This window comes from Scardinius erythrophthalmus (genome assembly GCF_964197995.2).
Source record: "Scardinius erythrophthalmus genome assembly, chromosome: 9".
NCBI classification, from domain to species: Eukaryota; Metazoa; Chordata; class Actinopteri; order Cypriniformes; family Leuciscidae; genus Scardinius; species Scardinius erythrophthalmus.
The window spans coordinates 35,791,644-35,863,732 of NC_138229.1; the positions used below are offsets into that span (position 1 = coordinate 35,791,644).

The 72,089-nt window shown below is 37.1% G+C and overlaps 3 protein-coding genes and 1 long non-coding RNA gene across 5 annotated transcripts; 1 reads left to right on the forward strand and 3 right to left on the reverse strand.

The window, feature by feature from the left end:
- The first annotated feature begins 271 nt into the window (after positions 1–271).
- On the forward strand, positions 272–11,500 carry usp14 (ubiquitin specific peptidase 14 (tRNA-guanine transglycosylase)). Its single transcript, XM_081375197.1, has 16 exons — positions 272–727; positions 3,145–3,290; positions 3,381–3,413; positions 4,222–4,326; positions 4,430–4,533; positions 4,628–4,686; positions 4,869–4,999; positions 5,100–5,180; positions 6,833–6,915; positions 8,290–8,404; positions 8,487–8,552; positions 8,678–8,770; positions 8,864–8,995; positions 9,074–9,134; positions 9,227–9,334; positions 10,748–11,500. The coding sequence occupies exons 1-16, from the start codon at positions 712–714 to the stop codon at positions 10,882–10,884; spliced, it is 1,470 nt and encodes a 489-aa protein (XP_081231323.1). The 5' UTR covers positions 272–711; the 3' UTR covers positions 10,885–11,500.
- A 1-nt stretch (position 11,501) lies between these two features.
- Positions 11,502–22,780, reverse strand: thoc1 (THO complex 1). Of its 2 annotated transcripts, none has more exons than XM_081375195.1 (21): positions 22,625–22,780; positions 22,131–22,204; positions 21,931–21,991; positions 21,758–21,827; positions 21,561–21,679; positions 19,341–19,389; positions 18,596–18,691; positions 18,433–18,515; positions 16,920–16,993; positions 16,344–16,452; positions 15,746–15,880; positions 15,551–15,651; positions 15,374–15,440; positions 14,719–14,769; positions 14,506–14,576; positions 14,179–14,274; positions 14,025–14,090; positions 13,866–13,949; positions 13,637–13,784; positions 12,939–13,023; positions 11,502–11,864 (listed from the first exon to the last, which is right to left on the reverse strand). In XM_081375195.1, the coding sequence occupies exons 1-21, from the start codon at positions 22,673–22,675 to the stop codon at positions 11,587–11,589; spliced, it is 1,968 nt and encodes a 655-aa protein (XP_081231321.1). In that variant the 5' UTR covers positions 22,676–22,780; the 3' UTR covers positions 11,502–11,586. The 2 variants fall into 2 exon arrangements, 1 of the variants encoding a protein (XP_081231321.1); XR_014030819.1 differs by lacking the exon at positions 11,502–11,864 and adding an exon at positions 11,980–12,129 and having other exon boundaries at positions 12,271–13,023; positions 22,625–22,770.
- A 1,295-nt stretch (positions 22,781–24,075) lies between these two features.
- LOC308696452 lies at positions 24,076–42,421 on the reverse strand. Its single transcript, XR_014030820.1, has 5 exons — positions 42,352–42,421; positions 28,411–28,455; positions 28,087–28,314; positions 26,860–27,006; positions 24,076–26,509 (listed from the first exon to the last, which is right to left on the reverse strand). It is a non-coding gene; the product is annotated as an uncharacterized lncRNA (long non-coding RNA).
- A 6,026-nt stretch (positions 42,422–48,447) lies between these two features.
- On the reverse strand, positions 48,448–54,194 carry aqp1a.2 (aquaporin 1a (Colton blood group), tandem duplicate 2). The gene is made up of 5 exons (XM_081375199.1): positions 53,796–54,194; positions 52,828–52,992; positions 52,604–52,684; positions 52,140–52,317; positions 48,448–48,966 (listed from the first exon to the last, which is right to left on the reverse strand). The coding sequence occupies exons 1-5, from the start codon at positions 54,159–54,161 to the stop codon at positions 48,947–48,949; spliced, it is 810 nt and encodes a 269-aa protein (XP_081231325.1). The 5' UTR covers positions 54,162–54,194; the 3' UTR covers positions 48,448–48,946.
- Positions 54,195–72,089: the final 17,895 nt, after the last annotated feature.

A 72,089-nucleotide genomic window follows, 5' to 3' on the forward strand; every position in this document is an offset into this window, starting at 1 on the left:
CAAAACGTCACACGTCTCTTGCAAAGGCAAACACTTCATTCGAAACTATTTTAACTTAAAAAAAAAACGCTATTTGTATTTAGTAACTCCACACAAACATACACGCCAATTTACACACAGATGTAAAAACACTAAGTTACTCTTTTCAGTGTGCAGAGTGTACAGGATTTTGTTAAAGGTGTAAAAATTATTTCTTTCATTTTTTTAAAAACACACAGTTTTGATTTATGAACAAGTGATCAATTTATGTAGGCCTAATAAGTGCTTTCACATGATCATTGGGTGTAGGTCATCAGTATCAGCTCAAGTATCACTTTTTAGTGTCTACGGATTTTTTTTTTTTTATTGTTAATGGGACTGCTTGATTTTTTAACATTAATTATTCAAGCCTTCATCATTATGTAATTAATATTCATAAATAAGGGCTGAAAGGTCTGGAAGACCATCGTTGTTTCGCCAATAAAATCTCAAAAAAAGAAAAAGAAGAAGAAGGAAGACCTTATTAATATTCAAACCCCAATCCTTCGTCATAGTAATCTGGCACGAGGTTAGTTAGTCGCTAGCCGAGCTCGTCGATCTGGTCATCATGCAGTTGCAGCGTCATTGTGGGCTGTCGTTTGAATGAAGTTACAAGACACACAGATCTTCCGCATCCCAACTTAAAACCCGGCCTTTGGAGTAGAGCTGTTTAAAGGACAAGCAAACAGAAAGATGCCCGTATTTACAGGTCTGTTCACAGTATGATTTGACATAAATCATAGTTAGTCTTTAAACGATAATAGGTAATTGAGAAGAGGCAGCGCCGTTAGCATGAGACATTAGCTTCAGGCCTCAGTTGATGGTTTCAGTTTAAAAACAGAGGGAAAGCTAAACAAGAAGCACAAATCTCATAGCAAGCGTTCTGGTGTGACTTGTATTTAGTCGTTGCGTCTATTTTATATGGAAATGTATGATGTGAAATGTAAACGTTCAGACTTGAGTAACGTTATTAGTGATGAAGCATGTTATCATGCCGGCTAGGCGGCTCACACTTTATTTAAACACCTTTACCTAAACTAACCTATTAGCACTTTCAATCAACAGACAGTATTACTGAACACTGGATACAGACTTTACACTAAAAACATTTTGTTGTTGCAAAATTGGCTACAGAACAGCTTGTAGACGTCAAAACTGATGCATCATGGCTTGTGTCCATAGTTGTGTCCGCCGTGCTGCAAATCTGGTGTGTTGTAGATTTACTTGTTCACTGCAATGGATTTCCCGTGATAAATGTGTTAAAGCGATATTATTTATATATGTCTTACTGCTGTAACATCTTTCGTGTGTTATTTTTGTTGCATCTCATGTGGTTCGCATGTTTTGTGTGTCTCATATGTCAGCTGTGCTAATGGGGGTTCAAACTAATCTAGGCAGAAATAAAATTGTATTGTTTCTAAAGACATGAAGGTGAGTAAAAGATGATTATATATTTACTTTTGGGTCACTTGTAAAGCATGTGCTTTAAAGCTGCTCCCAGGTCCCCACACATTTGGGAGGTTTCCCTTATGGACCCTTTTCACATTTCTGGGATTCTCAGAAGCAGCAAGTGTCATCATGAGCCATGTTTCCATCCACATATTGTTATGCGCATTTTGGGAATGATTTAGGAAAAATGCTGGATGGAATTGTCAAGATGCGCATGCTGTTGTGATCACAATTATTGGCACCCCTGATAAATATGATCAAAGATGGCTGTAAAAAATCTGCATTGTTAATCTTTTTGATCCTTAATTCAAACAATTCACAAAAAACCACCATTCATTGAAGTAAAAGAATTGAAAGTGGGGGCAAAATCACATTATGAAATGGTTTTCTCCGAAACACGTTGGGCATAATTATTGGCACACTTTTATTAAATACTTTTTGCAATCTCCTTTTGCCAAGATAACAGCTCTGAGTCTTCTCCTATAATGCCTGATGAGTTTGGAGATCAGAGACCATTCCTCCATACAGTGTCTCTCCAGATCCTTCAGATTCCCAGATCCATCCTGGACCTGGCGCTGCTTCTCTTCAGTTCAGCCCACTCATCTTCTATAGGGTTCAGGTCAGGGAACTAAGATAGTCATGGCAGAAGCTTGGTTTTGTGTTCAGAGACTCATTTTTGTGTTGATTTTGAGTTTGTTTTGGATCATCGTCCTGTTGGAAGATCTAACCACGGCCCATTATAAGATTTCTAGCAGAAGACGGCAGGTTTCTATTTTTTTATCTGTTGGTATTTGCTAGAATCCATGATACCATGTATCTGAACAAGATGTCCAGGACCTCTGGCAGAAAAATATGCCCACAACATTAAAGATCCAGCGGTATATTTAACCGTGGGCATGGGGGACTTTTTATCCCTGTTTGCACAGAACCCATCTGGTGTGTTTGCTGCCAAAAAGCCCTTTATTAGTTTGATCTGACCACAGAACCCTGTGCCGTTTGAAGTTCCAGTCGTGTCTGACATCTGAATATGCTGGAGTTTGTTTTTGGATGAGGGAGGAGGATTTTCCCTGAAACCCTCCCAAACAACATGTGGGGATGTTTGATTTCTCACCAATTTCCCAGGAAGTGACGATTATGTTCTTGAACACTTTTTTTTAACACCAAGTTAATAAGTGTAGTTATTAATGTACAATACATTTTTAAAAATTAAGAAATAATCAAATATTTATATTTTATGTCAATAATTGTGAAAATCACTGTCTGTGAAAAAGTCCATTGGAAACACCAAGCTCAGGTTTCCAGCACTCTGCAGATCAGCTGATGAGTTATTAAAATGTGCAGTACTGGGTGTGGAGAACCATGGGGTAGTTTGAAAACCCCTGCTTTAATTAAAACCTACATCTTTTCTTAAAACACAAGACGCAAAGTATGAAGTCTGTATCTCGGTGCTCTTTGGATGTGGGATATGAGGCCAAGGCATTTGAGAATGTAGAAAAAACATACAAAGCCTTCTGATGAAGTGTTATTAGCTGCAACACACACACACACACACACACACACACATTCTCTTTCTGTAGACTATCAGCAGTGTGCAGATGCGTGGTACTGAATAATTTTGATGTGTCACTATTTGTTGTGTCTTGATTTTTCTTTCGTTTTTTTCTTTGAATATCTTAGTGAATGTGAAATGGGGAAAGGAGAAGTTTGATGCGGTGGAGCTGAACACAGAGGAGCCGCCCATGGTGTTCAAAGCCCAGCTTTTCGCTCTAACAGGAGTTCAGCCGGAGAGACAGAAAGTCATGGTGAAAGGAGGAACACTGAAGGTACTGGCTGGGATCTGGAATGGAGAGCTTTCATATTTGCTGTCCTCTGTTTTTACAGGTGTGTGACTTCTTTTACTTTTTGTTCACCAGGATGATGAGTGGGGCAATATCAAGTTGAAAAATGTAAGTATGTGGCTTTATCTTGACTTCTGGTAGATTCAGAAAATGCCCTTTAAGAGTCGACCTGTAATAAGAGTTCAGCAGCTAATAGTTAAATATTGAAAGTAACATAAGATCCACAATAATTAATCCAACAGTACACCTTAATTTAATACGTTTGTTTGATGGCCAATCATGTGCTTGTCTATAACAGCGAGCAGTCGACTAGCGTAGCAGCTAATCGCGTGACTGCTGGAGCACTTCAGGTTTTGGTGGACTACCGAAAACAATGTTACAGCCGTTCATAAATCATATAAATACATTCCCATTACCACAACTCCAGTTCAAAATACAAAATGATTGGCCAGATTTATTGATAACTTCCGAGTGAGCAACTTTATTGTCATTTCAGCTCAATGCACGAACCCGCGTTCCTCCAGGACCAGGGTGCTTCATAATGCACGACTACAAAAAAACCAATCTGTATTTTAGTTATTTTTTAGCTAAAACCTTTTTAGCCTATTTCATATCATTTAATTATGTATTGTACAGTGTTAATTTTGACAGCCAGTTTTGATTTAGTTTTAGTCATATTTAGCTGAATTTTGAACCTGCTCCGTTGAGAGGGGCGCTTGGGAAAGAATCAAAAGACATTTGGCTTATTAGAAGTCAGTGTACCATTAGAATCATTTTGAAACTGATATTAATCTAGGAAAAAAATAAAAACTTGCATACAGTTGCTTTCACTGCATACTCAGGTCTGGCTCCATGGTTTCATGTTGACTTTAAATGTGCGTTTTCTTCAGCTAAATAGATGTTTTGATCCATGTAGGGGATGACTCTTCTGATGATGGGCTCCGCTGACGCCCTGCCTGAGGAGCCCGTAGTGCGGCCCATGTTTGTAGAGGACATGACGGAGGAGCAGCTCGCGTCTGCCGTACGTTTGCAGCCGACAGATCTGCTGTTACAGTGTTTTAGCAGGAATCAGAGAAACAAGCCCACAGCTGTGAAATCATCTCTGCTATCTGTGTCATGTTCAGATGGAGCTGCCGTGTGGATTGACGAATCTGGGCAACACATGCTACATGAATGCAACAGTGCAGTGTCTACGCTCCGTGCCTGAGCTCAAAGGCGCTCTCAGGAGGTACAGTTTAGGCATGGCCTTCATGTCAAGTCCACAGATGTTATGTGGTGTAATGCATCAATGTGTTTTTGTGGTAATTCGCCTCCATCTGTAGGTATTCTGGTGCCTTGCGGTCTTCTGGAGCTAACGCACCTTCCCAGTACATCACAGCAGGTGATCAACTTCCACTATCAGTTGTGAGGTTACCAAATTCTTGACTCTTTGATTACTTATTTGCCCAACTATTTGGGATCAGTATGTCCAAGCTAAAGCATATAAGAGTCAAGCTGTGTAGCCATACTGAATCGCACAGGGTTTGTGGGCCGCATGTAGCTCATGTTTGATTCTTCTCTTAGCTCTGCGTGATTTGTACGAGTCCATGGATAAGACCTCGTCAAGCATTCCACCCATCATTCTGCTGCAGTTCCTGCACATGGCCTTCCCACAGTTTGCCGAAAAAGGAGACCAGGGCCAGTACCTTCAGCAGGTCAGGTCACATATCTTTGGCTTAATACGTTTAAGCAGAATATATTCTGTCAAAGTGGAACGTTTTTTTTTTATATATATGTATTTTTCCATTTACTCAGGATGCCAATGAGTGCTGGGTCCAGATGATGCGGGTCCTTCAGCAGAAATTAGAACCTGAAGAATTAGAAACCCCACCAGAGGCAAGGCTGCTGTATTTTATATATATATATATACACACACATATATTATATACATATATTCATTCAGAAGTACAGATATTTTGTTTACAAGTTGGTATTGAACACTGAGGAGCATCAAAGGTTTCTATTTACAACGTGTTTTTGAAGCGTTGATCATTGTAGCCAATCACAGACTTATGTTGCGCATGACTGCCAATCAGATAAGTCATAATCCACTCAACATGCTCGTGAATCCTTTATTACCAAAAAAGTGTAAAGGCGATGTAAATAAGAGATTAATTTGTGCAGTGTGGACAGCTTTTTTTGACAATATCGGGAGTTTTCACAGTAGTGTGTATCTAATCGAGTACACTAGGGATGCTAATGATTAGTCGATGATCGATTATTTGTCGATAATAATTGATTAACTATTATCGATAACTCGTCGATTAAGCTGGTTCATGCGCATACGTGCTGCTCAACCACGAAACACGTAAAGCAGACGTGAGTAAAAAAAAGCGAGTGCACTGAAGTTATGTTTGGGACCATTTAGGCTAGCATTACAACTTCATGACTATACGTTTGCATGTGCATTCACAGCCTTTTGTTTTGTACAAATGTAAGTTGTAATACTGTTTGTTTTGTGTAGGCCTATATATCTGATTGATCTCATATAGGATGCTTTGGCTGAGAATGAATGAGGTAGCAAAATACGCCGTATTTGACATATTACAGCGTAATATTACGGACTGACATATTACATAACATGATAGAGAGAACTATATTGTAATATATCGTTGTGAATCCACAACAGGAGACAAGCATGCGTAATCTGAAGTGACGGTGTAGTCGTTATATTTGATTAGTAAATAAGTAATTTAATGAAATGATCAATCACATCAACTCATTTTACAATCCCACCTGCCCTTTATTTAGATTACAAACAAATATCATTCATTTAGTGAGGAACATGGCGTTTTGAGCAGATTTGCACACCCGTCATGCTGTTGGCGATATGCCACTGCAGTGGACATGTATTGCAATATTAATGCTAATGATTAATTGATCGTTAATTTAAACAACGATTGATCATGGGAATTTGTGTAAATTGACATCCCTAGTGTACACTGCAAAGCTTCTTTACATCTGTTTTGAATTGCGCGATTGAATCCAAAACTGCAATGATTGACAGGGATATAACCATAGCAACAGATGGGACGAAGCAGTCTGATACTGTACGTCGAAATAGATGGACATTAAGTCTTAGAGTGTAAATGAACACTAATTGACCTGCCACTTGTTCTATCTTTTTATAAGAAATGTTTACTTAATACATTTAAAAAGGTTTTTTATTTCCTTATAATTAGTATCATCATAATTAAACTCATCGAATTGAATTAATATTTGTATTTTCACATAGTTCAATAAAATAGTAAATTAGTTCTTGCTATGGTATTGAAATTGCTACTGACAACCGTGAAATTTCACTGGTATTTGTAACGACTACTGGAATTTTAGTACCGTGAGAACCCTAATATATTCAAACTCTTTCATTACAGAAATGCAGAGAATTTAATGTAATAAAATGGGTCTTTCTCATATTTGTCTGGAAGCTAAAAAACTATTTTACAAATGTATACATTTTTCTCTGTTTGTTTTTGGTGGAATAACAGACTGACAGTGATAGTGGAGCTGCTGTCGCCGCAAAAAAGAAGAATTTCATCGATCAGTATTTTGGTGTTGAAATTGAAACTACGTATCCTTTGATAAGTGCCTGTTGTACAAGTCTATATCAGCATGTGCTCTCTCTCAGTCAGTGATTATGAGGGCTGCCTCTGTTTTTACTTCAATGTTTACTAGGGTTGGGAATCGAAAATCGAATACTTAAGGTCAAGAATCAGATACATGTTCGATTCCTCTTATCGCTTCCTTTGTGTGCATCTTAATATGGCTTTAAACCATTTAAGCGCTAGAAGACTCGCCCACTGTTTTCTGTGCTGCACACACTTCCAAAGCACGCGCACAGAAAGCCGTCTCTTATACTGTGTACTGCGTGATACTTTGTTCCTTCCGCGTCTTTTTGCACTTGAACGGACAAATGAACACAAAAACGTCAAAAGATCCTCAAACAAAAAACTGAATAACCTTAACTATATTTGTAATGTATGTTTTATTTATAAAGTGCAGTGCTTTTACATTTGATTTCTGTACCTTAATACCTGTTTATTTCAGTGGTATCTTTGTTTAGTTGCGTTTTTTTATGCGATAGTAATTTAAAAAGAACAAATAAAATGAAGTGTTTACTTGTCTTTAATAAATACTTGAAATTAATATTAGTTAGGCTAGTTGTTTTTGCTATGGTATTTTTAAACCATATAGGCAAACATTTCTTGTCTACGTATTCTTTAGCCTGCTGATTTTTTTTGGTTATGGTATTCAGCTACAATGAAATGCTTTGCAAAAAGACTAAGACAAATTTTGGATAATTAACTTTATTTCTTTATTGGAATTGAAAATAGTAATCGATTAGAATCAGAATCGATAAGCAGAATTGGAATTGGTCAAATTCAATCGATACCCAACCCTAATGTTTACCTGCTTAAGTGAATCATTCCCCCGAACCTCCAGAACCTGATTTGGATTTAGTAAAACGATTAAAATTATTCACACCTTGATCCTAAGTAATTGCTTGTTGGCAGCCTGGCCTAAAGATAAATAAATAAATAGATAGTCATATGATTGATATGTGCTGGTGTTTGGGAGGTGGACATGGACAGATTACGCATCAGATGTTGTAGTCTGAGTTCACTTATGGCCCGGGTATATTTAATTTTCCGAAGAATACTTTGGGCTTTACGCTACTCTGATAACACTGAGAAATGAACTCCTGAAGAAAATTGTTACGAGAAGGATGATGGACTTTTCACGTTTGGGGGGATGATCTATAATCCTGCTGACTATTTGATTATGTAACTCTTTTGAATTCACTGCACGATTATGCTTAGCAGCCACAACGATATATTATGGGGATGGCCAGACTGAGCGTAATGTGTTTTGTAGTCTAATTTTCACCAGGCTCATGGATATGAATGTGTGACATTTTTACGGTACTTAACCTTAATGTGTCCAGTATGAAATGTACCGAGTCAGAGGACGAGGATCCAACTAAAGGCTCAGAGAGCCAGCTGCAGCTCAGCTGCTTCATCAACCAGGAAGTGAAGTATCTCGCCACTGGACTCCGACTGGTGAGTGGAACGTCCCGTACGCAGATGAGCCACCAGTGCTCACAATCCCTGTTAATATTGACCCGTCTCTCATTACATCCAGAGGTTACAGGAGGACATCACGAAGTTCTCCCCATCCTTACAAAGAAACGCCCTCTATATCAAATCGGTATGTTTTACCTTTTGGCATTTCTTACTTTAGTGGCGTCAGTGGAGAAATCCTGCTTTGTTCAATGTTTCATCTTTCGTACACGAATAAAATGAACAGTCACTTTTTATGTTTCTGCATTCAAGTCCAAAATCAGCCGTCTCCCGGCATACCTCACGGTTCAAATGGTGCGGTTCTTTTACAAAGAAAAAGAGTCTGTGAATGCCAAAGTCCTCAAGGTGGGTCTTTTACCGAGGAGGGGTTTGGGATATCAGGTGTTGTCACCAAAATATCTATACATTGATTGTAAACTTTAATTTTGCTGCATTTAGGATGTCAAATTTCCTCTTATGCTGGACGTCTTTGAGCTGTGTACTCCTGAACTTCAGGAGAAGATGCTTCCTATGAGGACAAAGTTTAAGGAGGATGAAGACAAGAAACTGGAGATGCAACAGCAGCCGAAAGCAAGTGTCCTGTGACGTCATGCTGAACACTTGGTGCTTTTTGAAAAGCCATCTAACATTGTGTTTCTCATTCAATAGGTGATTCAGAAGGTTGGGGCTCCAAAGGATAAAAAATATGAACCCTTCTGTTTTTCTGAAGGTGAGCACTCACTGCAAAGATACTAATTTCAACATGGTTCTGCAAGTTGAGTCTGCAGATTGATTTATAAGCTGTTAACTACTTCTCTACAGACTTGGGCTCCAACAACAGCGGTTACTACGACCTGCAAGCGGTTCTGACGCACCAGGGCCGATCCAGTTCATCTGGCCACTATGTCGGCTGGGTTAAAAGGAAAGAAGGTCAAGTATTGTCGTTGTCAAATCAAGTTTTTGCTTTCATTATTTGTTAAACGTACTTGCATAGTCTTTATTTTTGCCTTTGTAACTGTAAACATGACTTGTTAGCATGGTTTTCTAGGGTTGGGTAATGTTACAAGTAATCCATTACAATATTTCATTATTCCCTAAAAAGTAACTCATTATTTTAGTTGCTTTTTATAGAAAGTTATGTACCCACTGTTCCCTCTAAGCTACGCACGTCCGTGCACGAAAAAATAAATAAAACGCTGCGGAAAAGGTAGAAGTAAAATGTGTGGGGAAAGCCATTACATTGCATTCTAGTGAATAAGAAATAATTGCAGTGTTTGGATCAGCCGCTGTAGAGTTAGATAGACAGGTTTCATAGAGCATGATGTGAGCCAGATCACTCCCTGGCGGTACACTTTAATGCACGGGGTACAAAACGGCTCAATAGATTCAGCACAAATGCAAATACATGAGAGAAAAAGTCATGTTTTAAATAAGTGGTTTGATCAAGTGCTGGAAATAACTGTGATTAGCGCAGCACGGTTTAAAATGACACGCTCTCTACGGCTGTTGCGTGCAATCTCAAAATAACTCGAGTCTCAAATAGATGTTTTTGTGTGCAGTGAGTTCATCATAGCTCTTGAACCACAGTATGTACATGCTCAAAGCACTCCTCGGACACCTGCCACATTACTCCCATCCCGAGGACACCAGTCACTCAGGAAATGGAAAGAGTGACAGGGTTACTCGTTTATAATAACAACTACGTCCTGTACATTTAAACTAGTTACTTATAAAAGTAATCTGATTACTATAATGTGTGTTACCAAACACTGCCTGGTAATTCCAGAAATATATTTCAATATATCTAGGCAAGTTTGGAAGATAAATCTCCGGCTCAGGCTTCTTTTTTTTTTTTGGACAATGTTTATTTCTCCTGATGTAATTTCTGTAGAGCAGGGGTTGTCCAGTCCTGCGTTGAGGAGCAGCTAAACCGCTTCTAGTATTCCTTAAAGGGATAGTTCACCCACAAATGAAAACTGTCATTAATTACTCACTCTCATGTCATTATTCATATAAAAACATTCATTAACTCACACATCAGTTATGATAAACGGAAGCTCAAGCATGTTCTCTTGATGTATGGGGTTCATTATCATGTTACGCAGCACGTTGAACAAATCTCAGATTTAATCAGAAAGATCTTCATTTGTGTTTTGAAGATGAAAGTCTCATTGGGTTGGAATGACACGAGGGTGAGAAATTGATGACAGAATTTTCATTTTTGGGTGAACTATCCCTTTAAGACCTTGATTAGTAGTTTTAGCCAGGATTGGATCCCCCTGCTAATGCTATAGAGTGCTTTGCTGTTGTATCTTGTACTGATACTTCTCTCTCTCTGAACAGATGAATGGATGAAGTTTGATGATGACAAGGTCAGCGTGGTGACCCCTGAGGACATCCTGAAGCTGTCTGGTGGAGGCGATTGGCATATAGCATACGTCCTTCTGTACGGCCCGCGGCGTCTGGAAATACTCGAGTAACGGTGTTTCACAGGAGAAACTTAAACCATAATTGCCATTTTCAAAGCACTGTCTGTATAGATGTGCAAATAAATTTGTGTCTTTAAAAACACGACCTTAATTTCTGAACTCTTCATGCATCAACTCAAGTGGCGTGTCTGTTAAGGGTGTTTTCCCCCTTTCATGGATAGATTGATGGACCTGATCCTTTTTATTGGACTTTTTTTTTTTTTATGTTTTCTATATGCATTGAATATTTTTTAAGCCTGTGAAAAGGTGTTCATGCTCAATAGACAGAAGTAGTGACTTGGTATCTAAAGATGCTCTTGGCCACAAGTTTTGGACATGTAAAACAAGGAGTTGTATGATACTGGGATCTGTTGTGTCTGATCTATCAAAGGTGGATTTCATATCAGAGCACTTTGAGAGGATGTTTTTCTGCTCAATTACTGCTTCTGTCCTCTAGCTGCCATGCAACAAATGCCACTGTAAACTTATCTGTCCTGAAATACTCAGAAACAATCAAACAAAGAGAATTTACCTCTGTAATAAGTTATTGTTTACTGGCTTTTCATAAACCGTGAAGACAAATAAACATGCCATTAACACTCTTGTGTGTATTTTACAAACAAAACGGATTCATTTCAAATGACCATTTATTTAAACAACTCATGGAAGTACAGCAAAAACATATCAAATAGTTAAAACGGAAGAAGAAAAAGGTTATGTTTCGTTGAGGCCATCTGTGATGTTCCTGAATCCAGCAGCGTTGAGGGCCGTGACCAGGCTCTCCATCGTGGCTTGAGGGCCTTCTCGGTCCTGCCAGGCCACCAGCAGCATCTTGGCCTGCAGCTCTACATCCTCGCTGTCCGACTCGATCACGCGGATCTCCTTCTCGCTCATCTCCAGCTGATCCGCCAGCGTCTTCCACCGGGACCCGAGCTTGGCTGCGATCTCGTCCATCTGACTGTTGGTCACCGCCTTGCTCCGAATGCTGGGACCTGGAGAAAGACAATTTCACTTTGAGTCAAACTAAACGCTCTTAAATCTACACCATTCATAGAGCAGAAGCCGTTTATCTCCTGTGACCACTTGTTCTTGGATTTCATAATCTACCTTACTTCCACTGACTCGCTGAAAGGAGATCTCGCCCCAAATGGAGATGAGGCAAACCACGGGCATCCATATTGTATTTTTGTTTTTAAGGGTGAAGCCACAAAGGGGCAAAGACCTCTCGTGTAATTGTTAGGTTTGCAGCCCATAGAACTATATGGTAAAAAAAAAAATAGGACTGAGCAGTTGAGGGATTTGAGATACTCTATAATTAAATAATTATTAGCATTAACAAAGCCTATAACCAATTTCTGAGTTGAATGCATAACAGTTTAAGATATTTCCATAACCTACTCGTCTTATACGGTTCAGTCCATCATGAAAATTGGCTCAGATCATTGTGAGGCCAAGCTGGCAAAAAAAGTTGTTTATGCCAAAGTAGAGGTGAGGCTTCATCTCTGAAACACTGGTGTGTTGAGATGAAACTGGACAACCTTCCATCACACATGACCTGAGGTGCAGTTTTGGAAAGGAAATAAGAAAAATGGCTCATTTAAATTGGATTTTTTTTTTAATATATAATACTACAAGACTGGACTTTTTAGTGTAGCATATAGAGATAAACCAAGCCCAATTTTCATACCGGCCATTTTGAGTGTCTTTTGGGAATTCTGACCAAAAAGAAAAAAGCTTTATTTTACAAATGCAGTGATGTGTCGTCATAAATCTTGATATGTTATCGCCACTGAGCCCTGAAGCAGTGTTCCCAACCCTGTCCCTACCTTAGGTTTGGAGGACGGCTGCTGAGTCAGTTGATTGTGTAATTTATTGTATGTTTTACTAATAGCACCACCATTCATTTCACGAAGTTCTCCAGTGAAGTTGTTACCTAGCAACAGCTGCCACTTTCGATAATGCCGTTCTGATCCAAACAGTCTAGTGTGAACAGAGTCCAGTGGAGGCAATCGCAATAAAAACAGCTTTTGAGGTTAAATAATAAAAAAAGAGCAACAGACACTCACTGTCATTGCTTTCTTTCAACAGGTTATCTCCATTCTCATCATCATCCTCCTCTCCGGTTTTTATCTCCTCAGAAGGAAGGTCTTTCTGTTAAAAGAAAAACAAACATTCTGTCACATTTATGCATTCATAAAATACTGAATATTTGAGTAAAATAGTAAGCAAAATATTTGAGTGAGTTTGTCTCATTTAAATAGATTTAAATTATATTATACATCGTCCTCCACTAATACGGGCATCCTTCATAAATACGAGCAAAACTAAAATATATGTGGAATAAATGTTTTTCTCCAAAATATGTGCCAAAATTATTGGCACAGCTGCAAATTCCAATGCGATTAATTGATATATTGTTTTTGTTATTCCACCTACATCATTAGATGATCAACCTTTATTTTATTAAAGGTTAGATTTTGTGGATATTTTAAATGAAAAACCAAAGGATAAACACCAAAGACATTTTCCATGGCCATATTTACCAAGGGCGGCAAAATGTGTTGACAGCACTGCCAGGAGGAACACGTAGAAGTCGGGGTCCACCCTGGAGGCTAGTTCCTATAACTGAGTTGCTAATAGCTACCCGGTGCGAGCCCATCAATATTAGCCACTGAAAAGGCTCTATTGGTCAAGCACAAGTTTGAATGTTATCTACTTTTCTCGAAAACTCCACTAGTGTTTGATAAGGTGGATGTCCACTCACAGGAAGCTCTTTGGCCAGTTTGATGACCATGTTCTCCAGATAGTCGGCCAGGCTCTTGAACTGCTGATTGGTGGGCTGGAAGAAGTGAGGACTCCTCCTGGACAGCAATCGCAAGGCTCGCCAGCCGTAGTTTGAGTTGCGCACAACTCTGAGGGAAGGCGAAGAATTCATTAATTCTGAGGTATAGTTTGTAATCATGTTGATTTAAGAGAGTAAATGATTAATGTACTTGTACTCATCCTCCACCATGTTTGATGGATCTGCCTGTTCAATAGCTTCTACAAAAAACTCCTCCAGCGATGGCATGAATTCCCTTTAAACAAAACATGCATTAATGCAAAATGTCTCGTATTAAACACCTCTAAGCAAGTGTTTGCCAAACACACACCTGCTTTCTGACTTGCAGGCCTCCATGTTGTCAGGGTTCAGATTCCAGAGTCTTGTGAGTTCGTCACTGTTGACGGTCAAGAACAGCAGAAACGCAAATTAAGATCTGAATCGAAGTCTCGATGAAGTTACACAGTAATCAAATATTATCTTACTTTCCCATGATGATTTTGCGATCAGGACCTTTCCCCAAAAAGTCTTCAGGTGCTTGTCTCTTTCGGCTGGGGCGGATGGGTTTGGTCTCCGCGGGTCTGAGAGAAACAAAAGATTTGATTCACAGATTCATTCCGAACTTCAAAAATAGCAGTGACCAAAACCGCAAACTACCGTAATGAGAGATGAACAGAAGATTTTTTTTTTCAAAATAAAGGTACAATATGATAAAGTCTAGAAAAGGAGTCATCATTAACCTCGCATGAATGCAGAGTGTATCTAATGTGTAATGGGATAAAGCTGTTTGTGTGCTGTTTTTTATTCAATACCTTTCTTTCACAAAGCTTGGGCAGCCCTCGTTTTTCCAAGAGTTCCAGTTATCTTCTGTGTTTAGGATGTGCTGTTGGAGACATAATTCATAAATGAAGATGACATGAAAAAGCTTTTGGAGCACAAAGCTGCATTTTCTAAATTTCATCACAAGATGAGAGCGAAACCTAAAACCCATTCGCCAATATGCATACTGTACAGACACTGCTTACCTCAACCATAGATGCAAACTTGTCACCATCAGGAGGGGTTTCTCTCAGTAACTGCAGTGGTAAGGAAATAGTAATAACACAGCGGTGTGATTAATATAGAGGTCACTCCTGTTTGCTGTACCCAGGGTCCACTGTTCCCGAGATTCAGAGGGTTCTTAAGAAAACATAGGGTCCTATTGTGTTAACATCATATAAGTTAATGAAATACAGTAAATTTAAGTTCACTCGCATAAAACTTAAAATGCTGCTGCTACCATGTTTTTATGTCAAAGTGCTGGCAACCACACATGCTGTTTTTTAATGTACATTTTATGGGTTTATTTTTTACAGTGGGGGAACCTGAAAAAGCTCTGCATTTATATTTGCTTAATATGACATGGGATATTGTGGAACTTGTCAAAGGGTTTTAAACAAATGGTTGGAATATCACAAAAGGTCATTGCTTCCTTAGGCTAGGGTTAGAAGTTTATAAATTGAGAGGGAAAATGTAGTCCTGAACTTTTAAAAAGTTTATTTACAGTGTGTTAACAGACCACTGAAATGGGGAACATAGGACCCTGGGAACATGGGACACTTTTTCATCTGGGAACATAGGTATACTCTCTTAATATGTGGCACACACCTCCAAACAGTGACATGTAAGGTTAAGACTGACCTGATAGACTAGTTTAGCTGTGTCCTCAATCCACAAAGACTGATCATCATTCAAAACACAGCCGGAACTGCAAAGGTTAAAGACAAATTGCAGAAAAAACAAAACATTTATTGACACTGACAGCAGGGTAAACTTCTCTTCACAGCTGGAAAAGATAAGCGTGCGGGTTCCCCTGACCTCTTGAACTTGACCTGGCCCTTGAGATACTGGAAGAGGATGAGGTATTGAAGCAGAATGTGTCGTCTGAAGTTGCTGTCACTTAACTGAAGGTCCATCAACTGCAGAGAGATGGGAAATTGCCTTGTGTTATCAGGTCAATGACTGGAGGTTTCTTTTTATTGAGTAGTTGATTGAAAGACTTGAAGAACTGACTTTCTCACTGGTGAGGAACTTGGCAAAGTAGACATGGTCTCCAGCGGAGGTCCTCATCTCCTTCATCTTCCTCTTCGACGCTTGCATGTCATCCAGCTTATAGCTCTTGAACACAGCTAGAGTCTCATCTGAATACTGCACACAGAATACAAGTGAGGGAACATTAAAACATGATGCATGTGGACCAATCCTGTCAGTTTTCCGTTTTCAGATGTTTCTAGTCAGTTCCCCTCAAGCTAACAAAGGGTCCTATCAGAGTAACCGCAGATATAGTTCATGACATCCACTACGGACAATCACAGTGTTGATATACTTTAGTCTTAAATGGTTACATTTCTAAATGTAGACAAATGACTTAAAATTACATTTAATAACCAAATTTTAAGAGAGGCTTAGTGGTGCAAACTCTTCAAGAGTTGATTCATGAACTATTACCACTTTGCCCTTAAGTAAGTACTTAACCTGTAGTAAGTACAGTTAATTAATATTACTCAGTACGTTTGTGTAATTACACTTTAACAATGTCACTTTAAAATAAAGTGTAACCGATTTTTGTATATTGTTTTGGATTTAAAAAAATAAATAAAAAATCAAATACCTTAAGGAAAGTCATCCATGAGAACTTGTCGTAGCATTGTACAGGGTTTCTGAAATAGTCCTGCAGCGTCCAGAATTTTCTGTACAAGTTGTAGTCAATAGGAATGGAGCTACAAAACAAAAGCCCTCTGAATTAGACTAACAAACTAGAGTCTGATAACAGGCTAAATAAAGCAAACGCAAGACTTGGGCTGCGTCCGAAATCACATACTCTATTTACTATATGGATCGTTCTTCTTTAGCGCTCGCAAAGTATGAATGTAATCTGGACGTACTGCATCCTCTATGATGTCATTATCATGTGACCTACCGGCGCCAGTTACATCACTTCACTGTCATTCACAAATCCTCTCCTGTGGCCTCATGGGATAGTAAAGTGTTCATCATATGCACACTTCAGAATCTCACCTGAAGAAGTGGGTGATCCGGGTACTTTTTGTCTACTCTTTGATGAGTACTGTGAATTCAGACATACTACTCTTGTCACATACTGTTTTTCGCCTACTATATAGTAGGGAAGTATGCGATTTCGGATGCAGCCACTGACTTTGTAACTTAAATCTCGAATATCTTTTACCACGGAGCAGGTGCATCTTCATCACCCATCTCTCCCTCCTCCACCTCCATCCCATCCTCCTTAACTTCTGCATGCTGGGAAAAAAACACACACACAAAAACATGTCTGACATCTGATGAACAACTCTCTATAGATGTCTACCTGGCTGTGTTTCCATTCAAGATGTGCATTTAACTTATGTGCAAAATTGGAATATCAGTAAAACAAGCAGCGTTTCCACCCCATGTGTTCAAGAGGACAAAATCATCACTTCCAGGGAAATTGGCACAAAATATCTATATAAAAATGGAAGTTGCTGCAATCGGGCAAGAAACTGTCTCTTCTCTTCTCCATCATAAATGCCTCCGAGCAGCAGACGAAACACAATAAACGCTGTCATGTTCTCCTGCGTTCGGACGCCTGGTGTTCGGGACTCTTCTGGCAGGGAAATGAACCAAATCATCCCGATGGCAGACTTTGGCTCAGGCATTTCAGAAGGATCAAACCAAGATTTGAGATGCTGTGCGAATGCGTTTGATTCGGTAAATGCGTTTCCATCATAGTTTATGCCATGTCTTCTAAGAGGACATTGAGAACACCTTTTTTTATTGGGATAAAACATTTATCTGCCTCAATTGAATTTATGCACATCGTCATTTCCATCCAGCATTTTTTTATGCAATATTGAACATAAAGAACATGGATTTTCTGATGTCCCCCTGCAGCCAATAATTTTATCCCATAAACTCATATTTGATCACCAAAATGAAGCGTTTTTTTTCCTGTGAAAATTTCTTCTTCGCGCTTTCAATTAGCTTGAATGTATCTCTACACCCTTGCTTCATTTTGTATATGTAGATCTACATGAATATGCATATTAGTCTCCGCCTCCACTCAAACACAGCAGATCAGCTGATCCACTCGCTCAGATTCACTGTAGTAAACGCTGCACAATGGCAAGTGGATGTATAGGTTTACTTCAGCCAAATATGTTTGAGCCAGAAACTGATTCAGAAGAAGCAGAGGAAGAGTGAATTATACAGGCTCGCATACAAGTCCATGTCTGGTAATGCGTTTTATGTATCGCTTTTTACAATTTCGGACACATAACGGTAATTAATGTGATTAGCCTTTTGGTTGACTACGTTATCAAACAGCTAATAATGTGATGCTTATGTTACACAAACCATGTTCGCGTTCACCATCTCAGAGTTCTAACAATCAGCATCAGAAACGCTTTGAACAACTTCAGTGGAGAAAAGCCCCGCCGCATGTTGACCGGATTGGTTACATGTTTGTGACGTCAGGAACACCAGCGATTTCAAACTGTGTTTTTGAGACTGCCTTTGGTTCACTGAAAATACTCAGCAATGGTATTGACTTATGAATTTACACATGGATTGTCTTAAAGCATATTAAAAACAGGAAACCGACACAAGCAACATTAACACCTTGACTTTCACCACAGAACTGACATTTAACAATATCTTCTCACATGCAGGTAAATCAAGCCCAACATGCGTCATAACTTTACCTGCAGTCCAAGAGTGCTATCCTGCTCATTCTTGTTGAACACGGTGATGTTATCAAGGTTGAACTGACTCTGTAAGTTCAGTCCTGTAACACAGAGGACAAACCTGTCAAAAACAACCAATGAGCAAAGAACTAAGAAAAACAACTAATGTAAAAAAGTATACCTGATTTTTCAGACAGAGGGAAGAGACGTGCTAAAAACAGCTGGATTCGTCCACAGAACACAGTATTCTGAGACTTAGAGAGTCTTCTGAGGAGGTCTGTGGACAAACACGTGGTCATGTCAGGCTCCTCCAGCACAGTCGTAAAGAATACTGATGTACTTGACTCGAGTGTGTGCACATGGCCAGTTCATAAGTCTCTGAACAGCAAATCCGTCTGTGGGAGCTAGATTAGTTTTCCATTAAAAAAATCTGCCAGTTTAAATCTAGACTACAGACCCTTCTTTTTAACATCAATCAACTGGACTCCCACTGACAGACAAACTACAACCCCTGTGTGTGATTTGTATCCAAGAGAAAAGAGCTGTTTGAAGCTTTAGTGTTTACATTTTAAGAGAAATACAATCAATTAAATAAAGTTGCTGCCTTAAATTTTGAAGTACAATCAACTTCGACGTTTAAGTAATTTCAACTTAAATTACATTAAACTGACTCAAATGAGTTGAATCTTGTATAACTTATAAAAAAAAGTTGAAAATTGCTTAACTTATTTTGATGATTGACAGTATACTGTAAAACCAGGAAGAAAACGTATTCCCTGACACTATTAGTCTCAGTAGGACTGCTTAGATGTTAAAATTAAGAAAGATTTGCACAGATTTCTACAGTAAAACGGCTTTGAAGCAGTTTGGACTGGATCAAGTGTTAAATATATAAATATATAGATATAAATAAACTTGAAACTCACCATTGCACATTCTTAACAAGTAATTTTTTCCAGCGGAGTAAAACGTATTCTGTGAACATGAAAGACAGAGCAAACACATAAATATAGCCTTAGCTGCAAAACAAATACACTGAATAATGGTGTAAATATCTCATTTCGTTATGATAGCCATATCCATTAACAAAAAAGTGGCATTACCCCTACTTTTGTCAGCATCCCTTTGGCACATGAACTCTACGTTTTAACATATTCCACAAGATACACAAGAACACAATCAGCAAGGTTACATCAGTGGTTTCTTTTCTGATTGGGCAAATGAGTTGAAATAATGCATTTTACTATAAAATTCTAAATTGTTGATACCCAAAATGGCCAACATGGTAAAATAATGTACAGCTCCACTGATTTAAGCATTGCTCGGTCTGCCACACTGAATCCAAGTAGACTAGTCTCCTGGTTTTTGGACAAACTGTTCAGTTTAAGCAACTGTGCTGAACCTGTTGACTACCCTAATGGGTTTTGTCATCAACTGTGAGAAACGCTGGTGTAAAAACATAACTTTCTATACGTTTTTGCCAGCATTTTCTAATGATGACGACATTAGAAACTTAGAAAGACTGCCTGAACCTTCTTGCACAGATTTGAAAACAAAGGTTTTTCTGAAAAACTTCAGGTGGATATAGAAACATTCAACTCAGCTCAAAAGTTTTAGCAATATACGTGTGAAAATGTGAGCTGTTGGTGGCACTGGATGGTTTGAAATAGAGATTACTAATTTTCTATGGGACAACTGTCCTATGTGTAACATTTCACAACTTTCGGTTCTATGGGCTGCTATAGACTTCAGTGGTGGAAGAATAATAAGAAAACTAATGCCTGGCTCACACTACAGGAGTTTTAGGCCGATTTATGCCCGATTTACCCCTCCCGAGAATCTGAGAAAAAATCTTGTCGAGGACCTCGATCGGTTCCGATGTTCGGCGCAGATTATCTGGTAATGTGAGGCGTTCACAGATCGAATCTTGCCCCTCCCGATCTGCTCTCACACAAATCGGGCTCGCCCCGATCATATCAAACATGTTTGATATTTATCGGGATGAGCAAGATTGTGATTACGTCAGTGCTGTCAAAAAGACAGCAGGGCTGTCGTGCTGAAGGAATTTCCCTTGAGATAATTTTAAATGACTCAACTCGATATGCGTTTTTATCTCCATTTATTTATTGCTAAATAAATAAGTATTACGCTGTGGTCAGCAGGCACAAACGTTACATGTTCAGTAATGAAACCGAAACTAAAAAGCGCGTTAAAAAGCGCGTGGATTTCAAAATCAATGCACGCATCACCGGATTTAAAAATGCACATCTAGCTTGTTGCACGCACACATAATATGCCGAAATAACGATAGTATATTATGTTAACATTATTAGCCTAATAATAATAAATCTTTAATTAATATTTGATTGAATGCTGAATGTTGTGCTTGGTCAATTTAATAAAACGAATAGGCTACTTTAATTGTGACAATTAAAATGATTGAATATTAAATATTAAGTGGACAATTTTTGCAATAGTATTTATATGCTATCTAGCACCCCCTCGTTAAAAAAATATCTCGCACCGCCCCTGGCCCACGTATTAAAAAAAATGGTCGGGTTTAAATCGGGCTCGGGCTCATAATTACAGTTATGTTAATGTGTTGTGTTGTGTTGTGTTGTGTTGTGTCGGGCCGGGCTCGGACACAACGTGCATGGGCTCGGGTAGGGGTCGGGCTTGATTTTTTTGGGCCCGATCTAAGCTCTTAACTCAAAGTACCGGTAGGTTCAAAGTCTCTGTGCGTGTGTATGTGCGTGCATGCGTGTGTGTCTCATGGCAATGCATATCCCATATGTTTCCATGTTTTTACACTTCAGATCTGCTGCGTGAGATCACGTGAGACGCTTCCTCTGGCACGATAATCTTAATAACATTTTGTAGTGTGTGGTGCACCGCGATTTTCAAACCTTGTAGTGTGAGCATGTTTAAGATTTGGGGGAAGAAAATCTGCAAAGATTCTCCTTAAGTGTGTGCTTCAACCAGATTTCAAAATCGGTTAGGATTTTAAAACTCCTGTAGTGTGAGCCAGGCATAACCAATACAACAGGTTTCGACACTCCTTTGGCACCTGGCCTCTAAATATCTGTCTAATTTATATCTATAACTAACACAAACGAAGCCCTACCAACTAAAAGCTCCAAACTTACAGACTTCCATGTAGAGACATTTTCTTCAACAAAGGAGAAGATCTTGTCACACTGATCCAGAGGAAGACAGTCCAGAACGTCTCCCAGCAGAAGGAAAGGAGTGGTAGCAGAGCAGATGCCTGTGTAGACACGAGAGATTGATGATCTGCAGATCAGTTTTCATACGCACTGCTGTATGTGCAGACTAACAGGTGTACCTTCAGTCACGCCATCTATACTGATGTAGATCAGAGAAAGGAAATCTTCAACATTCACTTTCTGCTTCACCTGCAACATAAAATGCAATCATCGGACTCGTACGCAAAATAATTGCATGCATGCCAATGTTCCAAGATGAACATGATAAGAAATAATGCACACATGGACTCACTATTTGCTCTTCAAGAACCCCACGCAGAGCTTGATCGAGAGTGGCCTTCTTCTCAGTTTCACTGTGAACAATCACACATCTCAACAGCAATACGAAACTAATACACATTCAAACACATCACTGGAGTTCAAGCGCAATAAACCAACTCCCTGCAGCACAATTTAAAGCATGATAATATATTAATAAAAAGCAATTATTACTTTCCAGGCAGATGACTGAACGCGCTGGTCAGGGGTTTACAGTTCCTGATGTCCACAGCACTTTTAGTGGCAGCCTGCAAACAACACACAGAAAACAGCATGACTTCGGCTGAGCAACTGACTGATGTGATTGCATTATGACACAAGCAATAAAAGCATGATGATGATTACATGGATAATAATAATAACACCAAAGTAATAAAGTTTTATTAAGCTGAAAATTTTATTTTGGCCATGTTGCATATTAATACCATGTTTTTCAATTAATAAGAAGGCATTATCATGGCCTTCACAAACATCATCATCGTTTTTAAAGCAATCACCAACAAATCACTGTACATATGACATATATGTGTCCAATAGGCCTAATTAATTATAAACATATAAAACGATAAGGTCTAATATTACATTAGACAAGAGACAGAAAGAAAAACAAAACAAAAGAACAATTTTTATTTGAACATAGTTGTGATGACACTCCACTAATAATTTACCGTAAATGTATCTCTGGCTTCGGTGAAGTCGAAGAGAGACGGAGGAGACATCTTCACTCTTTACTGGCGCTTTGTCTGTCTCGCTCTACTTCCGGTTCTCCTTCTTCTTCGTTTACTGGCGATACACATTTTATGCGCATATCTCCACCTACTGGACTGAACCGTGAGTTATTTCTTTCGATTTTTCTTTTCTTTCCCTGCAATCTGATGCAATATGTCTCACATTATAATATATTATTCAATATACCAGCTTTGCAGATCAATAACAGTACGGTTCTTTGATCTCTTTATTGTTTTCCAGATTTGTTTAAGTAACTAGTAAAGTAATGCATTACTGTTAAATTTACATCAAAACATCTGAGTTACTTTTCAAAATAGAAACTCAAGTTAGTGTTTTCCCATGTATTGTCGACAGCTCTCCTGAAATCAGGAGTGTTGTGTGCGCTGTGTGAACATGATGCTTACTGTAGTTCTAGACTAAATGTGAGAAGACATTTACTCGTCGTCATACACTTTAATACACAACAACGTTATTGGCTATTATATCATACACTATTGGATGAGAGCTGAACTGAGCTGGACATCACTGTTTTCTCCAGAGCTGCTTTTATAGATGAACTGAACTCATCTCATAATTAATGCATTTTACAGTTAATACCGAATTAATTTCAACTGAATGATGACTGTTGTTTACAACTGTCTTTTTTTGAGCTGCTTTAGCCTACAGCAGAATTGAATTCTGTTTCCATCACTGAATCGTTATTTTCATGTTTATCTCTGTAAAGCTGCTTTGAAACCTTTGTACTGTATAAAGCGCTATATAAATAAAAGTGACTTTACTTGCACAAAAACAGTATTCCTCAAAATGAATAAAACTAGAGAACTGCAAACTTGGAATATTACACAAACCTTCAATATATTATTATGTTAAATAATACAAATATAGTTCGTCTCAATCAGGGTATCTCCTCCCTCAGTTGTATCCCCCTTTTATCCCTTAAAACTCATCTTTGATCACCAAAATGACATATAAAAAAATCCTTGACATTTTTTTGTCATGCCTTAAAATATCTTGAATGTATCTCTACACCCTTGACTCATTTAGTATACGGGGTTCTATGAATATGCAAATTAGCCCCCGCCTCCACTCACTCACACCAGCTCAGAGATCCACTCGCTGATGATCACACGTTGATCTGATTGGTTACAAGGTAGTTTGTGACGTCAGAAACACCAGCGATTTCAAACGTGTTTTTGAGACTGTCTTTGGTTCACTGCAGTTTTAAGGAGAAAATACTCAGCAATGATGTTGATTTATGAATTTACACATGGTTTGTCTTAAAGCACATAAAAAAACAAACAAAAAAAAAAAAACACATAGACATAAATAATATTATTTTTTTGGCAGCCAACAGGCCAAGTCTTGGAAAGCTGAGGAAAGAAATATAGTTGGGGGCATAACCAGTTTATTAGAAAATTTATCAGAAGAAAATTAGCTGATCTACAAATGAAATGTGATGAAATATAAACAGGAAAAGCCAAAGGCCATATGCAGCACTGGCTTGATTATTGATTATAAATTTAGTTTAGTTTAGTTAGTTAATTCATACATATTTGATTGATTTTATTCTCTTATTGGCTAAATTACATTTACATTTTCAAATTCTCAAAAAAATGAACAATGTTTTGTAATGTTTAAAAAAGAAGTAATGCATTATGTTGAGTTAATCTTGCCCTTAAAAAAACAGAAATATATTCAGACTGTACATGCATTTCTTTTCATGTTTCTGTATAATAGTCTTTGTGTAATATTTGTACTTGTTTATGTGCATGTTATTAAATAACTGAAAATAGAAACTCAACAATGACTATGAGAGCGGCCGTGCGCTAGCTGTGACATCATCACAGTGAGGCGAAAACGTACATTATCAAAAGCGTGCCAGATATTGTTCAAAACTACAAAGATATAAAAAACAACTATGAAAGGATTGTTATTGTAAAAACTGCACTCTGAACTGCTTGTCCTTATTCCAGCTTCTCTTTCTGCTGGTTGTATAAGTTTGTGGAGGGCGTGAGATTTTGTTTAAATTTGTTATGTTTAGTATAGATGTTAAGCACACGACAACGATGTACTAATTTTTCCTTTGCGTTTTTCGCATACAGATTGCAAAGTTGTCAAAATTATCCCCATTCACACGGATCCACGAAAATGACTAAAAACGCTGTATTCTGCTGCCAGGCCAGTAGTTGGCGATGTAACTTTGTAAAGAAACACTTATAGATTGAACACGTAACATGCATGCGCATAAAGTCGTCATTTTCACAAATTCGCAGTTTTGTAGTTTACATGGAGACAATAAAGTTATCGCTTCAAAAACATGCACTTTGAAACCCGTTTTGAAAAGTTTGCGGTTTCAAGCCCCCAAAACGCTGTTCTGTAAATGAACGGCCGAAAGCATGAAGAGTTTTCTGTTTTTAGCTGAAAACAGTGTTGTGTAAATGCTCCCTTAGTGATTAATTGTTCAGACTTAATGAAGCTACAGATGAACACATGGTGCAAATCAACTGACCAGAACAAATCTGAAATGAACTTCGGATTGTTATGCAACACTGGATATCAAAAATAAAATGATGTAGACAGAGAGAGCTTTAACAATCTCAGCCGTGTGGGGTGAAATATATTTTATGAGAGCTTTTATTGCATGTTATTGGGTCATGTTTGGTAAGGACGCAGCATTGGGATTGGATATGAACATAAATTGCTTACTGTAATTTCGGACATGCGCTTTTTGTATGACCAAGCAGAGAACCCAAATAAGTGAATCTCTTTCCACATGAATGACACTGATACGGCTTCACTCCAGTGTGGATCCTCTCATGTATTTTCAGATATTCTAGCCGTTTGAATCTCTTGCCACATTGCGGACACTCATGAGGCTTTTCTACAGTGTGAACTGACTGGTGCAGTTTCAGTTCAGAGTCTCTAATGAAGGACTTTCCACACTTCGAGCAAATATGATCCTTCACGCCGCTGTGTCTTTTCAGATGTATTTTTAAATTACCCATCTGTCTAAAACCCTTCCCACACAAAGAACACACGTGAGGCTTCTCGTTTGTATGGAGCTTCACGTGGTCCTTCAGGGCATCGGCCCTAAAAAACCTTTTACCACAATGATCACAGTTATGAGGTCTTTCTCTAGTATGAGTGCGCAGATGTACTTTAAAAACACCGGCCTTTCTGAAACTCTTCCCGCACTGATCACACGTGTGCGGCCTTTCCCCAGTGTGGACTCATGTGTACGTTCAGGTTTCCTTTATGTGTGAAACTCTTCCCGCATCCAATGCACGTGTACGGTCTCTCTCCAGTGTGGACTTTCATGTGTTCGTTCAGGTTTCCCTTCTGAGAGAAACTCTTCCCACACTGATCACATGTGTGTGGCTTCTCCATAGTGTGGACTTTCATGTGTTCGGTAAAGCTCCCGTTATGTAGAAAACTCTTCCCGCATTGATCACGTGTGAATGGCTTCTCTACAGTGTGGCTTTTCAGATGATCGTTAAGGTCTCCTTTTTGAGGGAAACTCTTCCCACTCTGATCACGCATGTGTGGCTTTTCTGCGGTGTGGATTTTCATGTGTTCAGTAAGGTTTCCTCTAATTGTGAAACTCTTCCCGCACTGATCACATGTGTGCGGCAATCTATGCAATCTTGCGTGAAAATTAAGATTTTGTTCGCATGAGAAACTCTTTTCACACTGAGGGCAGGAGAAACATTGTTGGGTTTTTCCTTCCAATGAGTCACTTGAAGACATTTCTTCAGTTTTGACATGATGATGTTTCTCCTTCGCTTGAGTCGGTTCTTCAATCTCCTTATTCGCTTCCATCAGGTCTAAAATAAAAGTAAAAGTATAATAAGTTCCTACAGTTTAATTTTCAGTAAATCATAAAAAAAGCTCAAATGAGAAGCAATTTTAAAGCAATTGTGTTCAATGAGTCAAAACTAAAATGATGGACCTGTTCATATTAGCCTTTATTTTTTATGTCTTTTCTTTTTAGAGGTACAAGTCATGTCATTGGTGACATCTGCTCTGATAAACTGAATGCCTTTAACAGGTACCAATAAACCTCAAACCATTGTATTCATCATTTCATAGCTCTTATGATTTTCTAACTGCTACCACTAAATCTGATAAACTGCCTGAAGTTGTATAACCTGAAGAGTCAAGAACAAACACCAACCTATTTGTTCTTCAATATCTTCCTGTTTTATTCTGCAGGATTCAGGATCATTTATGTCCTCCATGTTCTTTCATAAACTCTTCTTCACTTGTAGGCTGACTGGAATATTCCAGCATTTATTGGTGACTTTCTGTGGGAAGAGCAGATCTGCAAAAATAAATCTGTTATTAAATTGATGCTTTGAGTAATCCACACTGTCACATTTTAAGCATGTTTTGTGTTCATCGATCTAACTATCAAAATGTAAATTTATTTGCTTTAAAACATATTCACATATTGTAATTTAGCTGAGTTTTTGTTCATTGTTTTTATTGTTTTATTGTTGAAAACATTAAATGTGGTTTATCACAGACTTTATAGTTTGACATCAATCAAATGAACTGTAAGTGTCAATTTACATGTGATCTGTTGACATCAGCATGACAAATGAAGTAAAAATGGGGACTACTGACATGAAATAAATTGTTTTTTCAGTGGCTCTGTTAATAGATACTCCCGAAACAGTCCTTTAGTGAGATGAGGGACCGTTTCATTAACCACAGTTAAATTAAAGCATCATATAGAACAATTAAACCCAAACAGACACCTGCACGATATATCGGCCACCATATCGGTATAGGCCAATATATGTTCATTTGTAATGTTATCGTTATTGGCCCGATAAGAAAATTTGGCTGATATATTAAAGCCGATAAATAGTGGATTATTTCCTTTTAACTGAGACACTTCAGATGCGCACTGTTCAACATGATGGTTTTGGTTTCATTAAAATATTCAAAATTAAAATAAGAAAACATCATTATAATTGTGTGCTTGGGACATGGATTTTAATGGTAAGACTTTTGTTTTTGTAATCAGGCTCTCAAAAATGTCAGATTTATCGGCCAATATATCAGTTATCTAAATTCAAATGCAAAGATTTATCGGTTATCGTTATCGGTCTAAATTTTCATATCGGTGCATTGCTCTGAAGTTCATCACGTCGTTGCCTGCTAAATGTTTATTTCAGCAAACAGATGCCAGAGGGCCATGTACGTTTACCCGTTTGAAAGCTTATCTGAAAAGGAATACAGAGAAATGGAAAGATGGATTGTGTTTTCGTTTAGTTTAACAAACGGAAAATGAGATTTCGGCTCGTTTTTTTTTTTTTTTGTTGTTGGTGGTGGTTTTCAAATCGGTTTATAGCTTCGATATTTCATTCTTGCATGTGTCGCCGCTGAAACGCACCTTTCATCTGATTGGTCAAACCGCTCCGTCTTCAGTCCAGTCTGTATATAAGAGTCACACTGCCAAGTCCCAGTTTAAGGGCCGTGACACACCAAGCTGATGGTCGGCCATCGGTGAGCGTCTTCCACACGTCGGCTCTAGTCGGGCTCACGGCGGGGCCGGTTCGCCCAATCCAGCATGTCGAATCTGCAGTGGAGCCGTCGACGAGAGAGAGATCACTCTGATTGGCTGTACAGTTTAGCAAACAGGTCAGTTCACGAGAATAAAAGCAAATAAGTCAAGACGACACAGACAGAAGGCTGATCTAATTGTACATCATCTTACCTGAGCCTTCCATTACATGAATATTTTCATAACAACATGAGCCATCTGGAACGAAGAAAGTGATCAACATGACTGATATTCATAAGCAAGCGCTGCTTTGTTTACGGTTTGTATGCAAGTCAAAATCTGCTACGGGGTAATAATGGAGCAACAGTTTTAAAAGGGGATTTTTCACTATTATTTACCACCAGATCTGCAGTTTCCCTCGGGTTTAAATAAAAAAATATTTGGTTGTAAGTGACAATAAAACCCCCCACATCAAAACCACTCCTTTCCTGGTAAAAAAAAGAACTTTATTTTTAAAAGTCAATGAATTTGTGAAAGCTGAATGTAAAAATTTTGACAAGCCAAACATGTTACTCTCTAAGTAACGTAATTTAAGCCACAAAATAAACGTATTTAGTAAGTTTGGGAGATAACGAACTACACACAAAACATTTTGAACGTCTCGCGCATGTTTTATAATTACCCAAAAATCAATTGGTTGCAAAATTAGAACTAAAAACAACTAAAAACAAGGACACACTCATGGGTTTCAATCACATCACTGCATACTTGCCAGCTAATAAGTAAATAATTATTACCTTACAATTCATCTGTTTTCAAATCCACATCCACAGCCCTGTTTAGAGGTCACATGATCAAGAGTAAACGCATCTGCTCTGGGCTGAGTCTGAAAACTCAGGCGGTGACTTGTTTCCTCGCTGCCCTATCAGGCAATGACTGTGCACGAAGGTTCCTCACAAAGCAGTAAACGGTAAAATAGAGCGAGCTTTAGTAAAAACGAAGCGAATATTTATCTAACGCAATAGTAATTTCTTGCAAGAAATGACATCATAAGTGGAATTAATGTCCATTTAAATGTCCATTTACACACAAACTGACGACCAGCCTCAACTTTCAGACGCCATCTTTATTTTTTAGCTCTACTGTCACCGAATGGAAAGCACAGGATTGTGGGATATCAAAGGCAGCGAAGGATACATCTAAGAATCGATCAGGAGACCGGAAGTGAAGCTAACATTGCATTCGGACGTGTCTTGATTAGAGCCCGACCGATATATCGGCAGGCCGATATTATCGGCCGATATTAGGCATTTTCAAAACTATCGGTATCGGCATTTATAACGGCCGATAAATGAATATTTCAAAAATAAAATAAAAACGGACGAAACACCCTTCAACCATGTTATGAGTGTTGCCGTTGTATAGTTTGTCCACCAGAGGGCACTCTACACCGTCCCTGTTGGCAACACTCGTGTATAACGCGCCACACATTCAGCAACCTGCTGATCCAGCCAGAGTCGGGCAGAGAGAACCGCGAGTGAGATCAGCGGTGAAGTGTGTTCATGGTGAGTTGGTCACGACTCACGAGACATACATTGCTTGAATAACAATTAAAAGAACATCCGTATCAGTTCTCTTAACTCAAATAAGGATGACAAAATTCGTGACTCATGTCCAGTTTTGCTGCGGTTAAATAAGCAGAGAGTGAAGCGGAACAACGCGACGTAGGCTATATTCACATAAAATGTTAACACTGCAGTTCACAAAAGTTCATAATGTGCATGTGCTTTAATGCTTTGTCGGTTAAACATTTAATTTTAAATGCTGATGCGCTGTTCTAACGTGTGCGTTTCTCAGCGCGTACATGTGAAGCTCACATGCACTAAAAGCCTTTCTACCAGCGCCTGGATACTGGACTAAGTTATCTTTCGAGTATTATTGTGCTAATACTGTTAAATACACACAAGATTTACATAAACAATGTCGGTTGTCTAAAGTGAAGGCAAAATTGAGAGAAAATCTGCTTGTCAAATGCGTGTACATTAGACGTGTCATGCTCAGCTCTTAAACAGACAGTAGCAATTGTAAACACATTGCCGCTTGTCCTTAAAGGGATAGTTCACCCAATAATAAAAATGATCTCATTATTTACAGGCACTCTAATGTTGTTCCAACTGTATTAATTTCCTTCTAATATTTTTCTAATATTAATAGTTTGAAGAATGTGGGTAACCAAACAGTAGCTGGTCCCCATTGACTTCCAAAGGAGAAAAATATACTATGGAAGTCACTGGGGTACATCAACTGTTTGGTTACCCACATTCATCCAAATAACTTATTTGCAACAGAAGAAAAAAACAACTTGAGAGAGTAAATTATGACAATTTGAATTTGTTGTCAATTTGAATGTGAAATTGTTGTTTTTGTTCAAAGGACTAAACATTTAGTCTTAAAAAAAATCTTAAGTTTGTATTTTTATACATTTTAATTATCAGAACTTTAATATATTTTGATGTTCCTCTGTTCTGTTGTGACAATAAAAGAAACAAGTTTCTTTTTAAAATGCATTATCATATTATTTTAGTTAAAACTCATAAATAACTACAAATAACTAATGTTATGGAAATTTGTTAATGTTTTGTTTCTGAAAAAAAAAAAATATATATCGTCCGATATATCGGAATATCGGATTTTAAAACCAACAAATATTTGTACCGGTATCAGCCTTCAAAATCCTTTATCAGTCGGGCTCTAGTACCCATCAAAAGTTTGTACACAACAATTGTAAAGTGTGTCCAAACTTACTGTACTATAATACACATAAATAATATTGCTACTGTATTATAATATACACATAAATAATATCGGCCGATATATCGGTATCTGGCTTTTTTTATCGGTATCGGCATCGGCGCCCAAAAATCCATATCGGTCGGGCTCTAGTCTTGATGCCTTCTTACCTCTTACGAAGGCAGCATTTATCAGTTTTCGGACGCAGCCCCTGTAAGCTGCAGATAAATGGTCTGTGTGGCCAACGAGCTAGGGACCATCAAAATAAAGTGAAACCAAATAAACAAATGAATAGGTTTCACTTTATTTTGATGGTCCCTTTAACACATTCTGTTAACTATAAGTAACCTGCACCTACATGTCTACTAACTCTCATTTGAGTTCACCCTCCGCCTATGTGACTTTTCTCACTTGAGCATGTGTAGGCTATATATTATTGTTTTTCTCAACATGAACACGTGAAACAATATAAACACGGTAAAATTATATGCTGACTCGAGTGCATATGTACAGTCTACAATAATTGGCCAGTCTGCTTTATTAGTGTTTTTACCCGTTTGTGCTGCTTGAGCTTAAATGCTTTTGTTCTTTATATATTTTTTTACACATATTGTTTAATGTTTAAAAAGATATAACGTAAGCTTGTTCTGTGTATTGCCTAATTGCAAGCTTGTTCAGAAATTGTGACACAAATGGATAAAAAAATCTTTCTTGTTAAACGTCATTTAAATAAACAAAAATTCGTTGTTTATGAGCCCAAATATTCGAATACAATATTTTTGAAAAATGCCCATTCCTAATTCAATTAATGTAAATTATAATGTTCACTGAATAGGAAAGCCTATTTTCATACGTATCTACTGTAATCTACCTCATCAGAAAATTATTTAACAGGAATTTTACTAAGGCACAGCCAGATTTTACTGTAAAAAAGGGTCTAGCGACACCTCTGCTAACAGGTAAAACTCTTCAGGTGATGATACACAGGGCAACTTTTTGGGCAATATTGCTTTGCAATGCTGCCATCAACGGCAAACCAGATGAGACACAGGGCCCACGACCGATCTAAATTATCCAGATAGAAATTTATTGCCCATTTTCAATGGGAAAGTGCCCAAGAAACAATCGACCGGCAAGATTGCCCAGCAACATGGTCTGCTTTCACAGCCTCTTGTGTTTACAACTGTGCTCTTGCAAACTATTATAACTTTCAACTTTCTTTTTTTAAAGACTGAAAAGTGATGGTGATGTTGAAGTGTGACTGTGGTGTAGTTTATAGCCTAGTTTGACTTCTGCCGATTGTAATTACGCTTCAAAATTCATAAACGTTGTATTAATTTGTGAAGATTATTCACAATAAACAAAACATGTAAGAATCAAAAGCTTTTGTTAAGTCATATATACCTTATATTCTGCAATAATCAAAAAGCCAACGTTGAGGGAACCAGGGTGATGACTTCCAGGTTGGCCCACAAAAAGAAGTCATTACCACAGCACTCCTATCACCCCATGGCCTTGAAGGGGGTGGATTGGAATCCACTGCTGCTTCAGTGTATAAGTAATGAGTGATTATAATCAAGGGATTAATCAATACTTTTTCCTTCTAAATATCAAATGATTTTACTTTGTTATGGAAGTGAATTATGTGTGTAACAGTGTGATTACTGAAATTATCTTTTCATGTATTCTCTTTAATGTCAGTATTTGATATTTGAATGTAGTAACATTGCTTGCCTATTTACTATTTACATTACTTGTCCATTGCTTCCAGAAATTAAATAGGGACTGGTTTTGTGTTTGAGAAAGGTCTTCAACATGTTAAAACACATAGGGGTCATTGAAGTCTATAGTTTAAGAGACCATTTGTCAGTTAAATCCTATAGTTTCCATTTAGACTAAAGTGTCCTATCCTGAGAGAAAGAACTTGTTATCTTGATGTTTTGAGACGAGACTCCTGTTTATAGTTAGAGCCTGGCCAAATCCAACCTTGGAAAAGATGTGTGTCGGGTGTGTGTGTTAGTCTTCTTGCTTACAGGTTAAGGAACCACTGGCATTATTGGAGATTGACTGAGTTGGTGTTCGAGACATGCTGGCGCCCAGCAACCCAAATCTGCGACCTAGAAGGTCACGACGTGTCAGCAGCAAAATCTATGGAGATATGCTTCTGTCTATCTGTATATGTGTGGAAAATTACTATGTTTATCAATTTCTTGGCCAATGAGAATCATTCAGCCTGTAAAGTAATGACGTAGCTTAGACCTTGTAAATGGTATAACTGCTGTGATCTTTGTAACTGTAAGTGGGGCGGCCTACGAACTCCTGTGTGAGTCTTGAAGCTGACTTCTGCTGATGAAACTGCAAACTATTTTCAGTAAAACTTTTCTTCAATTTTTTTATAATTCTGACTCCGGGTCTTCTTTTAAACATCTGGTCCATGGGTCCTAAACTGTGAACCCCTAACAGCCTTCCTTGACAATGCGCTAATTATGAAAATAACTTTCAATAAACTGTAAACAATCAGTGAAACATTCACTCTATGAACACAATAATAATAATAATAATTTACAAAAACTGGGCACAATGAGATTTACAATACATTTGTTACATTATTTATTAATATTTGTTAATATAGTTAATAAAAATACAGTTGTTTGTTAATAGTTTACAGTGCATAAACTAATATTAACAAATACAACTTTTGATTTCAATGCATTAGTAGGCTAAATGTTGAAATTAACATTAACTAATAATAATGCTGCACAAGTTTTGTCCATTCTTTATTCATGTTAACTAAATTTGTTAACTAATAAAACCTTATTGTAAAGTGTTACCGAAAAAATAGCAGCGACTGAGAAGAGTACCCCGAATTTAGTGGATGAGGCAGTTAGGGATACTAACAAAAATAAGGTTGTTTGCCAGGGATGCATCAGGAATGATCCCAAGAGAAAAATAAAAGTTGTGACCCAAATTGGCGTGGACCAGTATATGTAACTGTGATGTTGGAGTATACTTTGCAGTTTCATCATGCAGAAGCCAAGCTGTGTTGTTTAAAGATCGCCGCCTCCATCTCTGCAACAACTTCAGGTGAGTTTGAACTGTGATTAAGAAATGGCAGACAAATTGAGTAACTTGATCAATAACCTGAACAGTCCTGTAACAAATAGTGAGACAGAAGAGAGCAAACGCTGTAAGCAGCTGTGCTCTGAAGCTCTGACTTCAAACAAATGTAATAAGAAAATGGGGAGTCAGGTTTTGATTCTGTTTGGAAATTTAAACAACAATTTGACTGGCTAGACAAAGATTTGTAATTTTTAGCTTCGTATTGCTTACGATGATTACAAAAAGCAAGTAAATGTAATTATGGGTCTGGGATCATTCCCGTGGACAAATGTGATTCAAGTTGAACAGAAACATTGTGAAAACCCTTTAGAATATGTTGAGTGATTTTCTGTGCAGCTTATGAAAATTAATGTGCTGCCAATAATAATGATGAAGATTATGATTTGGCTATTGCAATTGAATCTGCCACTGGTGGACTGTAAAATAATACAGAGAACTGCTTATCAATGGCTCTGTTTGCATTCCTGATCGGGACACACTGCTTCAAGGGTGTGCAGTAAGTTGGAGCCGTTAGGAAGCTCAACTATAGGCAAGGTGACAGAGAGGGTTTTGATTATGGTCAGCAGGGCCATTTAGCCCGTAACTGTAAATGCCTACTCAGAAGGTGTAAAAGAAAGTGATAATGTGATAGTGACGTGTATTGTGGGTTTTGAAAGTGGAACAGTTTGGATGGCGATATTGAAGTTTTCGTCTGAGAAAGAACTAAGAATGTGAATGCAGTGCTAAAGAAATTGAAAAGAACGTGCAAGTAAATAAGGGAGAAAAGAAAGTTAAAGGAAAGTTGATAGGTGGAAGTCGTAAGAAGATTGAAGGTTAAGAGAAGGTTGAAAGATTTAAGTCTTAAGGGAATCCTTTTGGAGGAAAGAGCTAGTAAATTGATGAATACAGGTTGATGTAAAATTACAGATAATGACTAAAATTGACAATGATAACTGCAAAAGATGCATCAAGCAAAGAGTGAAAGCCTCTTCAAAGTTAATGTGAGTATTAACCTGACAACTAAAATTGAGATGAAATTTGAAACGTTATTAAGAACTAGAATAATGATTATTCTTAAAATAAGCAGAAGCAGTGTTACTGGATTAACAGTTGCTAAATGTAAAATGTGTAGAAAGGCATCTGATTAAATAAACAGATTGTTAGTGTTTTGAATGTGGAGAAATGGTGTTGACCATGAAAGAACTAGGAGCTGATGTTTTGTTTTCAGAAGATGGGCTTATGATTGGCTGAAACAGTTTGCTTATGTCATGTGAATCCGGTGTGTGCGTTGGCTGAAACAGCCAGAGACAAAATCTGAGTGGAAATTTGTAATGTAATGTCTAAATTCCCTGATGTGGGCAAAAGACAAATATAAAATATGGTTGTTTGAAAAATACATGTAAATTCCGGCAAAGATGCCTTACGCTGGGCTAGAGTTAAAAGATGGTAGATAAAGTTTGATCTTAGAAGTTTATGAGAGTGCAGTGTACCAGTCCTACATGTCTCAGAGTCTCTCTCTCATTCAATGTCAGCTAGAAGCTGTTATCTGAGCCTGTGTCTTAAGTGATAATAAGCTATTTATAGTAAAGCACAGTGTTTCAGTTGAAAACCATAGACATGGAGATGTTAAAGGAAATCATGCCACAGGCAGTTCAGATTTCAGGCATTTAAAGGGAAATTTGTAAATGTTTTAAAAGTAAAGCTGGATGACTTTAAGGAAGTCCTAAACGATTGAAGTGATGTCTTTGACTAGTTTAATTCAGGGCCAGTAACTTCTCGGTCTGATTTTAGCCTCCACCATGGAACAGGGCTAATGGCTCGGGCTAAAGATGTAACAGTACACTGAATGGGCGTTGTGATAACTAAATTCACTGAGTATAAGCTCGGTATTGCGATTTTACTGATTTGAAGATGTTTAATGGATTTTAGTGAAAAAAAATAAAAAAATACTGCTGTTAGTAACCTGTCTCCCTGTGCTAACACTATTAGGCACTCCGAATGGCTCTGGTGTCTCTTGAATGTGACTTCCTTAAGCTCCAGAACTGATTTTGTTGAAGAAAACTGATTTCGTGATGATAAAGAGCGGTCACCAGTGTGCATGAGGCATCGTCCCAAAGACGGGTAAGATTTTCCAATGGCCACATGGAGCACAACCTAAGGCAGGGCTTTGCCGCCACTGGGCACCTGCCCAATAGAAGGGAGGTGTTTAATTGTGAGAAAGGTATTAGAGTTGAACGATGACTGTGTATGGCCAGCAGCATCAACAAAACATTGGGAGGGGAGATGAGCTGTGAAAAAGTCACGGCAGTCTGCCCCAGAAATGTAAGTTCCTCTGTACCACTTACCAGAAAACCGCATTTAATTTATGGCTTGTCTTCCATTGTGACAAGTATCTGCCAGGGGACAACACCCTGAAGAGAAGAGAATTATAGCTTAAGAGCTGACCAAAGTGGGCTTTCAAGAGCCAGCTGAGACCATGAGGTGATTGTAATTTTTGTTTGTTTTGGAGACAGTAACAAACTTAATTTATATCAGGAACAGGATGGTGGTTGCCTTATGGGCAAGGAAATTTTATAGAAGTGTTGATATTGAAATAATATGTCAATAAGATAGTTTTAACTCCTGAATGTCGTTAGACATGGTGGTGGCTAAAGATGAAGACAGCTTGTGATGAGTTAAGAGAAATTTCTGGATAACAAAGGTTAGGTGAATTGAATATTTAAACTAAAGATAACCTTAGAAATGCTCATAGCATAATGTATTTTAGATTGTTGTAATGGTACTAATTTGAGTAAAACATTTGTATTTTAACATTTGTGAACTATTAAGGGTTCTAGACTATGATTAATTTAGCTACAGTCTTAAAAAGGCTGTTGGAAAGATTATTTGTGTATAGTGAGAGAGACTGCTGAGTGGAGGAAGGGTACTGAGTACTGTGTCTGTCTTTCTGTTATGGGCTTGCTAAAGCAAGCTGAATCAAAATAATGATAATGAACCAAAACAACCCAGCTGACTTTTCTAAAACCAAATGAATAATGAACAGATGCTTTGAAACTGGTTAAGAGACTATTTAAAATCAGGTAAAACCGAAAGAAAAATGTGAAGTAAATATATATATATATGTTTTTTTTTGTTTAATAGCAACAAGAGAACAATGAAGATGAGCAGTTAACGTGTGTGTCTAGTATGAGTGAGTGTGATGGTGACTGCACTTTATGTCTTGTATGTGTTAGTTTGTGGCACTATTATTTCCTGATTTTGTGAATAGTGTCATTAACCTCTGGAATGAGCGTTTTATCATTACAGATGGGTTAAGTGAAACACAAACTTTAAAGAAGCTGATAATTCTGAGTCAATCTGATGAAAAGATGATTCAGAACATGGGACGAGCTTTAATTGGATTGGTTTTCCAGCTCTGCCTGCTATTGGTAATTATGACTACTTTTGTCAGTTATGATGTTGATCTGAATTACTCTCTGGATTAGTATTTATGTTAATTGGAATTGTGAAGTTTAAGGTTGTCATCCATTATTGGGAAAACTCTAAATTCAACTGAGGGTCTAAATTTTAATAGACAACTCATAATGGTAAACATAAAAATAATAGACTGATGGCAAAGAGACAAAGTGACACATTGGCTAAGTCACTATCCAAATTATCCAGAGAGGACTACCTGATTTTTATGAAAGGCCGGTGGGCGAACAAAGGAGGAGTGGGTATAACTTATAATAAAGTTTGATTTCTAAATCAATTAAATGGATGTATGACATTAGATGTCTAAGTGAACTACAATGTATGTAATAAAAGGTTGAAGGAGAAAGCATCTATATGGCTGTCTTAAGGGTTGAGATTCAAGTAACATAATATTTTGGTTTGTGAAAAACAGTAAAGATATGTGAGACTGAGACAATACTGATAATATTTTTGGGGATTTTCAGACTAGCCATTTAATAAAGGAATACTGTGAGAAGTAGTTGTATTGAAAAAAAATAAGTTAAAATGAATGTTATGGAAACAAGGGTATTGAAGAATTAATAAAATACCATGATTTCCCTAAAGAGGGAATTTAAAGTGTCACTAGGCTGACATCGGTGAGAGACTCGGTGGAAGAGGGAAGTGAAAAACAAAAAGGTTGTTGTGTACTGGTTAGATGAGGCATGTAGGGAAATAGAAAAGTAGTAGAAAAATCTATGTTATGAAAATACAGTTTCTGATAAAATGTATGGAACTATTTATTAAACGACTGTTAAGTCAAATTAAGTTGAAATAATGTGAAAAGTGAGTTTCAGATAAAAAGTAGGCATTGAGTATGATTAACAGGAATTAACATGATAGAAAGATAAAGGATAAACAAAAGTTTTATTAAGTAACATTGGGAACAATTCTATATTTCAGTGGTAAAATAATGATTGAAATGATGACATGAATTTATTTTATTTTATTTCTAATTCTAATTCTAAAGGTTCAAGATGTTATACAATTTAAATGATACATGCTATGTGACTGTAAACTGAAGGATTAATTCAGTAGAGACTTAAAGTATGTTGATTATGGGTTATGGATTAATATTATGGATATTATTTTGGGTCTTAATTATTATTATATTTATTTATTTTTTGTTGTTTATTTATTTTGGTTTGACAACCATTGTGTTTTGAACCTAAAGGGTCTATAATGGGGGTAGTGAAAATAATGGATTAACTAACTTTCTTAATTTAAAATGAATTGGAAATCACAGTTTTATGAAAACTAGTGCATTTGTCCTGGTATTCGTGATTATAGACCATGTCTGTATTTAGGATCTGAGTAGTGACTGCGGGTCTAGCCCATGCTAGGAATACAGCAACAGTGCTTGCTTATTTAGCCCGGCTACGAGAGAATAAATATGTACTTGTTTTGTATCAGTTAGTGGATGATGATACCAAATTAGCCAAGATGAATAACAGCTGTGTAAAACATGTAAAGACAGCTATGTCTAAAGGTTCTGGAGATCAATTATATATGTGCTATGTGGGATATTATGTAAATGTTAAGTCCTTGAGGGGAAATGTATTGTCTGTTAAAAAAAAAAAAAAAAAAAAAAAAAAAAAAAAATTTACCTGACAGACGAGCATGGGTTCTTGAATTTTGAAGCAGCCTTTATGGAAAGACCAGATGTGGTGTTTAGGACCCCACATTGGTCTAAAACGGGGGACTGAAGGGGGTGGATTGGAATCCACTGCTGCTTCAGTGTATAAGTAATGAGTGATTATAATCAAGGGATTAATCAATACTTTTTCCTTCTAAATATCAAATGATTTTACTTTGTTATGGAAGTGAATTATGTGTGTAACAGTGTGATTACTGAAATTATCTTTTCATGTATTCTCTTTAATGTCAGTATTTGATATTTGAATGTAGTAACATTGCTTGCCTATTTACTATTTACATTACTTGTCCATTGCTTCCAGAAATTAAATAGGGACTGGTTTTGTGTTTGAGAAAGGTCTTCAACATGTTAAAACACATAGGGGTCATTGAAGTCTATAGTTTAAGAGACCATTTGTCAGTTAAATCCTATAGTTTCCATTTAGACTAAAGTGTCCTATCCTGAGAGAAAGAACTTGTTATCTTGATGTTTTGAGACGAGACTCCTGTTTATAGTTAGAGCCTGGCCAAATCCAACCTTGGAAAAGATGTGTGTCGGGTGTGTGTGTTAGTCTTCTTGCTTACAGGTTAAGGAACCACTGGCATTATTGGAGATTGACTGAGTTGGTGTTCGAGACATGCTGGCGCCCAGCAACCCAAATCTGCGACCTAGAAGGTCACGACGTGTCAGCAGCAAAATCTATGGAGATATGCTTCTGTCTATCTGTATATGTGTGGAAAATTACTATGTTTATCAATTTCTTGGCCAATGAGAATCATTCAGCCTGTAAAGTAATGACGTAGCTTAGACCTTGTAAATGGTATAACTGCTGTGATCTTTGTAACTGTAAGTGGGGCGGCCTACGAACTCCTGTGTGAGTCTTGAAGCTGACTTCTGCTGATGAAACTGCAAACTATTTTCAGTAAAACTTTTCTTCAATTTTTTTATAATTCTGACTCCGGGTCTTCTTTTAAACATCTGGTCCATGGGTCCTAAACTGTGAACCCCTAACAGCCTTCCTTGACAATGCGCTAATTATGAAAATAACTTTCAATAAACTGTAAACAATCAGTGAAACATTCACTCTATGAACACAATAATAATAATAATAATTTACAAAAACTGGGCACAATGAGATTTACAATACATTTGTTACATTATTTATTAATATTTGTTAATATAGTTAATAAAAATACAGTTGTTTGTTAATAGTTTACAGTGCATAAACTAATATTAACAAATACAACTTTTGATTTCAATGCATTAGTAGGCTAAATGTTGAAATTAACATTAACTAATAATAATGCTGCACAAGTTTTGTCCATTCTTTATTCATGTTAACTAAATTTGTTAACTAATAAAACCTTATTGTAAAGTGTTACCGAAAAAATAGCAGCGACTGAGAAGAGCTCTTGCCATATATTATATCCTGTCACATTAAAATACCAAAAGTTACGTTATTATCTTGACGTCTGAAAAAAAGTATATAAAATTAAATTTTACAGTTCATTCAGTCAAACTGACGGATAAGAATATGTGTAGCGAAAAAGGTGCATAATGATGCTGTTTATCCATTTTGGATTTATTGTATAAAGTGCAGGCTTGTGCACAATTCAGAATTGAATTGAGAATGACTCCTTAATTCCAATTCAATTCTTGAATTTGAATTGAATTTGAATTGATGTCAAAAACAGGATCTAGAATTACAATTCGAATTTGAATTAAAGGAAGCAGAATTGCAATTCAATAAAAATTCAAAGAAATTCATATACATATTTGTATATTTAGATATGATTGCATTATAATATGTGGGGTGGCAGTGGCTCAGTGGTTCATGTAGGTTGTCTACAAACCGAAAGGTTGGTGGTTCAATCCCCGGTTCCACTTGACCAAGTGTCAAGGTTTTCCATGAGCAAGACACCTAACCCCAGACGAGGTGGATGAATGTGAGGCTATGGCGCTTTGGCGGCCATAGGTCTGTGAAAGCGCTATATAAATGCAGTCCATTTACCATTTAGTCACAGAACAAATAATTAAGTTTGATGTATTGTAATAAAAATTTTTTGGAACATGACTCCATTTCCCAGAATGCTTTACTTTAACCAAGTATTTAAAATGGTTGCTAAACAATTTGAGGTGGACATTTGTTTGAAAGCACAATTTGATGGGCAACACTGGACTTTTTAAGTTTCAGAAGTCCCTTACAACTTCACTCTGCACCTGTTGAGAGAATCTTTAGTGTTGCAGGAAAGATATTCAGACCAGAACGGTGCAGACTCAATGAAAAGGAGTTGAGGAGCTATTGAGAATTAGATGCAACAGTGTTGCTCAGTAATTTTTTGCATTGGAATAAATGATAACTTCATTTACAACAACTTTGTGTTTGTGTGATTACTTTGAAATGAAAATTACATTGGAACAAAACTAATTAAACAACACTGAGGGGGTAATTTATTTCAAGAATTTGATCAATATATATTTTAGAACAAAATGTATGCAGGGCTGAGGAGTAAATAGTTACGTGAAATGAAATTTCTGTTATTAAATTACAAAATTAAAGTAATTGTATTTAGTTGTATTACTGAGGTAAAATGTTTAATTCAACTAGTTACTAATCAACTTAAAACGAAATTGCTTTGCTTTGATAAAGTTATCCAAATAAAGTAATCCAAACCACATTTATAATGGGTAACTAATAACAGTAAGCAATAACATTTACAAAGTAACCTTCCTAACACTGAATGCATGCGAGACTCAACACACTCTTTCTGTTGTGTGACTGTGTGGAATTTCTTTGAATTGCCATGAATTTAATTCCACTTCCTGTCATTCCAATTCAAATTCAATTCAATGTCCTGTGGGGCGGATTAAATTCAATTCAAATTCCAATTCATGAATTGAATGGAGGCCAATTCTGAAATTCTGAATTTTGCACAAGCCTGATAAAGTGATATGAAAACAAAAAATACAATTATGAAACAACGGATATGTGATGACAAATACGGTCGAAATTAGCCGAAGGCACCGGAAGAAAATACGCACAAATAGCGATTTACCAGTGGAAAACAATTCAGAAATGACCCTGAACAAACTGTGTTTCTATAATTGTGTAAATATGAGAAGCACTGTGAACTAACCTCAGCTCAGGGTCTGTCTCTGACGTAACATAAGGGGCGGGCGCTAGTGGTGACGTCTTCTTCTTCCTCTGATTTGATTGGCGGTTGGCAACCAGCTTTAGAGGCGCGTTACCGCCACCTACCAGACTGGAGTGTGGAGCAGGAGAAAGAAAGAAAGAAAGAAAGAAAGAAAGAAAGAAAGAAAGAAAGAAAGAAAGAAAGAAAGAAAGAAAGAAAGAAAGAAAGAAAGAAAGAAAGAAAGAAAGAAAGAAAGAAAGAAAGAAAGAAAGAAAGTTTTCTCTATTACCCCAGTAGTCTTAAAATGACCTTCTAAGAGGCTTTTAACAGTAATATTTTGATGATCTTTTTCATTTCTCCGATCTTTCTTTCCTCCTCACAGCCCTACAGCACATGTTGCTCCGATTCCATTTCATCACAATTTGCACATATTGGGTGTTTACCTGAGTCCGATGTGCCCATAAATCCTTATCGAGTAAAGACGGCCTCTTCCTTTCGGTTCCTGCCCCATCACTTTACCAACCAACCTGTTTCTGGACATTATGTTTACCTGTATCCTTTATTTCCCAGTATTCTGGCCATTTTCACCATTTGTCTCTTTATAAGAGCTTCCCCCCAACTTTACTTAAAGGTGCATTGTGTATAATTTTGGAGAATCTATTGACAGAAATGCAATATCATATACATAACTGTGTTTTCAGTGGTGTATAAAGACCTTACATAATGAGCCGCTGTGTTTTTATCACCTCAGAATGAGCCATTTCTGTCTACACACACCGCGGGTCCCCTTACGTCGACGTGTTTCTACAGGAGCCCTAAACGGACAATATACAATATGTTGTTCTTCGTGCAAAGAAACTAGCTAAAGTCAACGAATAAAACACTGACACAATGATGAACAAGTTACAATAATATTCGCAATAACATATCGTTTTACTGAATAATTAAGTAAACATAATTTCTTAATTTATCTTTGTAAAGAAACCTCATTGCTGAACTGGCTACTCTCTGCTGTCTCAGACGACGACATCTTTTCCTGTCGACCACCGTAACTTCTGATGATTGCAATTCGCAACCTCAACGCTAGATGCCGCTAAAAATTACACAGTGCACCTTTAATGGGATATTCATTTTTTACTGTTTGCAATTTTGGTGATAACTTTGCCAGTTTATCAACAACCTCATTTCCATCTATTCATGGGCAGGAATCCAAACATATAGCCAACTATCAAATCTTCTTTATGTAGTTGTGTAAGCAGGACGGGGCCGAGAGCCGCGGGTACGGAGCGAGAGGGACAACGGAGGCCTCGAGTTTCTCACAGAGGAGCTAATCTGAGGATTACAGGTGGAGTGACGACAGTGAAGGACGAGAAAGGACCAGGTCTGGACTTTACATTGTATTTCATTTATGTGTGTGTGGCAGTTGTCCGTGAGGGACTGCCTCTTACCTTTGTTTAGTTATTTGCGTAAAAAAAAAAAAAAAAGCGTTTGCTGGTTCCCGCACTATAAAAAAATCCGTAAAAATAGGGCACTGTATTAATTTGACGGAATTTTCCGTATTTATTTTTTACAGGTGTTTTACCTGTATTTTGAATGTTGAACTTCATTGCGTTGTGTTTTAGCGTTAACAAAAATGACCTTTTCTTTATTTGTAATAGCTGACTTTCTGTCTTCCATTACATGTATCCTTTTGAAGCTGTCACAAGTCAACAAAAACTCAAAACACTTCAGATAAATGGGAAACCACACAATGGTAGCAGAACAACACCAACATAATGCCGAGAACTGACACCATGATGGTGGGATAGACTGAGAAGCTGCTAAATGAAAGCCATTCACCACTTTACTATATAACTGTTATCAACACTACCCTCTACTGACAGATGATTGAATTGTTCTTCACATAGCATTCAAAATTTCTCCCAATCTGCCTTATTAGATGCCCATCTTACACCATAATAATTACTTTTTTTTATTTCACAGGTCACTGGAAAATGATCACTGCTTATTTTATATTTAGATACTGACAATATACATTTACAAGCTAATGATGCTGAAACTATTGTGATATCCAAACATGACATTCCACCTCTTTCTTTGACTATTCTAGTTGGTTTCCCATTATTTAGACGCACTGAAGAGTTCTCTTCCATGAATTCTTCTATCCCCCATTTTTATCTGTAACCCTGCTAACCCCAATCACCATTGTGAGCATTAAAATCACCACATATAATCATTTTGTTTGACATTTATCCCATTGTCCTTTTCAAAATATCTATTGTTAATTCTGACCACGGATAACTTTAATACTCTGATTGTCCTCTGTGTATATATATATACATACATACATACATATATTTAAAATCCTGTCCATTAGCGATCAAGCTTCTGGCATTCCAATGAAGCAACAGGAAATACATGATATTGATGATAATGTTACAGAGCTCTACAAAAAGTATTGGCACATTTGGCAGTGACATACATTTTGTGTTTTGCAAAGTTTGTAGATTCTTTTTTTCACATGTTTCCATGGTATGCTCGAAAACAATGATAAGATGATAAGATCTGGGGAGTTGCACTCACAAACACCTGTTGCCAATATTGAGCAATACATCTATGGTATATCGTCATTTATAAATGACGCAGAGATTAAAATAGCGTTTAAAATACAATAATAATATTCAATCAAAAAAAAAAAAAAAAAATCACATTTTTGGATTATCATATATGACATTCCCCTCAGCCAATAAAATTAAATTCTATGTGCCATGTGCTTGACATTTGTTGCAACAAGGAAGTAAAGGAGACATTAGCACATGTTAGGTCACATGCTGTCAAGGCTCCTTTGTGAGTTTATTCAGGAAATACATATAAATAAAATAAAAAATAAAATAAAAAATGAGTTTTAAGTTTTTGGTAAATTTTAACGCCCATTTTAAAAAAATCAATAACTCAAGGACCAAAAACTCTGCGTTATGCATGAATGACAAAGTCCTTTTATGGGATACATATTTTCTTGAGTATTGCCTGTGTTTTAGGTTGATGTTAATAAGTTTTATAGAAGACAGAGAGGAAATGCTGTACCTTTTCCAGAAGTATTGATGATAGTGACGGCAGTGCATCAGAAAATAAGGTCGTAGTACACTGTAAAAAAAATTATGTGCTACTTACTTAAAAAAAAAAAAAAGGTAAAAAATTACACATGATATTTTTGAGTAGTTAAGGCTTGATTTCTTTCATGGAATCTACCTGAATAAATCATGTAAAATCCCCTAAATGATTTACTCTATTACACAATGAATTTCATATTTTTAGGGAAATATGCTTGTGTATTTTAAGTTGACTCTCAAAATCGTGTGAATATGAGTGAATGGAAATGACCTATCAATATGTGACATTGAGTTATGATGTATAATTAAAAACACATGCTGCTACTACCACAGAACAGACTTGTTATTAGCAAAGTTATTGCTTAATGATCAATACAATTATTCACAACCTAACCATAAGCCCTACTCTTCTGCACAATGGTAACCATCAACGAACATAATAGAAACTCTTTCAAATGTCAAACATAACTGAACATTAAACATGACCAGATGTTTCCCTTTACTCAAAAACACATAAAATAACACTTCATTTCAATATTTGCAGAAACATAGATGAGATTAAGAAAACAAGTCTGTGTTGGCTCTGTACTTTTAGCAGCTTTAAAGATCATTTTCAAAGCACTCTTTTTTACGTGTCCTTTTAAAAGCAATGTTTAAAAATAGACCTATTTGATTTTTTTATAGTCAAGTCAAGTCAAGTCAACTTTATTTATATAGCGCTTTTCACAATACAGATTGTATCAAAGCAGCTTCACAGTATTAAATAAAATAGTACATCAGTGTTTGTTTCTGGTGTAAAACATCCACGTTTGGTAATGCTGATCAATAGCTATTTTATAATAAATCCCAAATCAAAATGTGAAAAGAACTACATTAGGAACTACAAATTAGTGTCCTCTGCTGCCATCGACTGGTTATAATGGTAATGTCATTATGTAATTTTTATTTTAAAAGTCTTTGTTTTATTGTCTGGGGTCCAAACATTCAAGTGTGCACAATAGAGGAACGGCCCCGATTGCGCAGACCTCCTAAAAGAGTTCAGTTTAGTATGAAAAGTCAGCTTAATATGCTGGAATTTTTCAGATATCTGAAAAGAAGGAGGCATAGTTATACATCTCTAAACTGTTTTACTCATTTGGAATACAGTGTCAGATAAGGGTCTAAACAGACCACCTAACTAATGCTAAACTGTGGCTTTGTAATCTGGTTTAAAATGATATAAAGTTGACCTACACTCTTAACCCTTGCTGTAAAAAAGGCCAAGTTTTGACAGCATCATACCATTTTCCATTAAAACAGTAATATCCCGTAGTTATATTTGTCATTTTCGAAAAAATAGCCTATGGAATATACTGTGAATTAACACCGCTCAAAGTCGACGCTCAGAGGCTGATTTCCAAATCAAACCTTATACCCTCATTCACTATTCCCTACATTAGTTCTCTAATATAGTCCGCTTGAATGAAAAGAAGTGAGTGAATTGATACTGATAAAAACACCTTAAATTAACACTGCTCAGTGTTTATATATCCACACTCAGAGTGTTATAAGTAACACTGAAGCAGTGTTAAAAAGTTAATGAGATAATTAAGTGATTAATTGAGTGATGATTGAGCATTATTGAAGACACCTGACGTTAACAAGCAAAATCACTGAAGAAGAAAATCACAAATGTTAAGTCACCAGTATTCTGATCAGTGTTTGTTTTAGTTGGGCTACTACTGCCAGTAGTTTACTGTAAAATGTAGTTTTTTTTGGTCACCATTGTGCTGAAGAGTAGGGTCTGTGCTTCAGTCCAGGAGAAGATCTAGAATCATTGATGATTTGCTACATGGTGCTTTATTTAACAGGCGGTGACTGTATAGTTGCTGGTCCACTGGAAATCTATTTATTTACAATAGTTTTTTAGTGGTCTCAAATTAAATAAGTTCACAGTAATACTTTGCTCACATTATATATCTGCAAACAGTTTATCAGTATACATAAAGTTTGTATATGTTTTTTTTTTACTGTTTTCTTTTTTTTTAATATTACATATAATAAGTGACACATTTAAAACATTTAGACATATGTCTATGAAACTTCTGGATTTATATATTTTTCTCACAAAAAATTATGCAAATGAACTAAATAATTTTGGCAACATATACATGAAAAATTATGTTTTTTTGTGTTGTTTTAATTCTGATAATCCATTTCATATTAAAACTGACAGAACCCCCACCGCCACCTTTCAGACCAGCGCTACACCCCCGAACATTAGTCTGAGACAAAGGAACTTCTGGTTAAAAACGGAGATGAACTCATAATAATCAATTGTCAGATCCCGTTAAAGGAATAGCCTTGGTTTCTTGGAGCACAGCAGTACGTTTGGGATAGCTAATTTAGGCTTTTTAAAGTCTCAACTGATTGATATTTACTTTGCCATTTCCAAATTCAACTCCACAAATGTGCATTTTTCACAATTATAACATTGTGGATGGGATGAACAGAAACTGACGAATTAAAGCCTGTTTAAATTTTTTTTTGACATTATGATTTGCACCTAGGGAGAGGGAAAACCAGGAAATCGCCTACAATTGACCATGAAAACTTGCATTTAATCATTCTTTTCATTTCTAAAAAAAAAAAAAGAAAGAAGTATACATTCAGTATAATTATTATTTGTAGATTAAATTATTTCATACATCTTTGGAAAAAGGATAGCTTTTGACTGGGTGGGCCACTGGTCTGTTGTTTGCTTCAGTAAAGATCACAAATTATGGAAACAATCATGCCTCTCTTTTTTTTAAATTTGAACTTATTTTAACTTGAGCGCCATGTTTTTAGAAGCCAGCGTCATGCGCACGAGCAAGCGCAATGGTCAAACACATTTGTATGTGTTTACATGCTAGACAAACAATGAAAACGCAGAGCAGTGGAGATCTGTTCTGTGTGGTTGGCTCCTAAGCTGTTTCACCCAAAAATATCACAATACAGAAGTAAAGTTGGTCGCAAATTTCATTTAATACAGACTTAGTGCAAACAGCACAATCAAAAATGGAAACACTCACTAGTTTTCACTAAAGATGCATTAGGCCTAATACCCAGCAAGCAATTTTGCATTTAAAAGATGTCTAATAGCCGTCCAAACACAACACTGACGTCTAGGCTAAAACAAGGCAAAATTTGGGCTGTCAGTGAAAAATTTTATAGATGTCTAACCATAGCCCAAGAATAGACACACAGGCTACGCATAGCACATGTCAAAGAAATGAAACCAAAGACATTGTAATCACTGTTGACTTTGCTTACATGATAGAATATCATACATCTCACAAGTTATTTTGGCAAGAACGACATGTAACCAAATTCAAGGTTATTTTGGCTAGAAGTGGTTTACTCATAGCCGGACTATATGGGGTCTAGTTAGGCTATTGCTTGCTGGGTATCCAGTTAACTTAAATCTGTCAAGAGAGGAGTTTGCCTGGTTGTTCTGTAGTCCATGTTTACTCAGCTCCCAGACCTCCTGCAACAAAAACAAAAAAGACAAACACAAGTCAGATAACAACTCAATAAATTGTTTTTATGCATTTTTATTGTATTGGCTTTGGTGGGTTGGGGGGGTTGGGGTATATTTTTTATTTTGAAACCACAGATTCCCACTATATTTATGTCTGAAATTTGCATAGCATTTGGATGGTATTATGTGGATAAAAGATGTAAATCCTCTACATTGTGAAGTTGGACTGGTCCCCCCTTGGTATTCACTCCATGAACTCACAGCCCCCGTGAGACTCCTTGAATTTGCTTTGCATTTCGCTTTTGTCAAGCTATGCAAGTGTGCTCGAGGAGATCTGCAGTGTGTGCTTGTTTATGCCTCATCAGCACAATGTGAGGAAACTGATAACTGAACTTTTGGGTGTTGCAGTTCTGTCACTTGATAAATGTTGTTCAAAAGTCTCACTCCACCCTCAGCAAAGCCACCAGTATAAACTCTTCTCTATGTGTTTAGGTTGCAGGGGAAGTTAAAAGCTCTTAAGCCAGCACATTTTCATAACACATTTGGTTTACAATTTTTCTTCAGTTGCAGAATGACTATTATTATTATTCTTTTTTTTATTAATTATCTTTGAGTGTGCAAGTTTAAAAAATGTTGCAACTCCCATTATCACTTCATGGTTTTTGAGATGACTGGATATGCTCCAGCATCCCTGCAGAGGACAAATGGTTTGGAAAATGGATGGATAGATGGATAGTCATTGTCTGGCAAACAAAAAACAGAACATGTAAAGTATCCAATATATTACCACAAGAATCATTTCACTTAAATTTATATTTTTTTGTGACAATTTATGAATTGTTTCACAAATAATTATTTGCATTCTATGACAGATTCTGCACGAATATACTTAAGGATTGCTTTACAATAACTTGTAACAATTGCCAAAGAGACTACATGTGCAAATATGCAACATGTTGAGGCCCAAAAAAGTATTTTGAGTAAAGGGAACAGGTAATCGAATGCCTTGGTCATCACCTGTCCATTAGATTGTGCTGTTTCCAATCGTTGGAAACTATTTTTCACTATACTTGATATACAAATATTGTCGAAAATCATTTGAAAAAAGACTAAAACTGACTTTTTAAACCACCATCTGCATCTCTAATAAATCAGATCTCCTTCACTGTGTTAATTTTTATCTACCTCATAAGACAATAAAACAGAAATGATAGTTTTTCAATGAAACCGAGCCAAAAGTTATGGTTACCATTTGAATGCCGGCCAAGAATTTTAGGAATGCACCTTAAATTCTTGGCAATGCTCCAATGCAGATCCACTCTGATGCATTTTGGGATGGCCTTTTTTTTTTTTTTTAATTGTTTTAAAAACAGATGCTCTCCCTAAAAGAAATTTATTGTAGATACCTGACAGGGTTTGCTGTAGTGCTCATTAAAATTATAAATGCCTAAGTGAGTGGCATCCATGCATGCAATACATCTGACTGTGCCAAAAAGGAAACACAATCATTCCTTTCAAAATGTGCTAGTTGATATATTAATTTCAATTAGTTAACAGTTAGTACAGAGCAAACAGCATGAGACATTCAGTTCGTGACATTGTCCAACAAAGAGTTTTGTTAAATTCTTTGTAACTCGTGGCAGTCAACAAAATGCTGACTTGTGTGACAGCTTTAGCATCGGTTAGTCTGGAGGTGATACAGAAGTTGACATCAGGTCGGTTTGGTTATACTTGTTAACTGCTTTGCAGAAGCGTTCTCATAAACCTCTCAGTACAAAGCTGAGCATGTATTGCTAAAGATTCGCAAATGCTTAATTCTTTCAATGTTAAAACACTTTCCTCTTTCCCAGTGTAATATCAAGAGACAGCATTCAAAAGGCGAGACTTTTGAAATGTGTTGAAACTGTGGCTTTTTAACTTCTTCAAAGCTTTGCTGTGTTTGTTTGATTATCCCAGTTAGGCTGACATAACAACATTGTCTAACCAAATAGCCTGACTGGACCCTCTATTCAGTCAATGGCAGATGGGGAAACTTGTTTTGCAAATTTGATATGCTAGTGCCACATAAACTTCTGTACTTTTAATTTGACTTAATGTGGTTCTTGTCTAATTGTCTAATTTATACATTTTCAAACACAGAATAAATATTCTGAATATTACAGTTTACATGGAGGTCTTCAACAACCACAGTCTAATAATGCTGCAATGTCTGAGAGAGGAGAGAGACTTCACGAACCCATCTAAGAGAGAGAAGAACAGAAGATCTAAACGACATCACCTTATTATACAGTTGTGGTCATAATAATGTTAATAATTTTAACTAAATAAGAGGGGTAACAACAGGATGATCAGAGTAAGTTGTACTTATTTTGTCTAATGTTGGAAAATATTGTTGTTCAAATATGCAGAAGATGCTGGAAAACCAAAGAAGATGAACAAGTCTTAGAGGATTTTTCTGAAGAACAGTGTTTAACTGCTCAGGACAATTAAGGGAATCATGTCAACTACGAAAAAGAAAAAAAGCAGTCGTGGATCATCCAGGTAAAGAGACACATGCAGTGTTAAGAATCAAGTGTATGTAAACTTATGAACATTTTGTAAATTCATTTACTATTTTGTCTTGTGGACAATATGTAAACATCTATTATGTGAAATAGCTTATTCATGGAACTTATTATAATTATTTTGAGCAGATTCTGCAAGGGTTATTTAAACTTATAACCACAACTGTATGTTTACAGTATAGGGCCGCCAGCAAGTTACCATTTGAGACTGATTACATAAGAATTGATAGGAAAATAAATATAGATAGAAAAATTATGGCAAACTCAAAAGTCAAGATAAGTCACGGTAATGCTGAAAACAAGATTAATTTATTCAATCAACTGCCAGCCCGTAAAGCAAAAATAATCGGCCTCCCCAAGAATAAATCTGTAAGTGCGCTGAATGCTGTTACAGGAAATTCCTGAGATGTTAGAAGACGGCAGAAAAGTGTTGGAAGTAGCCGTGCAAGTAGTCAATTTAGCCAGAACGATGCTGCTACACAGAGTAAGACACTAGAAGAAGCCGACTAAACAATCATTTTGACAACAACAAAAGAAATGATGTTGTATATTTTGGTAATGTATGTAGACATTTAATGAAGCTTAAAGACACATTTCAGGGCCGAGGCCACTGACCAGACCCAGATCTGGGGGTTCGGGGTTCGATTAGGGGTTCTGTCGCCGAGGCGTCCGGATCAGCCGTGCCCTTCAGAACCTTCATACGCTTGCCAAACGCTTCCTTTTTTGGGTAGAGCAAGAAGTCATACACAAGAGCAGCAGCCACCCCACCGATCATGGGTGCAATCCAGTATATCTATACAAGGAAATAATTGTTACCTTTGATAAAATTGTTATTTTGCACATAGTACGCAAAAGAACAGAACCAAACGTTTTCTTTTCTGGCCTATGAATGCTTTTGAAGAAGTAATACTATGTCACAATGTTTATAATGCAAAAATCAAATATAACCAAATCATAAAATGACTAATCTCTACCCTCAGCAAAGCATTTAAGTTGCCATTAATTTCTGTTTTCACTCAAACAGCAATTGCAATTTGTTCTGACAAAAACCTTGTTGATAAAATGAGGTGCGAACTTACCCAGTGGTTTTTAAAGGATTCAAGAATGACGGCTGGTCCAAAAGATCGAGCAGGGTTGATGCCGCAGCCGGTGTAACTGATCTGGGGATGAGAATGATGAGCTTGTAAGGTTATGCATGCAGCAGAAAAGAGTCTTGACTAAGCTTGGTTGGAAATCTACTGATCTAAGAACATTGCGTATCATTTCCGTTTGGTTGATGAAAAGTCAATTATCAAGTGCTTACTGCTACCAGGTGCCCTAAACCCACTGATAGTCCGATGGCTAGGGGTGCAGAGCCTGTGACATCGGTCCGGTGTTTGTCTGTTGTGGCCAAGACACAGAGGACCAGCTGAAAGGTTGCAAAGAGCTCAATGGCAAATCCCTGTCCCTGTGAGACACCATTACTCAGCTATAAGGAAAATAAGAAAAGAAAAAATATTGGATTACCTTGTAATGATGCAAAAAGTTCAACATGATACTACTACTGTCATATTACAATCATAAGACAAGATAATAAATGTGATTTCAAGAATACCTCCTAACATCTGATTGAAATTTGAACATTTGCACCATTACTGTCAGAAGAAAAAGACAGCTCATTTAACAAACATTTACCCCATTAGCAGGAAGTGTAGTCACACTACATGGGAAAAATTGTCACAGTGGGAACCTATACCATTAAATATCGTAGACTTTTTATAGTAAAATTTAAACAGTAAAACAATTATGAAATAAAATGAAAGAGCAAAAATGGAGAATATGATAAGAAAAGTTAATTATTGCCTTTGTATTTTGTTATGGCACTAAAGCAAATTGTTAAAATATTACATGGAAAATATTTACATTGTTTATTGAGTTGACAGCTTATGAAAATGTATTATGTATATGTATAAAAAATAATTACATTAAACATATTTCCCTAATATTTTAAATGCACGTTAACTTCGTTTCTTCTTTTTCATGGACTCCATAGAACCCTTTTGCAGCCCCAAATAAAAAGAAAGAAAGAAAGAAAGAAAGAATTAAAATATTCTAGTTTAAGACAATTTTGAGTTTGAAATCAACATACAAAATCACAGCTAGATAAAAAAAAAAAAAAACTTTTGTGTAACTTATAGTTACTAAAATATCCCCATATGACAACTAACCATGTAATACAAATCTGAATGTAGTATTAGTGGTTAAAATTTAATACTGTATAAAGCAACTTACCATATTGAGCCCTAGTGTTGTGTCAGGGTCAGGGCTAACTTTGAACATAATGCCACTTGCCAGCACAGCTCCCAACATCTGGGCAATGACATACATGATGGCCCTGAAGAAACTGATCTGACAGCTAACCAAAAGTCCTAAAGTAATAGCTGGGTTCAAGTGGGCTCCACTGATATGCCCCAAACTCTGAGCCAGTGTGGCAATCGCCAGACCAAAAGCTAAAGCTACTTTAACCTCTTGGTCAGGATATCTGTTATGCCTGTTTCCAATGGCAGAGGCTATACCAATAAAAACAAAAATGGTCATCCCAACAAACTCGGCCAATACTGCCCGCCAAAAGGACCAACTTTTAAGCTCTCGTGCCATTACAAGTATTGTTCCTCTTCTGCTTTTTAGCTGGTAAATGAAAATGCCTGCTAAGCTACCACTTATAAACACTTAGTGAAAGATGACTGACAGGAAACTGGTTTTAACAAAGGAACCACAGTTTTAGACCAGAAAACGGTAAGAGGTAGTTAATTGCTAACTGTCCAAGAGCTAGTGTCACACAACAACCCTATTAAATTGTAGTTCTACCAGAAAGACTCGGGAGAATAAATACCGTAACAAGTATACATTAATTAACAGCTCAGCAAGCAAAATTATGATATAAAGTTCTTTGGCGTAGGCCCCGTCCGTAGCTCCCATTCCGAGGGTACGGAATCTGCATTTCCTGCCTGAAGACGAAGGCTGGGGGTCGCAGCCAACCCCCAGGGAGGCATGGGAAGGGACCATCCTGGTGGTGGTGGGGAGGATGGTGGTGAATGTAGGCGTCAGCATCTGCAAACTCAGACATGTGTAAGTTTCGATCTTTTATACTACAAGTATTTAGAGCACGATTGGATAATGAGAAGGTAATCGGTGACGTAACGATTGAGTCGTCCCGGCAGAACTTACGCTAAAGCTTAAATTTCTACCAGAAAGACTCAGGAGAACAAATACCGTAACAAGTATACATTTATTAACAGCTCAGCAAGCAAAATTATGATATAAAGTTCTGTGACCAGGAGGGGAGGCGCTAATGCACAACCACCCCAACCTACTACCCTGAGGAGCAGACCACACCCACCAATAAGGTTCACAGGTTAGAAGTCCCAATAATTTATCCTAGATATATCTTAGAAGAAAGTAGACTGATATGAAACCTGTAAAAACTTCAATATAGACTTCATAGTTGATCTCTGAGTAAATCTTTAAAGGCTTATATGAATTCCTTAAAAATAATGTATTAATAACTGTGGTTAAGTCCATTAAGTGGTTGGATTTAATACAATTTTATTTTTTCCACACAAGCTATCAGAGCCAACTGAGGTCCGATCTCTGGTGCTTCATGGACTAGCCCTTTGGTTTGGAGATGACTCTCCTGCTTTCTTTAAGACATGTCTGGTAAGTATTCCAAGGAGAAAATGTCCAAAAGACACCTATACACACTCTCTCACACATTCATACTCTCTGTCATTCACACACACACACACACACACACACACACACACACACACACACACACACACACACACACACACACACACACACACACACACACACACACACACACACACATAGATTGATACAATCTCAATCTAAAGGGTTAGTTCACTCAAAAAAGAAAATTCTGTCATTCATTACTCACCCTTGTGTCGTTCCATCTTCAAGACACAATAGATTTTTTTTAAATGAAATTTGGTACGTTTCTGTCCCTCCATTGACATCCAACGCAACTACACTTTCAAGGACGATAGGAAAGACTTTGTTACAGTACTCTGTACTACTGTACTCCAGTGGTTTAACCTCAATTTTATGAAGCAAAACGAGTGCTATGTTTGTGCATAAAAACATAATTTACCAGTATATTTTTGAAGACGTTTATCTGCAACGCCCGTTCATGAGAGTATCGTATGTGTGTTGTGTTCAGATTCGCACGTGAACACAACACACATAGCACCACGACGCTTGAGTTTTGTGTTCATGCGAGAGCAGACGTAATTGCGTGAACGTGCGTTGGAGATTCCCCTGAGGTCGATGGTATCGCCGGCGATACCAGCTCGCTTTTTTTTTATCAGTGTAAAAGAAACTCATAAATACTCTGTTGACTTTGATTTTCCATAGGAGTTTCATACATCAATCGATTCTGTTAAATGTGTATTATTTTTGTGTATACTCACAATAAAAACAAAGTGTTGTGCTTTTCGCCAAATAAAGAAAAATAAACACGAAGCGAGTTCTGCCTTCTCTCTGTCCGTGTAGTCCATTCTGAAACGTGTCCGAAAATGAATCATAACTCAGCGAATACTTCTCACACAGGCACGTGAGATATGTCTTTATGAAGCTTGAAATCTCTTCTTTTAAATGAAGTAATTTATATAAAAAACAAATGTTTTCAACTCATGTAATCCGTTTGAAAGCAAGGAGAGGTACCGTTTTTCCTTCTCCCTTCATTATCTCTAAATGAGCTGCGGCCGCCCCGCCCCCGGCGCGATTCACATGTAAATAGTTAGGTGATCTAGTATGCATCGCATACGCCCCCCGATCAATGCCATAAAAACACAGTTTCTTCATCAGACTTACTGATAGTTCATCGCGTTTTGAGTATGGCACGCTTCTCCGGCTTCTCCGCCCTTCAGATGATTCTGGACAGCGAGGAAGAATGCACCTTTTCCTCAGAGGAAGATGAAGACTCGGACTACGAACGGCAGCATTTTGAAGAGCGAATTGATCCCGCCGAGGACACAATTTCGGAGTAAGTTTTACTGTTATATAATTTTTTTTCTGATAATTCAGACTATATCTGCTTAGTGTATATAGTGTATATATATTTCACTCAGTTTTGATTAGCTTATAACACTGATTATCATGCTAAAATACTGCCGTATGTCTTATGTACCTTATTTGTGAATATCTGCTTAAGTGTAATGTGATTTAGTCTAAATATGTTTCAGCCTCCGGTAAAATATGTGATAGCCTAGGCCTACTGTCTAAATACTAGACATTATATATATATATATATATATATATATAATGTCTAGTATTTAGACAGTGTATATATATATATATATATATATATATATATAATGTCTAGTATTTAGACAGTGTATATATATATATATATATATATATATATATATATATATATATATATATATATATATATGGTTTATGGTTTTGGTTAAACTATCACACTGCTTATCATGCTTCAATACTGCCTTATGCACAGATGTTTGTGAATACAGGTGTAAATGTTTGAAATGTAGTGATGTGTCGTTCGCGAACGATCCGTTCATTGCGTGCGTCACTAAATGCGTGCGGTCTTTATGGCTCATCAACAGATACTCGCGGCGACGCTGTGATATTTCTCTGTCCTATGGACCATCAACAGATATATACATAGATTGTGTGTCCATAACAATTAATTGCCCATCAGTTTACTTTGGATAATGTATGCTAAATATTTTTGTTGTTGTTGTTTTTTAGGAATATGGCTGCAGCTAGCTCTCCTTCTCCAGCACACTCACAAAGGGGCACGCAGTTCAGTTCTCCGTATGATGGAGAATCTTCCCGAGTAAGTCCACAGACATAATATTTACAGATGAAATATAATTGTTTACATCATCATAATATAAAAGTACATATTCTTGTGTGATATTACAAAAACTGTTGTCTTTTTTTATCCATGGCCATTAGTGATCGATAATGATAATAATACAGTGTCTTTGATTGTGTTATCAGTATGCTCACAGTGGCCCTCATTTATCAAAAGTGCGTACACCAAATTTCCAGAGTACACCTGGCGTACACTCAAAACCACGGTGACTTTGAGATTTATCAATATGGACGTTGGCGTACGTCACGCTCAAATCCTACGCCAGCTCAGGAGGTGGTGTACGCACGTTTTGAGTGCGGGAATGCGCAGAAAAACAATTCCTAACACCACAAAACGCACTGACAAACTAAAAGATATAATATATTATGACCCACTGTAAAAAAACAACAACATAGTAATTATAAACTTCAGTGTTTATTTTTGTGCAACATGGACTTCAATGTTTAATTTGTGTGATTTTACCAAAGCATTTGAATTGTAGGCATATGTATTCCTTCAGTTGCGAGCCTGTGCGCTTTACCTGACGTTTCAAGCCTTGTTTATACTTTCGCCTGGCTCCGCAGCGCGAGTCTCCGCAGACTGCGCGCGCACCTCCCCAAACGGACGAGGCGTTTATACTCGACGCGCTCGCCGTTGTATTCTTTGAAACGATGGTTAGGCCAGGGTTAGGCCCGGCAGGTGTGCACGGACTGGGTTTAGTAATGAAAGGCTTTCAATGACCAAAAAAATAATTCAGACTGACAAAATAATAAAAATGCCATTCTTCTTATTTTAAATAATAATAATAATAATAATAATAATACAAATAATAATAATAATGACATTCTTCTTCTAAATAACAATAAGCGTCATTAATAATAAAAATCTAGAAATCAACTTTGTTTCTTTCCACTTACCTGGTTTCGCTTTCTCTTTCTCAAAGAAGTTTCTCTTCTTTGCCGTCTTCCGTGTGTCCATGGCGTAAAATGAGGGCGTGGGGGAAGCGGAGACTTGAATATATAGGGGCGTGTTATTCTAATGACGATCGATTTCAGCCGCGGCATTTATCAAGGGCAGGTATTGCGTACACCAGAATTTCAAAGGTACGCACAGCTTCATAAATCAGGCGATGAGAAGAGTGTAAGCATAATCTTACGCCAATATATACGCCCGTTTCTACGCAAGATTGATAAATGAGGGCCAGTGTGTTTTGTTTTGTTTTTACAAATGTGACAATGAACTTGTCCAAGCACCTGTCCCGAAGAGAGCCAAAGTTAACCAGCAGGCAAGCAACAGGCAGTCCACTCTGGCATGGAAAACAGAGACTGATGTTGACATGGTTCCACAGACTGTGCGATTCCGTCCTGCACGAGAAACTGGACCGCAACTGAGCCCTGAAGACTCACATTCACCCATGAGTGTATATAAACAATTTTTTTCAGAAAGTGCTGTCTCAACTCTGTGCCACAACACAGGAATTTACTGTGAGATACCTGCCTTTACTTTTGTTTATCACTCACAATTGCTTTGTTTATAGCAGACTGATTAATTTATTTTGCTCACATTTGATTTGCTTAGAGCAAATTTAGAACATTTATTTCCTCCACATAGAGGAATTACAATAAAACAGATTGAAAAACAAAACCTTTGAATCTCCTCTTCTTTGTTCAGGCACTTGATGGCCCATAAGCCACTGGAAGAGTGTATGTCACACCCCTGGTCTGAATCTCATTAATATAGATGGGCCATTGGGCCATTAATATTGATGGGCCACCCCTCCCATGCATAAACCTCTTCTGACAAAAAAACTGTTTTAGAAAGTTCAAATCAATGTACTGTTTTCTGAGAACGATAAGGCAGGATGATTTTCACATCATTTTGAAGCCAGAACTCGAAGCTACAAAATTCATTAGTCAAAAGTCTTATTTACACATATTTAGTATGTGTTTTGTGGTCTTATTTCTGCAACTTTCATTTTTATTTTTTCCAATAACCACGCATAAACATTATTCTCTTAAAAATTCAAACATATACATGCATGTTGATCAGATATTTTGGTAGCCCTGTTTGTGCTATATAGAGTGAATTTACACCTTTGCCATTAACATGTTTATAAAACATTATAAAAAAGCACAAATGTCAGAGCATGTCAGAACACCTCCAGGGCCCAGAAAACAGCTCAGACTCCAGAGGGTTAATTAGGGATGGACGATACTGCATTTTGGCCGATATTCGATATGCTGATATTTTCAAATTTTGTCCGATGCCGATACCGATATCGATGTATATACACATTTCGATTTTGAATTGTTCTGTTTAAAAATATAATTTCAAGCGTTCTGTAGATAATAGATATATTTCTCAGGTCTGTGAGGCAAGTAGGCTATGCTGAGTTTCGTTTCATTTATGAGTGCCGGCGCCTCCGTGTTGTGATATCTATTATCTATTATCTGCTTTACATATTATTTATTAAATCAAGGCAATTGGTTGATGAAACATTGATTCAAATTAAGATACAATTAATACAAAACGAAATTCACTTAGAAAGGCTTTGTGCTTTCTGTTTGAGGTCTCTGAAAGTTTTAAAGCAGTCTTTTAGTGCCGATTTTAGAGCGGTCACGTCCGTAACCGAGAACTGTCACTGCAGTATTTTTTTTCTCTTTCGTGCAGGTCATGTTTTGAAAGACGATGTCCTGTAGCTTACTAATGTAAGCTCTCCAAGCTACTATGCTCTCCACAGAGCATAAAATATTTCTTTTATTTTATTTTTCGTGTTCGCATTTATGAGGAAAAACAGGTCATTGTACCCAGCACTTCTGAAAATGCACTTGCGAATGCGTCTCTGTCCCCAGCACATTTCAAACAAACGTCTGCATCTACAGTGTACCCGAGATAGCAGAGCAGGACTCTCCAACAATGAGTGATTTAGTGGAGAAGCTGCTGCGTGACGGTTTGGAGCTGTCCCAAGATGAGCTTGACATAAGCATCGAACGGGCGCATTGCTCTCTAGGCCCACCCCCGTCAGACGACGCACCCCCACGCTCTATCATTGTGAAATTCCTCAGCTTTAAGACCAAAGAACTTTTGAACCGTAAGGCATGGCAGAAAAAAGGATTTACCTGGAATGGCAAACAAGTTTAGACCATGATTATCCTCCTCTCATCCTAAAGAGACGAAGAGAATACGCAGAGGTGCGCAAGATTCTGAAAGAGCAGCAGATCCCCTTTCAGACACTCTTTCCAGCTGGGCTGAAGGTAAAATACACTGAAGAAACTAAAATTTACAACACAGTGGTGGAAGCAACTGCAGATATGTCCAGTAGAGGCTATGCGGTGAAGGTCATCGGATCGCCAGAAACAGCGTTGGAGCAACTGAAGCAGCTAACCTGGAGCAGAGTTGGCAGAGGAGCGGGGAGCAGTGCAGCGAACAAGAGGCGGGACCCTGGTTACAAAGAAAAACTCAGAGCCTTCAAGAGGACCTCACCTATGCCTTCGGGAAATTGAGGTTTACCCACTTTGTTGTTCTTAAAAAACAAACAAAAAACTGTTAGTCAGTTTAATGGTGTGTAATAAGCGGATAAGTAAGGTTTTTGGAGGGTGTTCTTCTCAGTGAGACCTTTGCCATTAAGGGCCTCCTCCACCGACTGATGAAGAAGTTGCCTTTAAAGGCTAAGCAGGGTCCACCCCAGGGACCCCTACCTTGGAAGTTAGAACTACTTCAGTTTGATTTTTGTCTTTTTTTTATGTTATTTGTTCATGTGTTCCATGTTCAGTGTTTACAAGGGAGTGCGGGGAGCCTATTAAAAGGTGTGTACTCGTTCTATAATTTAGATGAATAGCAGATCAGTGAAAATGGTATCAATCAATATTAATGACTTACATAACCCGGTAAAAAGGTGGAAAGCCCTATCTAAATTTAAAAATAGATAAAGCTCAGATTGTTTTTATGCAGGAAACACATCTGTCTGATAGCGAACATGAAAAATTGAACAAGCTTGGTTTTAAACATGTCTTCTATTCTTCTCACAGTTCGGGGAGGCGAAGAGGTGTGGCGATCCTGGTGTACGGCGCTCTAAATTATGAACATATATCAGAATATAAAGACTAGGAGGGTAGATATATAATGGTAACTGGTAAGATTGATGGTATTACTCTGAGTCTCTTAAACGTGTATATTCCCCTAGGAAGCAATTGGTGCTTGTATAAACAGATCCTAGAATTAGCAACAACAAGGAGTCAGGGAATTTTACTATGTGGTGGTGATCTTAACCTCACATTAAATGCTAAATTGGATTCTTCGAACGGGAAAGGTGATGTAAGAAATATTGGAAAAAGAATGGTACACCTTATGGACGAATTAGGATTAGTTGATGTGTGGAGAGATTGCCATTCAACTGTTAGGGAATATACCCACTATTCATGCGCACACTATGTCTACTCAAGGTTAGACTATATCTTCATGTTTAGAAATGATCTCTTTAGGTTAACAAATTGTGAAATAGGTCCCTGTACTATATCAGACCACAACCCGGTTTACGCAAATATCTGCCTGAACAGGAAAAATAGATCTACCTTATGGAGGTTGAACACAAACATTCTTAATTACCCAGATATTAAAGAGCTTTTGAAGAAAGAAATAGAGGAGTACTTAGAATATAACGATAAGGACGAGGTGTCACCGGGAATACTATGGGATGCACTTAAGGCAGTGATTAGGGGGAAAATAATTGGTATTTCTTCTCACCTGAAAAAAGTAGGTCAGCAAAAACATTTAGAAGATAAGTTGTTAGATCTGCAACACCAACACTCTAGGTCTCATAATGGTAATATTAAATCGGATATAATAAAATTGAAAAAAGAAATAGATGATTTGAACACTATGGACGTACAGAAAAAACTCATGTTTATAAAGCAACAGTACTATGAGGTAGGGGGGAAATCACTGAAACTTCTTTCTTATAAGCTTAGGAAACAGCAAGCAGAGAGATCTATTCACAAAATTAAGAATCCCCTAAGTGATCAAATAGAAATTGAACAGAAAAAAATTCAACAATGCTTTCTGGATTATTATAAGACATTATATTCTCAACCTCATATAGACAATAACCAGGACATCAATACCTTTTTGTCTGAACTCGAGTTACCAACAGTGACAGAGGAACAAAATTAAAAAAACATTATCCACAATAACTAAAGAAGAAATTCTATTAGCAATTAAAAGATTAAAGGGAGGGAAGATGGCAGGGGCAGATGGATTTGGTCCGGAATGGTACAAAATAATGCAGGTTTTTTTGGTCCCAACATTGCTGAAAACATTTAATTGGGTGATGGCAAATAAGATAGTCCCACCCTCATGGTGTGAGGTAATAATTTCTATCATCCCAAAAGAAGGAAAGGATAGATTGCAGTGTAGTAACTATCTATCGCCCAATTAGTGTTCTGAATATAGACTATAAGTTGTTCACCTCTATCTTGTCAAGAAGATTAGAAACAATTTTACCAGGAATAATACATAAAGATCAGACGGGTTTCATCAAACAAAGACAGACTAAAGACAACATTAGGAGGGTTTTACACATAATGAGGCGGGTGGATAAGCAAAAATTAGAGACCTTAGTACTGAGTTTAGACGCCGAAAATGCATTTGATTCAGTGAGGTGGTCCTTTTTATATAAGGTGCTTGAAAAATTCGGTTTTGATAAATCTGTAATTGAGGTTATCTCAGGGTTATATAAGAACCCAACTGCTAGGATCAAAATGAATGGAGACCTCACTGAATCATTCATATTGGAACGCGGGACTCGACAAGGGTGTTGCATCTCGCCTCTCCTCTTCGCCTTGTTTATCGAACCTTTAAGCCAGTGCAGAGCCATAGAGAGAAAGAGTTGCGACACTCTTTGATGTCACCGCTATGGCTGTCACGTGGTTCATGTAAGCCCCAATAGTTCCAAAACATACGCTGGCTGTCATGTTCTTCTATGGGACTGACAGCAGCGATTGCATTATTGAACGGTAAATATAAAATAAAACACACACCCAAGTACTTTTTCAGCTGTTATTGCATTTTGTTAATGTCAGTTTTGCATTTGGAGAGGCAGGGTGACAACGAAATACTGTATATTACTTAAGTTTTAGGCTATATTTTCAGCGGCTCTAACTTAACTTTTCCATATCATTCATCTGATGATGGACGTCTTGTGATATTTATTTTAGCACAACTGGGCTGTATTAGGCTATTGATTCCCGCGATTTTGCTTATAAATTCCGATTCAGCCATCAGCCTACCTTCGTGATCACGCAAAGAGGTCTGCCGTGGCGGTCCGTTCAGAATTCGCTTAGAAGCTAGCTCACTTCTTCTGATGAAAGTGGGCACCCCCAGCACCGCAACGTGAAACATGATCATGTTAAGACTAAGAATATAATTTTAAGATTAAGCCATACACATATTATCAAAACTAGATATATAACAGATTAAAAACGAATTTACGCTTTTATGTTTGGGTCTAGGTAAGTGCTGAGTGAAGATTTTTCTCTATGGCTCTGGGTTAGTGTACAGAGTAGGCTAAGAGTAAGGGTAGCTGTAACTCAATCCAAATAACTTAAGCAATTAACTAACGAAACACTTGTAACTTCTGTTACAGCTATTGAGACATCAATTAAGCATGGCTGACAAATGAAGGTTTCAAAATAATTTATTTTTATTTTTTATTAAACAATGACAGACAACAAAAATGTGTGCTTGTGTGAGTGTGTGTGAACAAGAAAAACAAAAACCAGAGTTACAAAGATGGAATACCATACCTTTTTTGGATTTACATTCTAGGATTGATTCAATAAGATTAAATATTCTCCCCCGAATGCTCTACTTATTCCAGTGCTTACCAATTTTCATACCTCAAAAACAATTTGTAGAGTGGGAAAGAATGCTGTCAAAATATATTTGGAAAGGGAAAAAAAAACCCAGAGTTAAGTATAAAACTTTACAATTGAAGAAAGATAAAGGAGGACAGGGTCTTCCTAATACTACTGTGCTGCACAGTTAAGACAATTAATATGTTTGTGTTCTTCATATTACACCGCAGGATGGAAGGATGTGGAGGGGACAACTATTGAAGCAATACCAGTTGAAGCTTTATTAGAAGACATCAAATTGCAGAATAAGATTCATTTAACAGACGAACCCATTTCACATGTAATGATAGCAGCTTGGAATGAAGCAATTGAGATTTGTGGTTTGGAAGACACTTCAAAAATCCTAAAATGGTGTGCATACTATTCAGATTTTACCCCGAATCAGCATGATGATAGATTTAAGAATTGGATCTTAAAAGGATTAACTGATTATTACTCATTTGTCCACAAGGGGGCACTCCAATCTTTTGAATCCTTGCAAAGAAAACATGGATTAGGCTCTGCTGACTTCTTTAGGTATCTTCAGATCAGGCACTATTTTAATCAGGACCTGAAAGTGAATTTAAACAACCTAGGATTTGTGGGAACATTTATATCATTAACTACAAAAAAATGGTGCCAACCATTTCCACATTTTTTGGGACTATTTCTCAGTATTGGTCTAGAATTCATGAGCATATACAGAATGTTTTTGCATTTGTTTTTCCATTTACTTTTGAAATCCTATATCTAAGTAATATATCAACGGATAAATTGGACTCGAAGGACAAGAAACTTCTATACCACTTATTGGCAGCAAGTAAAAAGGCTCTAACGAGGAGATGGCTCAAACCAGAACCACCAACAACTGAGGACTGGATAAACATTGTGAAAGAGATCTACACATTGGAAAAACTGTCCTTCTCACTCAAAGTGCAGAGGGACACTTTCTACAGGATATGGTCCAAGTGGACGGAATATGTTAAGCAGGTTAGATCTGATTTTTTGTAGACACTGCTGCTTCTTACTAATAGTGCACAGATGTAAAAGTTTAAATGAATAACATAAATAATATGGAAGTAATTTGGTTACCCCGCCACCCACACCTGAGTTCTGTTGTTCCTGTAATATAAAGTTAAAAATGGTAAAGCAACGTAATGTACTTCATATGTCAAACAATTGTAAAATTCAACATGCTTTCTCAATAAAGGTTAATTAAAAAAAAAAAAATCTTAATTTGTGTTCCAAAGATGAATGAAAGTATTACAGGTTTGGAACAACATGAGGGTGAGTAATTACTGACAGAATTTTTATTTTTGGGTGAACTAACCCTTTAAGTTGCACCTTTTGAAATGTACATGAGCTTGCATGCATGTGAATTTATTTTCATTTGTTAATGTTTATTCACTAGGTGTCCGATGATCACAGCTCAATTCTTGATGTGCCAGTGGGGATTGTGATAGCTGAAGATGGGACGACTCTTAAGCCCCTCAACTCTCTGCATTCATCTCCCTCTTCGATTGGAATAGTAATCAAGGGAAAATTAGTGATGGACAATCTACATGACCTTCCTGAAGCAATGTGCCTTCTGTTCGGACTAATTTATGCATTGCACCTGAGTTACCTAAAGTCACTGAGATACACGTTTGACTTCATTCAACGCATTCTACTTACCTTGGGGCAGATTGACCTGCAGCCTAAAACATAGTCGTTGGCAAACCGGCTGTTTGGTTAAAATGGCACACTTTTAATTGCAACACATTTACATTGCACATGGTCTTTTGAAAATGAGACTGTTAAAAATACGAGTTTACTGTTTTGCTCATGTGTCTTTTAAAATTGAGCTTACTGTTTTGTAAAAATCTGAGCTTACTGTTATAAATATGAGCTTACTGTTTTGCTCATATGTTTTGTAAATTGTGTGCTTACTGTTATAAAATATGAGCTTTCTGTTTTTTTTAATGTGAGCTTAATGTTTTGTAAAAATGTTAGCTTACTGTTAAACATCAGCTTAATTTTTTAATGCGACTTAAAAATGCAGCTTACTGTTAACAATATGAGCTTACTGTTTTTTAATGTGACTGTTAAAAATGCAGCTTCCTGTTAAAAATATGAGCTTACTGTTTTTTAAAAACGTGAGCTTACTGTTAAAAATATTAGCTTAAAGTGTTGTTTGTGTGTCTTAATGTGACTTAAAAATATGAGCTTAATGTTGTGAGCAATGTTTCTTAAATTAATTGTATAAACCTAATAAAGCAGTTTATGGAAAAACAATATTTGTGTTAAATAATTTATAAATCATTAAAACAAGTAAACAACCATATAAAACTGGAAAATTTAAGTTAAGTCTATTTCCCTGTTTAAGTTATCTGTACTTGAACATTTAAGTTAATTCAATGAAGAGACCAACATAAGGTCAACTCAATTTGTTAATTTTGCCATTACTCAATTTTACTTACACAACCACTTTCCCCAAATCATTTGAGTAGTCTCAACTTATTAGGGTTTACTTGAACATTTAAGTTAATTCAATGAAGAGACCAACATTAGGTCAACTGAATTGAATTGAGTTGTCAATTTTGCCATTACTCAATTTTACTTACGCAACCACTTTCCTCAAATCATTTGAGTAGTCTTAACTTATTAGGGTTTACAGTGTAATTATATTTCAAAGGCCTGTTTCAAAGGCCTGTTTAAATAATTCAAACTAGAGTCAAATCTTAACTTTAAGATTACTTTTATGAAGTTTAAATAAATTATACTGGCAGTTTAGCTTAGGTTACAGATTAATTTAATTATGTATAACTATTATAACTATAGGCCTATATGTTGGCATAAGAACAGGGGTCCATTCTTCATTCGTAGCTTAATACATCCGAGTTCAAATGACACATCCAAGATAATATCATCTTGCTAATCATGATCTGGCTAATTAGGTTCTTCGAACACACCTGTTGTTTATTAGAAGAAAATAAACAAAACCCTAGGTATTTATTTGAAACAGTGGCAAAACTAACGAAAAATAAAGCTTCAAGCCCAGAAGTTTCCAAGCAGCACAGCAGTAATGACTTTATAAATTTCTTCATTTATAAGATTGATAACATCAGGGAGAAAATTATAACTATGCAACTGTCTACTACAGTATCGCATCAGGTAGTGCACTGTAGTCTCCCTGAGGAAAAATTTGATTCATTCATTGCTATAGAAGAGGAAGAATTCGTTAAGCTCGTTAAATCATCTAAATCGACAACATGTATGTTAGACCAGACCGACTAAGCTACTGAAAGAGATGCTTCCAGAGGTCATAGATCCTCTTCTTAATATCATTAATTCATCTTTGTCTCTAGGATACATACCAAAAACTTAAAGCTGGCTATGATTAAACCGCTTGTAAAAAAAACGCAACTTGATCGTACAGAATTAGTCAATTACAGGCTGATCCCGATATTGAGCTGAGTATCATCAGCATAACAGTGAAAACTAATGCCATGCTTCCTAATGATATCTCCCAGGGGTAGCATGTACAGAGTGAACAGCAACGGTCCTAGTACTGAGCCTTGTGGTACTCCATACTGAACTTGTGATCGATGAGATATATCTTCATTTACTGCTACAAACTGATAACGGTCAGATAAGTATGATTTAAACCATGTTAATGTGGTCAATAGTATCAAATGCAGCACTAAGATCAAGTAACACTAATAGAGAGATACAACCACGATCGGATGATAAGAGCAAATCATTTGTAACTCTAATGAGAGCAGTCTCAGTACTATGGTACAGTCTAAATCCTGACTGAAAATCCTTGCAGATATCATTTCTTTCTATAAAGGAACACAGTTGTGAGGATACCGCCTTTTCTAGTATCTTTGACAGAAAAAATGAACGGAATGCATAGCTGATATGAAAAATTGGATGACTAGTAATTTCCTACTACTTAATTCTGAAAAAACAGAGATTCTTATTATTGGACAAAAAACTTCCTCACGTAATAATCTTGAATACTGTCTAACACTTGATGGCTGCTCTGTTAAGTCTTCGTCATTGGTTAGGAACCTGGGTGTGCTCTTTGATACCAATCTTTCATTTGAAAGTCACATCTGTAAAACCGCATTTTTCCATCTTAAAATTATATCTAAATTACGTCATATGCTCTCATTGACAAATGCGGAACAATTAGTCCATGCGTTCATGACCTCAAGGCTAGATTATTGTAATGCTCTACTGGGTGGTTGCCCTGCACGCTTAATAAACAAACTACAGCTAGTTCAAAACGCAGCAGCTCGAGTTCTTACCAGAACCAGGAAGTATGACCATATTAGCCTGGTTCTGTCAACACTGCACTGGCTCCCTATTAAACATCGTATAAATTTTAAAATACTGCTGATTACTTACAAAGCACTAAATGGTTTAGCTCCGCAGTACTTGAGCGAGCTCCTAATGCATTATAGTCCTTCACGTCTATTGCGATCTCAAAATTCCGGCCAGTTGATAATACCTAGAATATCAAAATCGACTGCTGGCGGTAGATCCTTTTCCTATTTAGCACCAAAACTTTGGAACAGTCTTCCTAACATTGTCCGGGAAGCAGACACACTCTGTCAGTTCAAAGCTAGACTAAAAACACATCTCTTTGACCTAGCATACACATAACACATTATAGACTTTTATAATTCAATGTTAGGCTGCATAGATTAGGTCAGCCGTAACCGGGAACACTTCCCATAAATCCTGATGTACTCGTTACATCATAAGAAGAATGGCGTCTACGCTAATATTAGCCTCTCTGTTTATCCCAAGGTTTACTGCAGTCTGCTGGATCCAGGCCGTATCCAGATCTGATGAAGGACCTGCGCCTGGACGCGACGACAACGCAGTCCTGAAGTGTCAACTAGTCTCTCCCCTGTGAAGGTCTCCCTCCCCTCCCTTTACCTATCTACAGATAAAGCGTTGTCGGGATAATTCCAGTTCTCGTGGCTACGCGGAAGCAAAAAAAAAAAATCTGTATTAAAATTCTTGCCAGACAAGTAGTATGTTGAGGGTTGATTTGTAGGGAAGGACTACACGCCTGCGCACATATATTCAAACGCGCATACCTATAGACTGAACTCGTAATACGCATGTGCACGCCATCGGCGTTCTCACTGGTTCGCGTTTTTGAATTTGCGCAGAAAGAACTTAAGAGTTTTCTGTTAAAATGGTGTCGTGTTAGCGGCCCCTAAGTTAATAACTAATGATTGTTGCGACGGAAGTGAATCAATCAAAACTAACTTTAGCTGGACAATAACTTTAGTCTAGAGCTGCTATAAAGCCAAAACAATCTCTGTTACTTGAATTTCCTATTATCACTGTAAAGCTGCTTTGGAACAATCTACATTTTTAAAAGTGCTATAAAAATGAAGATGACTTGACTTGACTTTATGATTAGTCTCGTTGGATTGAGTTATCTGAGATAACTGCACGTTCATGTGTTTGAAAGGTTTAAAAAGGTTTAAAAGGGGATATGTCGATAGCAGAAACATTCATCAGCAATGCTGCTATTGGCTGCTCACCATGGTCAAAGAGCCCCATATGAAAAAAACCTACATGCTTCATATACAGTAACCATATATTTTCCTTACTTAAATTGGCCAGAATTACCTTGTACCTGTGATACCTGTGTTTCATGTAAGGCCAATACATGTCCTATACAAAATCAGACCGATTATGGCCCATTTCATACTAAATAGCACACATACAACTTGTAGGGGATTTTTGCATTATATATGAATACTGTAAAAAGTCTTGTATGAGTTTTACATGACAAAAGTATGTAAATGTGTATGGTACAAGTCAGTTTTGTGTCATTTGTTTATGTGTTTTATACAGATTTCATGTTTTTATGACCAACATCTGATTCACTTGCAGTTGGCAGGTTTTGAAATTGTACAGTGCAGAAGCCGGTTCGAGGATGTTCTGTCAAAATATCACTGAGTTTTATGAGGACGATTGTAAGACTGCCATTGTAAGACTGTGTATTTACATTAATTGTGAACTGTCTGGGCCTGTTGTTTGTGAACAAATCATAACATATTATTGCAAATGAACAAAGTTGAGTCAAATATGTTTCTAGAACAGTGATTAAAATGTTGAAAATTGGCTGGAATATAATTTTGTATATGTGACATGAACTCTGGTGGTGATGCACTCTAAAAACTTTTAATATGATTTACTCAATTTTTTTGGTGAAACATTTTTACACTTAGAATACTGATTAAATTTTTAAGCAGTGAAATCAATTACATAGACTATTAACTGAGTAAATGTAAGTAAAAAAAATAAATAGATCTGAGTAACTGCATTTGGTACATTAACAAATAAAATTGAGTAGAAATAATTGGGGGGGGGGGTATTTAAAAACAAATATTCATGAGTAATATTAACTGTGTTTATATGTGAGTAATATTAACTTTTTTGTTTCCTCTAAACCTTTGTAAAAATATTCCATACAACCACCAGTATAACTACATGACATTGGCCTTTATTGTCGATGAGTAGCCTTTTAACACGTATACAATATTGCCTACATTTAAACTCATGTAACAAACATTTTCGAAGTAAAAATTAAACATTTAGGCCTAAACATTCAAGTAATTCAAGTGTAATCAACCGGTCTGTTATCCAATATCCACCGGATCAGCGCTGGTTCCCGTGCCGGAGATGGACTCACCTCTGCGGGTGAACTTCTAACTTTAGACCGCCGTCCTGCGTCACTCACAGCCCAAAGATGCTGCGACGTGACTGACTCCATAACCTGCCAATAAACAAACAGTGCACCGTTCTGAGGAAATTTTATCATCCAAATTAGTTATATTCATTATCTTTAGGAATATAGTCATGTGTTTTTTATGCAAGGCGTTACAATCACGCGAAAAGACAGGCGCGAGTCGACACTCGTTTAACTCGTTTAAGGTGAGTAACATTGCGTCTCTGTATGTTCTTTCGCATTAAATAAAATGATTTAAAGCACATTGATTAAACAGATAAAATAAAACATACACACACCTGAATTTCACAGAGGAAATGCACCAATTCTGCGACGCTGAGAAGAGAAGAGGAGAACTGTTCTGGAGACTGAGGAGAATTCAAACAGCGCGCGTGTCAGGCTTTGACACAGGAAGCAGACGGGTTGGTGAGTTTAAATGTTTATTTGCAGAATGGATCGGTACCAGAGATGAATAGAGAATAAACAGAATGCAGATGAATAATAGCAGCTTAACTGAAGATTAATGAAGTCTCTCTTGCAGGTAGCGGATGAAGTTCTCTGAAGACGGGTGGATGAAGGATTGAAGAAGAAGATTGGGATTGCAGGTAGGTCACTGGTAGGTAGCAGGTAAGTCGAGAAGGGAGTCTGTTAGTCTCAGGGACGGACTGGGGCTAAAAAACAGCCCTGGACTTTCTCCCAAATTGGCCCATCATCCGGCCATTCGCCTCTAGCCGTGTGTGACAGACACTAGCCAGGATGTCCTGATATATTCCACATTCTGTAGCCTATCAGACAAGATATTCACAGCAAGTAACATCTCAAACCAATGATGATAATTGGGGTTGTGTTTATTAATGAAGCCTCAGCCTTCAAATAAAAACAAAAAATGTGCAATGACATAAAATACAAATAATGAAGTGTCACTGCCAACAGAAACCCCAAATTACACAAACTTGTAATTATAAAACATATAGTTACTATATACCAGGGGTCTCCAACCTTTTTGTGTGCAAGTAGCCTATGTGTATACTCAATAATATACA

What these genes read in the sequence shown, in the direction of transcription:
- usp14 (XM_081375197.1), top strand. An exon ending in TTCCCAGTACATCACAGCAG is followed by an intron (nt 4,687 to 4,868) that starts GTGATCAACTTC and finishes TTCTTCTCTTAG; the next exon opens with CTCTGCGTGATTTGTACGAG. An exon ending in GGTGTTGAAATTGAAACTAC is followed by an intron (nt 6,916 to 8,289) that starts GTATCCTTTGAT and finishes TAATGTGTCCAG; the next exon opens with TATGAAATGTACCGAGTCAG.
- thoc1 (XM_081375195.1), bottom strand. Translation starts at nt 22,675, where the DNA reads ATGTCTCCTCCGTCTCTCTTCGACTTCACCGAAGCCAGAGATACATTT. An exon ending in GGCCAGGTCAAGTTCAAGAG is followed by an intron (nt 15,441 to 15,550) that starts GTCAGGGGAACC and finishes TAACCTTTGCAG; the next exon opens with TTCCGGCTGTGTTTTGAATG. An exon ending in CCAAGCTTTGTGAAAGAAAG is followed by an intron (nt 14,275 to 14,505) that starts GTATTGAATAAA and finishes TGTTTCTCTCAG; the next exon opens with ACCCGCGGAGACCAAACCCA.
- aqp1a.2 (XM_081375199.1), bottom strand. Translation starts at nt 54,161, where the DNA reads ATGGCACGAGAGCTTAAAAGTTGGTCCTTTTGGCGGGCAGTATTGGCC. An exon ending in GTTTAGGGCACCTGGTAGCA is followed by an intron (nt 52,685 to 52,827) that starts GTAAGCACTTGA and finishes TCTCATCCCCAG; the next exon opens with ATCAGTTACACCGGCTGCGG. An exon ending in AATCCTTTAAAAACCACTGG is followed by an intron (nt 52,318 to 52,603) that starts GTAAGTTCGCAC and finishes TTCCTTGTATAG; the next exon opens with ATATACTGGATTGCACCCAT.